This window comes from Cyanistes caeruleus, chromosome 9 (genome assembly GCF_971803275.1).
Source record: "Cyanistes caeruleus chromosome 9, bCyaCae1.hap1.1, whole genome shotgun sequence".
Classification (NCBI taxonomy): Eukaryota; Metazoa; Chordata; class Aves; order Passeriformes; family Paridae; genus Cyanistes; species Cyanistes caeruleus.
In genome coordinates, this window is record NC_141709.1 from 7,331,854 (window position 1) to 7,403,942 (window position 72,089).

Sequence of the window (72,089 nt, forward strand, 5' to 3'; positions counted from 1 at the left end):
CCACTGTCTAAAAGCCATTTTGTCTGTGAGACCTTGCTGACAGAAGAAAGACAAGTTGAGGGGAAGGAGGGATTTTTCCTCACTTTAATTCTTCCAGAGGATGGAAGTCCCAACTATTTAAGCACAGGTATGAGAATAATTTAAGGAGCAGTGTGTCCAATCCACCTCCTCATGCATTTGTCTTACTAGGAAAGCCCTTCACAGGGAAAAATATGATTGATGGGTGAGTTAGGTAGGATGAGACACCTGGAATTTAGTGCTTACATGGTTTTAAGAAGTCATGGATGATGTGTTAATTCTGCTTTTGCTTGTCCTACAAGCCTGGGCTTGCATACAGAAATACAAGACTAGACAAAAGCAATTGAGATACACTAAAGGAAACAGGGTTATGGCCTCTTTTCCATGCTCTTATGGATGTCCAAAACAATACTGAACTTCAGCAGTTTTGGAATTTTTGTTATTAATTTTTATTCAGTGTCTCATTGCTCTGTGATCAGTGGATTATTTTCTGCAGGTACCTATTATTGCCATATCAGGTCAACAGAATCATTCTTGGACTCAAAATAAATTGGACAATTTCTTCCATACTCTTTTTATTGTGCAAACCATTAAGAAACAGGTTTTCAGTTGATCGATCCCTAGATTCCCATGGGGTTTTTTCCTCACCAATAGTTCAGGTGAGGTATATTTATACAGCTACTCTGTGTGTCAGTAAAATAGTTAGGAGATAGGAGAAAGAGAAAATCTGCAAATGTGGGAAGGGCTTCACCTCTGCTCTGTCTTATCCATTCTTTAAAAAATAAAAAAAAATAAAAGGTGAAACAAAATAATTTTATCATCCTTTTGGTAGTGGCATTGTAGCAGACAACTGTAAGGCCGTGTGCTGTGCATGTATTTCCACACCCCAGGAAAGATTGTATGCTGGGAATCAGACTGTCAGCTTCTAAAAGTCTCAGGAAATACTTCAGGGAAGTGTAAAACCGCCTGAAAACTTCTTCAGCTTCCCACTGGGTGCAAGTTCTGCTTCTCTGGATGTGCCAATCATTCGTGTGACGGTGGATTCTTGGCCAGGAAGGCTCTGGCTGAGTGAACCCAGGATCAGAACCTGCACCCTGGGAATACCAGAGCTCTGTAAGGATGCACTGAACCATCCCAGCCCACTGTGGGCTTCATTAGAGATAAACCTGTTTAGAAAAGGGATTAAAAGGTTTGGAAAAGCCTCTGAGAAAAGCTGCCCATCCACCCCTGGGATGGGGAATGGACATATTGTGTCTAGAAGCAAACTGGTACAACACTTACAGTTACCAGTAAATCAGAGAGTCACAGAATTATGGAATGGTTTGGGTTGGAGGCACCTTAAAGCTCATCCCATTCCACCCTCTGCCAGGGGCAGGGACACCTTCCACTAGCCCAGGTTGCTCCAAGCCCTCTCCAAACTGGCCTTGGGCACTTCCAGGGATCCAGGGGCAGCCACAGCTTCTCTGGGCACCCTGTGCCAGGGCCTCCCCACCCTGCCAGGGAACAAGTCCTTCCCAATATCCCATCTAAACTATACTCTCTGTCATCCCAGTGCTTCTCTTCTCCAGGCTGAACAATCCCAACTCTCCCAGCCTTTTGCCCAGCAGAGCTGCTCCATCCCTCTGATCATCCTGGTGCCTCTCCTGGAATTGGTCCAGCAGCTCCATGTCCTTCCTGTGCTGGCATCCCCAGGCTGGATGCAGTATCAATAATTAAGGAAATTAACTGACATAAAAGAAATTGAGGCCTATTCCACCACAGAGTGTTGCACACACACTGATGCAACATGGTAAAACAGTTAAAAAATGCCTGTTAATTTGGAATTTGGATAATTTCTGTTGGGTTTAAAGGGACTAATTCACTACCAACTCCCCATTAAGTGAAGATTCAGAGTTTATGGAGTCTCCTGAAACAGTGTCATTAGAAATGCCAGATGATGAGCTCCAACATGCTGTAGACTTAGAATCTAATCCAAAGATGTCAACAGCTTTCAAGGTGTTTGTGCAGATCAAGGGAGAGGAGCTTTTCACTTCAGCTTTTCCCTTCTGTTCTGCTAATAGGGTTAACATGTGTTTTCCAAGGACAGGGAACAGGATCCTGGTGCAGACAGTTGCTTAGAAGAGTAAAAGACAGATTGAAGTTGGCAGGATATTAAATAAAGTTAGGCACTTTCAGGTTCCTAATCAAGCTTACAGAAAGTTTACAAAATATTTATGAACTTACCTTTCCTTTGAAAAGGCTTTTTTTGGTTGTTGTTGTTGTTTTTCCAAATATAGAACTGATTCTCCTATTGAATTTTTATTCCCTGTTCCAAAGGCTCTGACCTCTCTCATCAAGGCATAACTTTGCTTTAGGTGTTATGCAAGAGCTCTGAGTTATATAAAAAAGGAGAAAAGACAGCAGTCTTTCTCCTTTTTTTCTGCTCTTGCAAGAGTCTGCCAAGATACAGCTTATTTTTCTGTCTAATTGGGATGCACAGTGGACAAAGTCAGAGGTATTTTAAATCAGAAAGTAGGAGAAGTTAAAAACTTTACAGGCAGGAGAATACAGGACAAGGACAGTTTGAGGAGGCATTCTATCATCAAATTTTCTCATTGGCAAAACATTTTAGGCACTTTATTTTACTTTTTTTTTACCTCATACATGTCAAGGGTACTCAGACAAGCAGAAATAATGGCCTGTGGCTAATGATTGAAAGGGAATGTCAGAGATCTGCTAACCCAGACACATGTGCTTTATAACAAATTTCCCTCTTCTCCTTGCTTTCCTACTCCATCCAGGACATACAGTAACACTGGATATGCTGCCATAGCTTGGAGACAGAGACATTATTGGTTGGGAAGGGCCTCCAAAGGTCACTAAGTCCAACATCATTCAGGACAGGTATAGTTACAGGAGGTCACTCAGGACCTTTTCCAACTAGGATTTGCTGTCTCCAAGTATGAAAATTTCACAGTGTCCCTGGGAAATCTCTGCAAATTTTTGACCACACCACTGGCAACCATTTTTCCTCCTATCTAATAAGAATTTTCAATGTTTGGCTTGTTCTTGCTGCCCCTTTATCCACTGGATCACAGCTCTGAGAAGGGTCTGCTCTGTCTCCTTTCCACCCTCCCATTAGGCCACTGTGGAGAGCATTATTTTTCAGTTTATGAAACTGAAGGTTTCATAGAACAACTGGAGGTGTTTGCCCTGGGCTCTGGACACTTTTCCTGGAGTCACAGCCCCAGTGTACCAGGTCACATCCCAGTCTGACATTGTCTTTAGACTTGCTGAGGATGTTCCCTGTCCTGTCATCACAATATCAGTACCAATCCTGGGAGTACTCACTAGGACTGACCACCCACTGGTTGGACTTTGTACCACCAATCACCACACCCTGAGACCAGTTTTCCAGCCCATTTTCTGCCCACCTCATGCTCTTATCAGTCCCAGGTCTCTCCACTTAGGCCGGAAAACTTTTATGGAAGTCTCTGTCCATGACCTTACTTTAAAATAGGTAAACACCCACTGTCCTTCCCTTGTTCACATGGTCCCTTGTTTCATTGTGGAAAGTGATCAGGTCAGGTCTAGTTTTCCCTTGGAAGACCCTTGATGGATTTTTCTGGTCTCAAACATTTCTGCATGGGCCTGGATCCTTAATAAAATGAGGAAGCTTGAGGGTATGAGGTGAAGCTGATAGGTTTGTGTTTCCATAATCTCCCTTGCCCTTCCAGCAGGTGTGTGGCATGTGACTTTCTCCTGTCAGTTTCCTGCAGCTCCTGGCACCTCAGAAGTGATGGAGATGGTAGAAGGCAATTTTGCTGTTAGGAATGAGTGTTTGAAATGGCTTTAAAAGTCATTGGCAAGATTATCAGCAAAAGACAGTTTTAATATTAAAGAGAAATCATGACAAAGTTAGTTGGCAAGATTCATTCTACTGCTTACAGGACAGTTAAGGTGCAACAAGGAAAACAAAAGCAACAATAAAACTAAATAGAATGCAGTCAATCAAAAAGAGAAACGAACTGAGAACTCTGTGTGTGTGTGTGTGTGTGTGTGTGTGTGTGTGTGTGTGTCAAAAGACAGTGAGAGCAATGATAAAAAGAAACATGCAACAAAAGCTTAACAACATTCAAATTTTACAGTGCTTTAACTCAACTTATACCTTAAACCTAACAATATAACAAAGGAACAACACTAAACTTATACCTAACTTAACTTATACCTGAAACTTAACAACTTAACAGAGGAATAACACTTAACAGCATTGAACCTAACTTATAACTTCAAAGTTATATGTAGCAACTTAGCAAAGAACACTCAGCAACACTTAAGTAAGCTTACAACTTATGTTAAACTTAGCAACTTAGCAAAAAAAAACCACTTATCAACATTTAAGTAAATTTATAATTTAACCTTACTTACAAGCCTTACTTACTGAGATATCCATGGTACTTAACAACATAAGAGAGTAGAATGTCTCCCAGATTTGCTATAGCACATGAACCCCTGCATGCACACAGACACAAAGAGTCAGTGCCAGCAGGGCACCTGTGAAAAATTCCCCTCAGAGCTCAGTGAAATGCTCACTTTGATGCCTTTGTGTCTCCCAGCAGGCGAAGGGCCAGGCCTTAAGGAGTGAGGATGTCGGCCCAGGATTTATTTGTCAGTGTCCAGGGATGCTCCAAGTACAGAAAGGTGAGGGTTCTGTGGCTCTGACAGGCGTCCCCCTCAGAGGGAGGCTCTGGTCACAGCCACTGCGGCCCCAGAGAGCTCCAAGGGCACCATTTTGGACCCCAGTTTGTGGGGCCCCAAGAGAGGGACTTTGGTCACAACAATGTTTCATCCCGGCCACACCATGGGCTTTCTCTGCAAGTGTGACAACAGGAATGTTATACCCCTCAGGCAAGAAAAAGCTTCCAAATCTGTTCCTAAGGAAAATGGGAGCTGTTTGGACAGCAGCAGTTGCTGGGAGCAGGGAGTGTTTCTGACAAGCTGGGGAAGAGCTGAGCCCAGGGGCTGTGTTCAAGGCCGAGGCCTAATGAGCATTTCTGAGATCCAGAGCAGCCTGGACAGGGCAGGGGGAATGCACCACCACATTTGTACTGTTGGCCACTCAGCCTTTCCTATTTCTTTCATCTCTGAGTCCTGCCAAAAGCTTTCCTGACCTCCAGGGCTGTGGCTGTGCTCCATGAGTTCTCTCAGGTTTTTAAATTTGCCGCAGGTTTGGTTGCTAAGCCACAGCCACACTTGATTCTCAGCTTTGACCTGTTCTTCCTTCCTTGCTTGGAACTCCAGTGAAGCAGCTCCCACTTTTATCTTAGTGATAAGAAGAAACATTTTAGAAATGTCCTGGACTGACCTGAAAATATTAGAGGAACATGAGCTGCTGTGGGATAGATCTCAAATGAAAGCAGAAATCTGGTTTTGAAGCAGATTGACTGGTTCATCAACTACATAGATAAATAGATAGATAGCAAGAAGAGAAATTTAAATATGATGTACCACTGTTTTTTGGCTGCCTGATTTCTCTCCATAGGATCTCATTTGGTTTACAGAGAAAAATATCTGACTATTATCTGGAAAAATACACTTCTGAGAAACAATGCACAAAATTATGCTACAAACAAATATTATCTCAGTATTTCCTATATATTATATATTACTTATTATGCATATGAGGAGCTGGGCCACCTCTTTCTCTGAACCAGAAATGCTTCAAATTGTGATCATTCATTATGTGACCTGCAGAGATAAAATAAGCTTTAAAAATTTTCTGGTTTTATAGTCAGGATAGCCAATGCCTCTTCGATTTGTTGTGTTTTGTCCTTGGTGAGAAGGGCTCTTCTTTCCCCCTGCATCTTATAAATGATTTTGATATGCTTGCAATTTTTATTAAATATGATTAGTAGAGGAATGTAGGTCAACAAGATTGGCCAGGGATGATCTTGATTTAACTTAAGCTGAGAAGAAAGTCAGTAACATAAACACTGGGAGATGACAAAGGCAGATCAATTGGATTATGATTTTCAGTGCTCTTGGATGAGTGATTAAAATGACCTGGAGAAGAACTTCCCTCAGCACTGATTCCATTTAAAAGGTGAGGGGAAGGGCTCCCATCATGTGTCAGGAATTGGTTTGCGGCTCTGACGGGCACTTTTTGTATGTGTCAGGTTATAAGATTAGAGACCCTGCAGGCACCTGTGTTTTAACTGGATTTGAGAAGACAAGAAGAACCTGACTCTTACTTTTTTCCTAGATCAGAAGGGATGTTTAACCAGCAGCTGTATTTGTTTTGAAAGATGCAATTGGATTTAGCCTAATCCCAGAGACAGGGAGAGAGAGAGCCTGGGTTTATTAGCTGCTCTGAAGGGAGGCACCTGCCTGAATCCAGGAGCACTTTGCAGTGCTTCCAGCACTCAGAGGAGCCAGAAAGCTCCAACTGGGTTGTGCTGTTTATTCTATAACAATATGTTCTGATATATTTCCAAATTGATGATCCAAGAAACCAGGTACAAATTGTGATTTACAGCACTGTAATGTTGCTATCCATTTCCTCTCAATCAGCAAGGAAATCTAGCACAAAGTAGTTACTTGCATACCAGGGAGAAACATATTTACATCTACCTTGAAACCCACCCAATTGTAAACACATTGTGGCTGAACACAGGGAAATGAAAAGCACTCAAACATTTTCTCTCAGCAATTTGTGTCTAAGCACACAGTGGAGCCTGTGGTGCAGCTTAATAGGTTGTTGAGAATTAGCACATTGTGGGGAAAGGTCTCTGTGCTTGCATAAATGAACAGCCTTGAACTGGGTTTCAGCAGAGTAATGGGAGATAAGCTTTAAATAAACTGGGGTGGTGCTTTTTGCACTCTTGCAAGGTTAGGGTGAGGAGAAGAGCGTTTGTTCTTTCAAGGGACAGGAAGAAGGAGGTCTCAGCTCACACTGAATTTCTATCCTTAGTTGTACAAATGCTTCCCACCTCACCCATGGATCAGAGGTGACCAGGGATGTTCCAGAAACTCAACCCTTCTCAAATTGTTTTGAGCTTTTCCCATTGGAGGACACAACAACAATGTCAAAATTTAAATGTTTTAGGTGAAAAAAAAATTGAAATAAACCAAAACCCCACCTTTTTTAAATTTATCATGGTTTAGAGAAGGCATCTTGTATTTGCTGACGTAGAGACAGTATGGAAAAAAAGGAAATGCTGAAAACGAGGATTGAGGAGGACAAGTGAAGAATCAGAATGTGAGCAGGGTGGTGGTGTGTGAAAGATGGGTGGTGTATGAGCAGGAAAAGACCTTTAGTGGCCCATCCAGTGCCACCCCCTGCCATGGGCAGGGACACTTTCCACTAGCCCAGGATGCTCCAAGCCCTGTCCAACCTGGCCTTGGACACTTCCAGGGATCCAGGGGCAGCCACAGCTCCTCTAGGCATCCTATGCCAGGGCTTCCTCACCCTCCCAGGGAACAATTCTTTCCCAATATCCCATCTAAACCTGTCCTCTGGCAGTGGGAATCCATTCCCCCTGTCCTATCACTCCATTCCTTGTAAATTGTGTCTCTCCATCTTTCCTGTTGGCTCCTACAAGTCCTGGTAGGCCACAATGGGGTCACCCTGAAGCTTCTCTTCTCCAGGTGAACAATCCCAATTCTTCCAGCCTTTCTTCATTCAGAGCTGTGCCCAGAACTAGTAATGTCCTTAGTAATCCACAATATTTGCTTTGGTCAAGTTTAGTAAAGAATCTTAAAATTTTTCTTCACAAAGAAATGCACTTTATGATGCACGCTTAGATCAACTCTCCAGGTTTATCATAAATTTTGGAATATTTCTAACATGAACTGTTGGAGAATTTGCACCATGGCTCAAGGATATGTTTGGTTTCCATCTGATGTGCATCTTTTAAAATTCTGGAATTATTTAGCTCTCAGTTTTTAACTAAGGGAGTTACCAACAAGAGAATGGCAGAAAATTCAGTGCAGCCACCTGAAAATCAAAGATGATACGAACCTGGGAGATATAGACAATATTTCCACTTTCACTTTTCTTTCTCTAAACTGGTAATTCAGTTCCAATGGGTTCTCCCTCGCCCTGACTTTTCTGGGTGTCTATTCTTCCCTTCTTTATCTTCCTTGACTCCAGTTATCATAGTGGATGGCACATTTTCCCCCAGCAGTAGCAGCATTTTGGGGAGTGTGAGATGATTTTCCCGAATATATTCACTGCTAATTCCACCAAATCTGATACCTATAAAACATCAAATACGTTTTTTAAAAAAGCATACAGCAGCAAGGTTTTTATGATGACAACATCATAAAGAAGAGGAAGATAAACCAAAATATTTATTTTATGACATTCAGCAAATCTTACGTTTCCGCAGTTCAAAGAAAGATTAGTTAGCACTGTCTGGAAGACCAGAAAATGTGGTTATTTTAATGGATATCACATTCTGCACACACACTAAGGCTGGGGAATGGCAAAATAAATCAGGGAAATATTTTCATCAATATCATCTTGAAAGTCCAATTTTTTTATCTTTTATATCAGGTGGGAATACCTCAGGAAGTAAATATTTTCTTTATCTCTCATTTCACTTTTAACAGCATCCTGTGTTTATCTTCTGTCTGTATTGCCTGAGATTATTTCTTTTGAAGAAGGAAGATGGAAAACAAAACCACACATTTTATTTTGTGAGTTTCATCTTTTATGGTCTTATTATCTGGATGGCTACATCTCCGTGTGTACTGTGCATGCACAAGAGGTAAAGTAATTAAAGATTTTAAACAAACTGTGCTTTTAACAAGGAAAGTTATACACACAGAGAAGGATGGGCTTTAGTTCTTATTTTTAAGGGCTCTCTTATTTCCTGAAGAATTAAAATGATTCTGCTGTTGATCTCTGGGAGGGGACAGGGTATTTTTGAGATAACACATGAGCTGAACAACTGAAAAAATCATAATGTGGAGATAGAAGTTGAATTTCTGGAAGTGCCACTTAATGTGCAGCAGTAAAACTTTCAGTCCTATTAGAGCACAAAGAAGACAATGGACCAAACAGACCAAGCTCCATATGAGTAAGGCCTGGTTTTAAGCTTTTGAACACAATTCTCTGAAGTTCAAACCAATTCAGCTCAGTTCATACTGAAATTAAGGGCATATTTGTAGAATTTGAGCATCATCTCATTCAAGGAACAATAAACCTACATTATTTTTTAGGATTTCATATACCTTGAAGGTCTAAAATAGTAGTAACATTTTTCAATGACCTTTTGTAATAACCTGAAAACACATGTCCAGCTCTCCATCAAAAAATTCCCAGTTCATTGGTAAAAGGTTGCTATGGGATACATTTAGGAGTGCATTTATCATGAGTCTTGTTCTGGTGTATCCTTGTTTTAAATACATTCTTTACATAGTGAGGAAAATATTTACTATAGTATGCAATTTTTATTCTGTAATGGCTGCTCTAATTCTCCCTGATAAATTTTACTTTGCCTTTCCAACTCTGCATGGTGCCTTTTTTGGTGTTTTGAATCTTGTTAACATTTTTAATAGAGTATCACCTCATGAAATTATAGACCTTAGGGGATAAATTAAGGTAAAATAGCAAGTAAAAGGATCACTGAGGTGTCATTGAAATTGAAACAAAACTTTTAAAGGAAAAGCAATGTGTTACTGTATCCAAAAAGAATTGTTGCTGAATTTTTACAAGTCCTGTTTTCTCTCAATGCTGATTTACACAAAATTATTCAAATAGGATGAAAAACAATCTCTGCTTACAAACAAACTTAAGTAAGAGCTGTGGGGAAGAGGAGAGGATGAAGAAAGAAATAAAAGCAGAGGATGTATTTTTCCTATTGTGAGTCCCTATTATTCTCAATAAGCCATCTTACTAAATGTGGATTTTGTTCTGCAAAAACTATCTCATAAGGAGGAGAATGCACCTCATAAGAATAAATCACTATAATCTGTCCTAGCTGAGAGTTCAGAGCCAATGGGATTTAAATACATCAAATGTTCAAAAAACAAGTATATGTGGCACTGAATGATGTGGGGTTATTGGTCAAAGGTTGGGCTTGATGATCCTGATGGTCTTTCGAACTTTAATGATTTTATGGAAAGGTAAATACTTTCACAAATCTGTCCTGTATATTGAAAATTTTTATAAAGTCTCCCTTTCTAAATATTCCAGTTTAAATTTTCAATATTTAATACAAATAGCTAAGAAACCTTTAATCATCAGGAATTTGTGTTCTGCACTAGGACTAAACAATTTCAAAAGCAGTTTAATGACTAAGTCTTTAATATTATTAAACCCTACTTGATCTGCACTATAATACACCCAAGGAAAGTGCCAGAGGTTGGAAGAGAAAGGGGAAGTCTAGAATGTGAAGTAACAAATATTTTGCCAGTCTGGTATTTATTCCAACCTTGTTTGTAGTAAAACACCATTTTTTGGGTGGAGTCTCTGGTCCAGGTGCAACCTAAAGTACCTGACATCCTGTCACTGAGATAGATCACAAGCTAAAGAGCCATATGGTTAAATTATTCTTCATTTTCTCCCCTGTCCTTTCTGCAGCCCATTTTCCCCAGCCAAGGGTGGGCGAGTAACCTGCTGTCCATTTACACTTGTAACAGAGCTGAGCAGTGGTGCTCCCATTCATTTTGATTTTTTGGGATGCGATCCTCCTTTCCCAGGAAGTGTAACAAAGAAGTGCAGTGCCAAAGAAGTGTAGTGACTAAACGGCTGCTCTTTTCTCTCACACCCTCGAGTTGCACTGTCAAGAAAACCTCATTCCTTGTGCCGGCTTCTGCTGTTTTTGGCGATGGCATTTGTTCTTTTGTCTCTGGAAGTGTGGTGTGGAATCCAGGGCAGCTGCCAGGGAAACAAAAGGGAGGTGTTTTTCCAATGCAGAGCTGCCGACTGGAAACGTGGCTCTGGAATCTTCAAGGCAGGGACTGTTTTTTCCCACAACAACTCTGAACACAGCAATTCAGAGACTTCTCCCTCCTACTCTGAGCTGTTCAAACAGGTAACTAATGGCACCCCAGAAAGCATATTTGAAACATCTAAACTCTGAGTTGGCAAGGCAACCCTGAAGAAGAGCTTGCTCTATCTGCACGTCACAAAATGATTGTTAGAGTTCCCCCAGCCTTTTGTGTTCCCCAGCATACCTCTCATCTCATCTCATCTCATCACACTTAGGGACCTCAGGAGGGACCTTTCTACTCTGCCAGGAGAAAAACAGAGTTCTGATGTCTATCAGGAGCAATTTCTGACTCGTTAACATTTCCTCTTGCTGGATGTCAGTGTTTAATAGCCATTCCCTCCCAGATCCTCCTTCTCATTGACCCTCTCTGTCCCAATACCATTTGGAAAAGGTTCCACAGCCCCCCATCCTGCTTCAGTCTGTGGTAGTGTCTAATGGAAGATCTTTTCCAGAGGCTTGATCTGTGCCCTTTTATGCCTGGCTCCACATCTTAAGGAGCTGACAGGTTGTCCTTAGGAAAGATTCTCAAGCTGAAAATAAGGATTTACCTTGATTACAGCTCCCTTTACCAATTTTGGCATGTTTTGTTTTTTTTTTTTTCTGTTAAACAACTCTGCCAATGGCTTTGTTGTTGTTAAGGCACAGGGATGCTGGAAGCTGTCAAATGCAGTAACATGAATTGAAAAATATCTCTCTGTCTCTAAATCAGGATCATAATTATGACCATTTCTTTTTGCTCCAGAGATCATCTCCTGTTATCTGAAGCAGGTATATTGTAGCAAGAAAGTACCACTGATATTTGTGGATGAATTCTGACAAAAAAGGGGTTAATGAAATCACCTGATTAGCAGTCCCATATTTATATATTTTAGAAAAAGGCTAATTAAAATGGGGTGCATTTAATTACCCTATAAATTCTAAGTTGTCCCAGTTGAGAGTGGGAGGAACATGAGAGAACTATATCATTAAGCAATTGAGTAGGTGAAATGATGTACATAAAATGCTTGTTTAATCAGTGTAGGTACAAACTGGTGAGAGCCTGGTGGTGTTTTACAGTGTTTCCACCGTCAGCCTGACTGGTTTGGGTTTTTTTAATTCTCTGTAGGTTTTTGATTTTCCCCTTGCATTATAACATCCTGCATCAGCCACAATGTGGGATATCTCTGTGCAGCAGTCTAACCTTATCTCCTGCAACAGCATAATGGTATGAATAACTTGGGTAATTGTAGGGCCAGTGACAAAGAGAGGCTGGAGCAAGGCAGGGATTAGAAAATATAAAGCTGCAAGCACCACTGGAGAGGAAGAATCACATCATTGTGGTGTTAGTGATGCTTCCCAGCCTGGAGCCAGCTGCCACAGCAGTGTGGGAAGCACAGCTGGCTCAGGAGCTAGGTGAAATAAATGCTCCACACTGCTGCAACCATCCCCTGCTAAATCAGTCAGGGGTCCTAGAGAAAGATTATGGGGATAATTGAACACCTGCATGGGTCTAGGAGCAGAATCCATAGCTTTGCTCCCACTTGGAGGCAACTGCATTAGATGTAAGGATAAGTTATGTCCTGTCTGTCTGAAAAAGTCTGGGCCTCAAGTACCTGAGACATTTCTGGCATCCTTGGATACCTCACTGAAAGTCTTCATGCTCTCCCAGTCACCTCCGACAGCTGTTCCTCATTTATCAGGAAATATGGTGCAGATTTTGCTTTGCATATTGGTAACAGAAAGCCATCAGCAGAATTTACACTGCAAATAATGGTGCAAGGGAGAACAAACTGTTACAGCAATTCACAGCATCAGAGACACACAGAGAGACAGGAACTGCCTCAGGCAGAGTGTCTGGGTGTTTATGGATATTAATGTGCATCACGGATCATGGAAAGGCTTGCGGGAGAAGGAACATTAAAGCTCACCCAGTTCCACCTCCTGCCATGGGCAGGAACACCTTCCACAAGCTCAGGTTGCTCCAAGCTCCATCCAATCTGGTCTTGGACACTTCCAGGGATCCAGGGATAGCCACAGCTTCTTCAGGCACCCTGTGCTAGTGCCTCTCCACCCTCACAGAAAGGATTTCTTCCTAATATCCCATCCAAACCCACTCTCTGGTAGTGGGAAGCCATTACCCTGTGTCATGTCATTCCATCCCTTGGAAACAGTCTCCATATTTCCTGTTGTCTCCACACACTGCAAGGCCACAATGAGGTCACACTGGAGCTTCTCTTCTCCTGCCTGCACAATCCCAGCTCTCCCAGCCTTTCCTCCCATCAGAGCTGCTCCATCCCTCTGATCATCCTGGTGCCTCATCTGGACTCTCTCCAGCAGCTCCACATCCTTCCTGTGCTGGGCCCCAGGGCTGGGGCAGCTCTGCAGGTAGGGTCTCACCTGAACAGGGCAGAGGGGCAGAATCCCCCCTTCCTGCTGCCCAAGCTGGGGTCTCAGCCCAGGGCACGAGGGGTTCTGGGATGGGGCAGGTCCAGCTCTCATCCACCATCACCCCCAAGTCCTTCTCCCAGGGCTGCTCTGTCTGCTCGTCCCCCACTTGGATTGATCATGGGCATTGTCCTGACCCAGGGACAGCCTTCACTAAACCTCTTGAGATTCCCATGGGCAACTTCTGGGACTTGTCTAAGGTGCCCCTGGATGTCATCCTATCCTTCAGGGGTGTCATCTGCAGCACTGTGCTTGTACAGTACTGCTGATTTTGAGAAAGAGATTAGACCATTTAAAAAGAGGAAATATATAACAAATCCGCTTTTCAAAGACAATTACATATTGAGATGACCTTTTGTAAGAGGGACTGTGTAATTATTAATTGTGACTGACAGCTTCTTCCCACAGCTGGGAATCTGGTGCACACACCACTGCCTCCCCTTCTCATCACAGTACAGGCTGCTTTTTTAATGTTTATCAATGATGCTGAGATATTTCATGCATTTGATTATTTTAAAAAGGCTGGCCCCAAATCTGTTTATTTATTGCTTCTATTTCCCAAGCTGTTCTTGTCACACTGGTCTTTCTGCATCACGATTCAAAGATCCAACAAAGATGTTTATAAGATTTCTTTTCCTTCCTGCTAAGATTTTGTTATCTCAACTTCATCCTTTCAATGAAATTGAACTAAGTCCTTACTTCTTACCTGGGTTCATTACTCAAAATAGATGAGGATAATGAAATAATTATGAAACATCAGTGTTTGAAAAAGGTAAAAGACACAAAGAGAAAGAGAGTCTTCATCCTTAAGTGAAGGAATGTGGTGTCTAACCCTTCTCTGCTGGATAGAACTTAATGATGCTCCCCCTAAATTGGTGAGTGCATTAAAGAAGGATATAAGTTTCTGGGCTTTGAAAAGGAAATAGATTTCTATTTGTGCAGTTCTTCCTTGGTGTTGTTATCAGTTGTCTGTGTTAGGAAGTGCCCAGGGCTGGTTTGTTCTAATCCAGGGATTGGAACAGCCTGGGATAGTGGAAGGTGTCCCTGCCCATGGCAGGGGATGGCACTGGATGGGGTTTAAGGCCTTTTCCAGCCCCAACTAGTCTGAGATTTTTTTGTTTAATAAGCACAGAACCTCTGGAAGCTCATGGCAACTGGGGAAGGATGGCTGGAAAAAGTAAACATCACTTGATCTTTGTGAAAGACAAGTAGGAGGATTTGAGCAAGCATAGGCCGGATTGCCCCATATCAAGCCCTGGGAAGGTGACAGCAAATAATACTGGAACCATTTCCAAACACAAGAAAGATAAACCCAGCATTCAGTAGGAATTTATGAAGGGAATATTGTATTTAATGAACCTGTCAGCTTCCATGGGCTTTGTGGATCAGGCAGAGCAGTGGCTGCTCCAGGCTCCATCAAGACCAAGTGTGTGCTCCATGGAGACCCTGGGACACAAGCCAGGTCTGTCCAGGGGCTTCAGACACCCATCTGTGTCCCCAGGCCCTGGTCTGTCCCTGCTGCCACCCAGATCTGGGGAATCTTTGTTTGTGCAGTCACATCTGTGCATACCCTGACATGTCTTTGCTATCACTTTGTCCCACCTGGGGTTTCCTGTTGGTTGGACACAGAGGTCTGGAATGTGAAGCACAACAATGGGAAGGCAGTTGGAAATATGCTATTATGTGATCAAAGGACCCAGGGCAGTGACTGGGCATGTGGCTCAGCCAAGTGGCACCTGCTTACACGAAACTTATCCCTCTTATACCCTTTCCCCTTTATTTTCCCATACTACCCTCTCCAATCCATTTTGTTTCCTCCTTCCTTTGGTCCTTCCCTAAGCCTCCCTTATGTAGTTTCACATATCTCCACACTGCTCTTAAAACATGCTATAATAAATTTTATGGTGTCTCCAAATGCCCTTCTGTGGCACCCTGTAAGTTCTATTCTCCTGTAGGCTGTAATTCCTGTTATTTTTCATGCCTTTCTGGGGACAAAATTTATTTCCATGACTTCATCTCACATCAGGAGCACAGGGCAGCTCCTCGGTTGTCCCAGCAGGTACTTAAAGTTCTCCCTGCTGTCTGTTGCCTTTTCCTTGTGTTTAATGAGATTTACCATTACTCAGATAACCTGACTCTAAGTCCTGGGAACTAAGCAACATTTCAACTCAAAATTCACTTTCCACAAGACTCTAATTTTCACAGGAAACTGTTCTTCTATCTGTAATTAGGAAAATAAAAATGACCCCTTTTGCTTTGAAGCTGGCTCATCCTTCATGGAAACTTTGGCAGGTTAAATTTGAGTGGAACTATTTAGGGTGGTGTAAGTTCAGGCCTGCTTTAGCTACTACCATGTCATGGACAGTTTATTTTCTGACAGCGCAGAATTTATTCCTATTTTATAAGGCAGGTTTCTCTTATGTTATACTGAATATATGTATGGCCTCAAACATAGATATAGAGAAAAATCCCGGTGCGTTATCGGTAGTAGAGTATAACTCTACTTAGGATGACGTCTTAAGGATGCTCCTGAGGAATGGACCCAATGTGACCCAACCATTCATAGAATCACAGAACCACTGAGACTGGGAAAGATGTCCAGGACCATCAACTCCAAACTCTGCCTGCTGCCAACTTTGTCACCAACCCAGAGCACTGAGTGCCATGTCCAGGCCTTCCTGGGATACCTCCAGGGATGGGAACTCCAACACCTCCCTGGGAAGCCCTTTCCAAGGCCTTACCACACTTTCCAGGAAGAAATTCCTTCTGATGTCCAACCTGAGCCTTCCCTGGCACAGCCTGAGGCCATTTCCCCTTATCCTGTCCCTGTTCCCTGGGAGCAGAGCCTGATCCCCCATCCCCCCGGCTGTCCCCTCCTGTCAGGGAGTTGTACAGTACCAGAACTGCCCCCCTGAGCCTCCTTTTCTCCAGGCTGAGCCCCTTTCCCATCTCCCTCAGCTGCTCCTGGGGCTCAAGCCTCTTCCCCAGCTCTGTTCCCTTCCCTGGACATGTGTAAAATGTACAACAAAGGGAATGAAAGCAGAGAAAAATTAAGTATCTAGCAGAAGATACGCCTAACAAAATATTTAGACTAGTCAGTCATTATCTTGTAATTGAAAAAAAGTCCAAAGGAAAGCAAATGAAAAGTTGTCTTTCAAATAGGTATTAAAATGCTAATGTTTCATGCTTCTAATGAAGGTTCTAATAAGAGTGGAAGATGAGAGTGATTGTAATGGGTGAAATACCAGTTCCTATTTTAGCTGTCATTTTAACAACATCATTTTGTGGTTCTGTCAGCTTGTTGGAGCTCTGTTGATCCCAATGTATTTCATTTCCTCGCTGAGTGCCTGCCTGTGTGAGGCAATATTGTTCCAGTGTGAAGTGTCTTCATCTCTGTGCAAGTTCTTGAATTGATCTTTAATCTTTTCTCCAAATTAATTTTTCAAAATTATTTTTGAATGAGCTTTTAGTGCCCGTGAAAGGTGTGAGATGTATTTATTCACATTTCTCCTCTTTTTTTTCTCTTTGAGTCATGACATGAGATGCATATCTCATTCCAAATGACAACTTCCTAGAAAAAAAAGTTTCTCCCATTATATCTGAGGCTGCAGCAGTACAGATTTCCCCATATTAACTACTATAATCCAGGCTATTAAATATCTCAGCACCTCACATCTGTAATGTTTTCTATTAGCTAAATAACTATGCAATGACTTTGCACATTCATGAGAATTTCAGACCCACCTTCTTCCACTCTGTCACATTCATCTTTAAATTTGATTTGCTTTGCATTCCTTCTCCCTTCTAACTGGCACTGATTTCAGCCATTCTCCGGCAAAGGGTCTTGCCCACAAAAATATGAAGTAAAATTTCTATATTGTTCCAAAAGGGCAACAAGAGAAGTCCAGGGAGTTTAAGGCTGTCATAGTAGAGTTTGGTTTTGACTGGTAAACACTGTATGTGTTTATGTATGTATATGGATACTCTCCTGCTTGTCTGTTCAAGAGGGGACAAAAACCACAAAGAATCCCCAAAACACACAGGAAATCATTTATTTATTTATTCATAGCAGAATTTTCAATTATTTCAGAACTGAAGTTTAATACTAAATCTTTTCTAAAAAGGGCATCCAGCTGCCAGTGGCCAAGGAAATATAAAGGCACTAATGGATTTTACCAGGATGGCAGTTTGAGAAGACGGAAGTGTTATCCTTTCCTGAAAATGTCCTGTGACTGTCCAAACACCTCCCTGTTGCAGTTTCGCTTTATTTTTTCACTAAACAATACTTTCTTATGCAGGAACCATTTATCCATATTTGGAGAACAAAGAGGGAAAATTTGTATCAGTCTGGGAGAATGTTTAACAAAAGATCTAAGTAATGGAATTCCAGAACTCCAGAATGGTTTGGGGTGGAAAGAACCTTAAAACCCATTCAGTCCCATCCCCTGCCATGGGCAGGGACACCTTCCACTAGCCCAGGTTGCTCCAAGCCCTGTCCTGAGCAGCCTTGGACATTTGCAGGGATCTAGGGGCAGCCACAGCTTCTCTGGTAACTTGTGCTGAGGCCTCCCCACCTTTAGGAACTTCTTCTGTATGTACCATCTAACCCTATTTTCTGTCAGTCTGAGGCCATTTTCCCTTCTCCTGTCACTCCACCCTGTGTAAATTGTCTCTCTCCATTTTTCTTGTAGCTCCTTCCGGCAGTGGAAAGCCAAAATTGAGTCAAATCCTATTCTTCTCCAGGCTGAACAATCCCACTTCTCCCAGCCTTTCCTCATGTACTCTGTGCCTCAGGGAAGTGCTGTCAGTAAAAGCAAATGTAGTCTTCTTTATTTTTTAGGGTTTTAAAACTATCAGGATGAGACAGTACAAAAAATTTAGCTCTTGCCTGCACAAAACCAAAGGAAACAATCTGTTCTGTGATAAGACCTAAATACAACTAGCTCAGGGTGGATGCCTAGCAAGCTCCCAAAAGTGATTGCAGACTCTGGATTCCATGGATCCAAACACCAGCCCCTTGAGAGGCAGCAGGTAGGAGAGGACTGCACAGCCTGAGAACAGCTTTCCCCAGGGCTGAGCCTCTGAGAAGTGTCAGACACCAGTTTAATTTCTGAGTGTCATTTCTCCCTGACCAGCTCGCAGCCAAGGTGCGATAACCTCTCTCAGAAGTGACAAGACACAAACCTGCTGACCTTGGGATAAAGGAGATACTTTGGTACCTGCTTAACAAGAATCCCACAGGCAGCAGTGAATGCCAGGCTTTTATTGCACACCAGTCTGATCCTTGAGGAGCTTGGAGTGATGTCAGAGGAACAATGTCACAGGCGAGTGTCACAACACACAGGTGGATCTGACACAGAAAGAGGAAGCAGCAGGTGATGATGTTATTTAATATTAAATGCTTTGTCTCCCTGTTTTATACAAACTGTGGCTACAGGTCAATTTTGTCTGAGTTAAACGCCTGAGTTTATAGTTCTTATGCTGATAGAACCTGCAAACCCCCTTGTTCCATGGAAAGGCTTTGAATTTTTAAATGTCTTGTTGAGAAGAGCTAAGATTAGCATCCATTATTTTCGATGAAGTCTGATGTTCGTCATTTTATTCAGAGATTAACCATGGACTAGGTGGGTTCATGTAGCATTGAGTGCTTTACAAAATACCTCAAAAAGCCACAGCAGTGTTTCTTCTTATCTAAATCTGGCTTTTTTGTATGCATGTTTCCTCCTTTTTGATGCATAGTCCTTTCTTTTTGATGCATATTCCCTCATCCCTGGAATATTCCAAACGGTAAGTAGGAAACTGCTACAGGAAAAGAAAACTCCTAAAATCTCTGTTCAGTTCCCTGGTTCCTTCTCTTGCAGCAGTTCATGTTTCTGAGAAGGGCTTCTCAAAAGGACACTGCAGTTCTGACCCAGGTCAGCCTTGCAGAGAAATAAAAAGGAACTGAATGTTTACATGCCCAAAACACCAGAAATATTCTGTGAATTCATGTGATTTTTTACAAATCATGTGTTTTTGTTGGCCCTAAGAAGCTCTACCATCTTTGCAAACATATTAAAAGGGAATAAAGGGGTAATTTAATCCAATAAATGCAGCTCCCACATGATACAAAAGTGATACTTGATTTCTTGCTCATCAATTCATCTGCACTGTGATTTTCAGTGATTTGCCAAGCTGTACCTAAAATATTACTTCATATGCATATATTCCAGGTATTTACTTAGAAACTGCTAAAATAAACCTATGATGAGTTAGTATGAATTATCACATGAGACTATAGATAGCAAACCCAAAGGTACAAACAAAAGTACTTCATTAATCAGTTCCTTTCAATTTATTGATTTAAGATATAATTTAACTTTTAAATTACGAAATGCTCACCTGACAACTTGGTCTTTCTTAACAGATATTGAGATAAAATACTCACTTCTACATAAAACTTATAATTCAGATATGTATTCTTAAAATGATTTTAGAGATAAAACTATAAGAACAAACAAATCCTTTATTTATTGTAATACACCAGCTGTGCTTTTTCACCACACTTCTTACAGATCAAATAAAAGTCAAATGAACTGAAAATGTGAAATCTTTTTTAATCTTCTGAGTAATTTCAAGTCATTATAAACGATGTTCAGTAAACCCTGCAGACAAATGCCAAGCCACTAATCAGTGTGGTTTCAGAGAGATGGGTCCAAACCCCATTATTTGATAAGATTAGATCCACGACTCTTTTCAGGGCTTTTTTTTTTTTAGGTCTTCTCATGCCTTTCAGTCCCATGGATAAGCTCTAGCCACACTATTTAAACTCTATTTTCAAGTACAATTCCCTGTTCATTCCCTCTCTCTATCACCCATAGCTCTGCCTCTGCATCAGTGCCTTGATCTGTCACTTCAGTAATTTTAGGAAAAGGAAACCAGACTTGCCTAATTTAATTTCCCCCCTTGAAGGCCGTGCTTCTGGCTGTGCCTTGTGCTGCTCTTTCTTGCTCTCTGCCTTTCATCCTCACATTTCCCTCAGCAGTTGTGTTATTTTCACAGCCACTAAATACACTTCACTCTGCTCAGGGGCCAAGCTGAAAGAAAACTCTCTTTCAGATCACTTTCAATAGGTGCAAAAATTTACTTTTCCAAGTAATTCAGGTGACATTTTAAGCTCATTTTAGCAATCTCCAGCCAAACATGCAATTGAAAAGAAGCACACATTTTAACTCAGTTCTATATTGAAGCCTTGGGGGATTTATATACATTTTCTAAATACTCATGTGAAGAGGATGCTGACTAAACATAAGTAATTTAAAATTTCTTCTGCTTCATCAATTATGGTGCTTTAGTGGTTGTGGCTTTTGAGCTGTAACTAACATTGACATCTACAGTAGATCAGGAAATACTTTGATTTAGCCTTATGAAATGAATAGCCTGTTGAGGTAGTTTTAAACTTAAATTATTGCTCAAGCAAAGGAAAATTAAAAAATAAAACACAACAAAAACTGACCCAAACCAGTAACAAAATATTTATATTTTGTATGAGAAAGATGTTTTATTTACTGGAGGAAGTCCCCTATGAGGAAAGGCTGAAGGATCTGGGAATGCTCAGTTTGGAGAAGACTCCATGGGATCTAATTAATAATTATCAATATCTGATGGGGAGGAGCAGTGAAGATGTTGCCAGAGATATCCAGTGACAGAGTATGAGGTAAAGGGCAAAACTGAAAAAAAACCAAACAAACAAGTCTGGACATATGAACCCTCTTTTCCCTTGAGGGTGGTCAAACAATGATAATTTTCACCCCCAAATTTCAATCACTTTGAACATAGGGGCAATCAGTGAAGGGATCCTGATATCTGGTTCTTTTATCTCACTTCTGCAGACAATACCTTCTGTGTGGTCACAAGGGTCTGCAATTTGAAGCCTGATTTAAGTTGCACTAAATAATTTGAAACATGTGAAATTAAATGCCAGTTCCTTTATCTTTTCATGATATTGCAGAAGTGCTATAATACGTTTTAAATGTACTGGGGCAGATACTCCCTGAGGCTTTCAATTCCACTTGGAAATACATAAAAAGAGATGATAAAGGACACATTTTAAAAAAATTACACAAAGCTTGTTTGTTATTACATAGGAAAAGATAAAATATACCTTAGCTGCTTCTTATTTGAATGTGTTAGATTCCTTTTTCTTTCCCCTCTGTAAAACATTTTTATTTTTTTCTTTTATTTCAGACCAAGGATAGACAAATATTTTTTCACTAGGCTACAATAAACAATACAAAAAGATTGGGTGCATTGCTTTGATAGTCTGCAATATAAATGTATTTCTAGGATAGCATTGGGAAAATGAGTGAACAGGGGTCTCTCAGCTCTTTCTAAGCCAGAAGGTCAAAATAATGAGTATTGAGAGGATACTTGATAATAAATTCGGACAATGACCTTAAAGGTGCAATGAATTGCAAGGGGAAACAGAACACAGTTTAGGAATTTTAGACTCTTTTCTCTAGAACTCTATAGGGTTTCCAGACAGGCAGTAAAAGCTGAGTCTTTGAGAACCTTGCATATGCGTAGTATGTGTGCTTAGGCAGCTCCCCAGCTCTGTCACACACCTGAGGACCTCCAGTCCCCAAAATATTCATGAACACGTCAGAGAACCCATGAGAAGCCGAATGTTCACCAAGTAATAGCTCACTGCTGCTTAAAAGAGCAACACATGCAAAACAAAAGCCTCTTAATATGTAGCTTGCAAGATTTCAACACAGAATGCAAAACTGAAGCCAAAGTGTACTTGAAGAAATGTGTTATTTCAGCCAAGCACTCCTGCAGTACCCTTGGTCATGTTAACTACTTGCAGGTTATATTTTGGGACAACGAGAGGTCAAATGGCTAAAAGAAGTAACAGAATGAGCATATAAATTCAAATGGACTGATTTGGGGAGAGTTTGGAGTCTGGACTCATGGAGAACACTGAACAAGTTGGAGTTTTTGTACAAAATCTATAGGCAGTGCTCACTGTAATGCACAGTAGCTTTGCTGAATCTTTAGTGCAAAACACAAACCCCTCCAGCTTACTTGAAAAAATGGTACAAGGTGGTAAATTTAGTGCACACCTGTGTGGCAAAAGACTATGCAAGAGTGTGTATTTGTAAATAATTAAAACATAATTTTGGAAAAGCTTCCCATTAAAACACCTTTCCAATTCATTTACTCTCACCATCCTTTATTCCAAGATCAATTATTTCACAATAATGTTGTGCATGGTTTTACAAGTGCAGAGCTGAACGGAGATTTAAAGGTGGGTGTTGGAGAGTTTCAAGATTCAGTTATTCCTCAGGCTGCAGCACTGCAGGGAAGATAAATTAAAGAAGCAGAGGCAGAAAAGAAAGCAGTGTTTCAAAAGAATAACCATCTTTATGAGGAAACCACTCAAACATCTGGAGGCAGGACTTTGTGACTTCCTTATATTCCTGTTCCCACTATCTGCATCCTTCAAGTGCTTCAGGATCATCAGTTAACAGGATCAGGCAGAGAAATAAACCTCTGCAGACACTGAAGATGTGTCTGTACAGAGAGAGAGAAAGAAGTGGGTAAAAAGATTTTATTTTTGAAATCTCAGAGGAGATTGTGATCCTCATCTTACGCAGAATGCAAAGACATTGCAGATACACAAATGCTCTCTGCAACAAGAAACAAAAAAACTCCACCAAAAAACCCCAAACAATCCCCCAAACATGCCCTACTTAGACTAAAAAAAAATTGCAAATTGTTGTAGCAGTGTTGCCTCTACTTGCCAGCTCTAAGAATAATCATCTTATTCTAGAGGAAATTAATTTTGATTCTTAGTCTTTCATATCACTCTTTCTTTCCACACAGGACCAGCCCCTTTTCTACCCCAACCTCTTTAACTCAGCTGGAGAGGAGCTCTAAGTATTGTTCATAAAAGCAGGAACATACAAAAACTGCCATATATCCTCTGGGTTAGAGCAGAGATCTCCCTGGCTCAGTATCTCAGAATCCCAGAGTGCCAGGATGGGTCAGGCTGGAAGGGCCCAGAGTGGCTCATGTGGTGCCACCTCCCCGCTCCAGCAGGGCCATCCCAGAGCCCAGGGCCCAGGAGTGTGTCCAGAGGGCTCGGGAATATCCCCAGGGAGGAGACTCCCCAGGCTCTCTGGACAATCTGCTCAGGGCTGGGCAGTGCCCAGGGCAGAAGCTCTGCCTCCTGGGCAGGGGAATTGCTGGGCTCAGGCCCTGCCCGTGGCTCTGGTGCCATTGCTGGGCCCCGGAGCAGAGCCCGGGCCCTGCTCTGCCCCTCCCTGCAGCCAGGGCCAGCCAGGCCTGAGGGCCCCTCTCAGCTGGGGCTCCTCTCCAGGCTGAGCAGCCCCAGCTCCCGCAGCCTTTCCTGGGCACTGAGATGCTCCAGGCCCTTCCTCAGCTGCGCAGCCTCCGCTGGCCCCGCTCCAGGAGCTCCCTGGCCCTGCTGTGCTGAGGATCCAGAGCTGGACACAGCACCCCAGAGCTGCCTCCAGGGCTGGGCACAGGGGCAGGGTCACTCCATGACCTGCTGGGAATGCTCTTCCTGATGCATCTCAGGATCCCATTGTCTCCTTGGCCCCAAGGATACTCTGCTGATGCAGGGACAGTTCATTGTCTCCCAGGACCACCAAGTGCTTCTCCACGAAGTTGGTCCCCAGCCCCTGCTGGGATATTTCTCCCCCAGCTGCAAGGTCTGCACTTGCCCTTGTCATTGGATCTATTTTTTAATTGCTGGAAATAGCCACCAGTGAATGTCTAGGGGAGCATGGGAAAACAGAGCTATCACTCACCAAAGCACTTTGGAGATTTCTCAGACAAATCTTCTGTCTGGGAGGGGAACCATCCTGGATAGATATCACTTTTATGAAAGTAGGAAGTCATGAATTAGCTGGTGGCAGTGTAGTAAATGTGATACATCATTTAAACATGACAACTTTTATGGAGTGGGAACTAATTTTGTGTCATGCTCAGATGAATTAAGTCTGATTTAGGACAGGTTTCCCTGGGGTTTGTGTAGTCCCCACCCATGGGGATATTCCATACTGACCTATTCTTGGACAATCTGTCTGAGGTGTACAAGAGGATGTCAGGAGATCCCTTCCAATCTAAACAGTCTGTGATTCTCCAGCAGAGTAGAATCTGAACATCCTCCTCAACAGCTCCCTCCTGCTCAACATACTGACACACCTTTGATTTTGGTCTCACACCAGGACTCAAGCAAAATTTTCTTCTCCTGGGGACAGCTTTAAGCACATAGCTTGTGAACAAAACACACCCAAGAACCAATGGCTGCATCCTCCAAGGCCTGCAAAATGAGGAGGTAAGCAGAGCCCCCAGAAATGTGATTCCTTTTTGTTACTCTTTAGTAATGGGGAAAGGTGTCTAGCAGTTTAATTGGAAAAGTGAAACCTCAGGAGCCCAGGTTGCCACAGAAGCAGAGAGAGGGCTGGTTTCTGCAGAGGCTTTATATTCTCCACTTGTTCTCCAGTTACAGCACAGATTAGGTTACAGCTGGGTTTGGGAAATTAAAGCACCAAGAGCTCAGTTTTTTACTTGATTTCGTGCTTCCCACCCCCCGACTTAGATGGAGAGCTTATGCTGGGAACGTTGGACTGAAGCTTTTGGGAAATAAGCTTAAAGAAGGGAAATTGTTCAATTTTGTTCAATTCAATTTTGTATCATTGCCAGAGACAGGAAGAGGCTGATTAGAGCTGGTGGTTTGTAGTGGTGGAAAGCCTTATGGTGCCTTTCCGTGTTACAGCCAGTGTGATGATTTTAATTAAGGTTTAAGGCTTGGAAATCTGAAAGTGGCTGTGCTACAGGGCCACAGGAATAAAGAAGAGGGACAGTAACAGCACGTCCTCTTTGTGGTCTGTTTGTGGGATATAATGAATGTTGCTGTTAGCAGTGTGCTCAGGAACAGGGCTGGGAGCTTAAAGACCACACAATCACTCTCCTGCTGGTTTCTTCAAGTCCCTCAGGGTTCTGTCAAGAGAGAACAGTTTCACTTTCCTTACAGCAGGATCAGAACCCTGAAACAGAGCACCTGGAATGTGAAGAAGTCATGGGGGTTTAGCCTGGGATACTGTTATATTTTCCTGGAGTGATGCTGCAAAGTGAGTTCACTCATGTTTGACTTTCCTACAGATATTTTCCCTTGTTTGTGATGAAATTAGGATTTGTGATTAGTGCCAAGGCCTTTTTAACAGCATTTTAATTTGGATCACCAGTGTGAGAAAAGATTTGCTTTTATTGACTTATGCCTTACATTTAACTTTCTACAAATCCACTGCCCAAGAAATTACAGAATAAGTTTATTCACATTATAATCAAAGCCAAAAGTTCATTTCCAGCAGTTTCATCATGTGCCATTAGCGCTAAATGAAAACTCTATGTCTTTAAATAAATTCTCTTTGAATTTCTAATGTTTCTTTAAAACCCAGGAGATGTAAAAACGTATAGCGAGATTATCCTAACTCACCCCCAGTGCCTGGTGATTCAGTTCCTGAATATCAATTAGCACCAGGCATGGTGTGTAGTTAGGGATAAAAGGAAGGTCACAGCCCATTTCCTCACTTTCGGGATCCAACAGCATCTAGTAAAAAAAAAAAAGTGTTTCTGAATATGGATAATCATGTCTCAGGCTGGCATGTCATAGTAGGGCTGTAAAGCTCTGATGATACTTAGCAACAGTCTTTTTTCTGCCGCTCAGGGGTTTTCCACAAATGATTGCACAATTTTGACTCCAAAACATCAATTCTAACCTTAAATTATCAATGGAATAAAATGTTGGATAAAGTTTTCTCCTAAACCAATATCAGCCAGTCTCATAACCCCCCACTTGGCTGTAGTAGAAAAAACCCATATTTTGATCTCTAATATCCACCAAGTCATTCCTTATCACCAAAGCCCTTGCAGAAGGCTGCAATAAACCTTTAATCTTTAATTTCCTTTAATCTACTCTTAATGCTGATCAAATTTTAAAGCATCATTACCTCTCCACTAATCTTCCTCCTACCCTCAGGAATTTGTAAGCACAGAGAAACAAACTGGGCTACAGAATCTTTGTATTTCCTGTTTGGTATCATAGCCCAGATCTGCCTACCTGGAAAAGAACTTTTCCCTAAATCCATGCTTGGACTTACCCCAACACAGGAAGCTTTCAGAATCCAGTATATAGTGTGGGATCCTTAAAGTTCTAAAACCCTTGCTATCAAAAATGTAGAGCCAAAAGCCTTATCAATATACTAAAAATAGGCTTTGATAGATCCAATCCCTTCAGAATTCTCATGGCTGTGCTGAATCCAAGGGTGTAAATTGATCCTTCTGCATTTGTCTGCTCTGATCTGTCCAGAGCCATATCAATGGGGTAAATGGTAAATCTGGAAGACAAATGGAAGAGACAACAGAGATATCAGCAGACCTAAGACAATTTCCAGTGTGCTGAGCCCACAAGCACCCAGCTATGGATACCCAGAACCACCACCCAAGCCCTACCCTTTATTTCAGCCTGAGATTATGCACTGGAACATGTGACAAGCCTTAGGCCCCAGGAATACTTTCCTGGTTCCAGCATCCAGACATGATCAGAGCATGAAATCAAAGCTGTAATTACAGCTACGGAGGTAGCACCTACAGCAAAATGCAACTTAAGACAGTAGCTCCCCATGATAACCTCTTATCTCTCGGTGTTAGATAAGGGGAATCTAATAGAAAATGTCTTCTTCACATCCTCTTCCCTCAGATCTTAACCCTAAGCAGAGTCATGACCCAGCCTTGAATTACACCAGGGAGCTGATAGCTCCAACAAAACTGGATATTTGATGGAAATCTTAAGGAGCAGCAGCTTTCTTCCTGTCTGTGCACACTGAGTCCTGCATTAACCTGAGGAATTCCAGCCTCTTTTCACAAGAACTGCCCCCAAAACACCACCTCCACACCTAGCTTGCTCACCACTTAGACTTCCCAAAATGTTTTAACATTTAACAGTTCACCCTTTTATCTTCTGTGGCATAACTTGAAAATAAAAAAATAAATAAAAAAAAAAGAGCAAATTGTGTTTCCCTGTCCTCCCAAATAATGCAAGAAGAACATCTTTGTTAAAAAAATAATTAAAAGGTGCTAATCTCTCCAAAACTTCTGTGGCTGAGGATAAAATTCTCTGAATTTCTTTCAGTGAGCTACATAAAGATATACATTACCTTAGCCACAAGGAATTGATGAAATGCACTCCTGACTAATTTGTCAGTACATTCCCTGGAAATAAAGCCTGGAATTTCCAGCCAGACCTTGCTTGAACCTCAGCACTGAAAGGACCAGCATATGAGCCTACTAAACACTTGCTTTTTATAAAGATTTTCTCTGTTCCCAGAGGAAAAAATCCCTCAACCAGCAACTGTAATCTGTTCTGCAGAGAGGAATCAATAATTGGCAGGAAACAAAATAATAAATAACACTGTCCTGCTGGATGGCGAGAAATGGAAATAAGAGTTCTGGTGCAAATGAGGAATGGCAGGAACAAGAGAGGGGAAAACAAAACTTGCCATGTAACTCCATTTGCAAGAAAATGGGGTTTGCCTGCAGTTTCATTGCGAGAGAACAAAAACATGACCAAAACACCTCTGTGAGATGCCCAGAATAGAGTGGGTTTTCTTTAGCATAGAAACACAAATATTCAGTAAATAGTTATTCCAGTGTCAGAACCCAGCCGGGCTGCTGTGTTATTCATTGGACTGCTACAAATTGTCTCACTGTCAGCTGCACAGCAAAATTCAGTGCTGCGGTACCAGAGCCCTGATGAAAAGAGTTATTTGGCCTCAGAAAGTGCAATATTTTGTGAGATTGACCCAGGACAGACATTTCTTGTCCCACAAAGGCTCAGTGGTTTTGGCAGTGCAAGGTGAAAGTCATCTTAAAATTCAATCCTGTTCCAAGCTTTTCACTTCCCATCCCTTCTCCTTTCTCTATTTGTGGCATTGGATGGTGCATATAACAACATGATAACATTTATTCTAATAAATTAATGCTGATAGAGTGATTATAATGCCAATTACACTTAATTCCCTTGCAAACTGTAGCTATTTCTGTGTCTTGAGCATGGTGCAGGCTGGAAGGTGCTGCTCAGTGGAATAAAATATTCTGATTTTAAATTCAGTAGCCTTGCAGTCATTGTAATTAGGATTCATTACTTCTTACATCTCAGCTTGTTAGGTACATTTTTATACCACAGACTCTGAGGGTCTCCAACCTACCAAGGCAACACAGTTGAACAGATTTCTCTCTTATCTCTTTTATTTTAATTGTTTTTTTAAAGCAGGCCACCATCAGAAGCTGGGATTGCCAAGGGCAGGTCTAGTTGTACATGTCTGATTAGACTCATGTCTGCCCAAGACTCTTTTTGGACCAGGGCAGAACAGTCAGACCTTGGCAGGGTCAGGCTCTCAAAACAAGATCAGACTTTAGGCATCAGAAATTGTGAGTGGCATCTGAACACAGGTTTTAAGGCATTATAGCTCATTTTCAGTATTCATATGATATAATATTATTTTATAATATAATATTATATTATATATTATAATATAATATAATATTATTCCACAAATAAACCTCTGATACTCCATACCAGGACTCATATCCACCTGATAAAATTTTTAGTAAAGGTGTGTCACTCAAAAAACTTTATGAGTATTCAGAAGATCAAAATAATAATTCACAATATGACAATGCTCCTTTTGGATAATCATGAGTCAACATTAATCCGTTCTTCTGAGAAAGTTTACAGAGACAGAAAATTTTCACAGGATGAATACCTTGATATTCCAAGATTCACACCTCCAACTTACTGACACCTTTTTTGGGATGTAGCTCCATCTTCCTTGGCTCTCAGCATATAAAATGATCTCTTTGATTATCAGAAATAGAGCTGATGACTTTCCCAAAGTCCAGAGTTCTGGGAGTTCATGCTTAATTAAAAATAATAATACTCCTGATTGATTTGTCTAAGACACAATCATCTTTCTTGCTGGGAGTAGTGTATGGCAGGGGAAGTCTCTGCCAGTAAACCTTGAAAAATGTTTCAAGTTCAAAAACATGAATTCTTCTCATATGTAACAAAGTTAAACACCAAACTTGAGAAACTTGATTCACAGCATCTTCTCTGGAATGAACAGATTTCTGTGTGTGTGAAACACACTCCAGGAACTGGACAATTATAGAAGAGGGGAGGTTTTGTCTATAAATAAGACAAATGTATTTCCTATAAATTTATCCTGCAAATGACCTTTTTTTTTTTTTTTCTACAATAACTTAAAAAACACAAAAAAACTCCAAACAAAAACCATGAAGCTTCTTCCAGGCTGTGGCCGGAAGAAGTGGCTTTTGGAGAAAAATAACTCCTGGGAACATTGTCCTGAGACACCCATCCAAGTGTGGGAGGTTCTGGATTCACTCTGGGAACTTGTGAGTAAGAGAACTCATAAGTTCTCTTATGGTTTCTTTTCCAACCCTCCATGGAGAAAAATCCAAGTGTCTCTTTCTGATGGAAGCTGCACACATGGGTGGATTTTAAGAGGAAACAACCAACCTGCAGTGGATGTTGGCACCTCTGAGTGACCTTCTGGTGTAACACCTCACCCCAGACCTTCTGGACTGGTCACCAGCTCAGTCCATTTACCTGTTCTAGAGGACAACAGCTTCTTTGGGGTGAATTCTGCCAGTTTGATCTCAGGAACACCCCTAGGTGCAGCGAGGAATATTCTCTGCAGGAATATCCTGCTGAGAGCAGGACTGGGGACAATGTCATGGTGATGACAGGATTGGGAAATGGGGTGTGGATCATGGGATGAGTACAACAGGCTTGGCATCAACACCAACACAAAATATCGAACTGTTTTCTTTGCAAAATGTCCGCATTTTGATTCCTAGCCAGGAACTGGAGCTCACAGAGATGAGTACAGATCTCAAATCTAATTTCATCGAATGAAGTGAATTCATTTTGAATCGAGGAGCTGAGCTGAAAGCTATGACAATTTATTACTTGCTCCAAATTAATTAAACTTCAGGGAAGGAGAAAAGACCAGAAAATTGCATGTTATTGACATAATTAAAATGCATCGTTTGTTCTCCTATTTCAGTTTTTTGTTTTGCTAGGGGAAAAGGAAAAAAAAAAAGCTTGGAAAGGAAGAAGCTTTTTGAGTGAGCAGTTAAAGTAATTAAAAGTAATAAATTCCAGTATGTTGAGATGAAGGTATAGATCACTTGTTAAGGAGGGTACACAGTGTCATTCACTGACATTAGAGGAGATTTGGAAGCATCACCTGCTAAGTGAAAGCTGGCAAAAAGCATCAGCCAGCACAGAGATTGATTTCTCAGCAACCTCCTTCAATTTAAACACTGTTCAATACTGCAGGAAAAACACTGGCTCATTCAAAACTTTGAGAATGGACAGAGAGCAGGTAAAACATGCCTGCTGGTGTTTGAGCAACAGATAAGCTTGGAAAATATTAATTTATGTCATAAATATGTTGAATTCAAACCACCATTTAAATTTAAATTATTAAACTGATAAAAATAAAATTATACAGCAGTTTATAGAAAAAGACATATTTGGGAGGTCAGCTCTTTTTTCTTAGTGGTCAATTTAACCACAACAAGAAAGGTGAGGTCATTTAAATAAACAGAAACACTAAAATGGAGGAAGAAATGGGAAAATTCAGCACCAAAACCAGCTCAAGAGTTATACCACAAGTTCTGTGAGATTGCATCAGACAAAACAGGGTTTGCATCTTGCTCTATCCTCCACTTCTCACCCCTTGATGTATAACTTCTTATATTTAAAATGTGCATTATCAAAAATAGAGGTGACCTTTATATTTTGGCATGATTTTCTCTATTTTTAAACAGATGAGTAAATGCATTTTGAAAATAGCAGGAATTTGAAGATTTGAAGATCACACAGGCCAAATCTTCTATATTCTGCTGGTGCTGAGGCCTTTCCAGATGGATTTCTCAGGAAATCATCAGTGAGTGATACAAATCAGAAGACAAGAAATAATAAAAAATTTCCAGCTACGAGCAAACCTCTTTTCCCAGGTGATTCAGCCTTAATGATGTTCACATTGTGTCGGCAAGAGGAGACTCCAGTGCAGGAAAGGCAGCAGGAATGAAGACTCAGAAGGAAAACACTGCCACAGTCACATGGATAAAGCCAACCAGATGTTCAGGTTTTAGTGATATTAAATTCTGTCACTGCTAAAAAATAGCAAATGAAAGACTGTGATAGAAAGAAGATGGAAAGTTGCTGCCAGACACCCACCCAGCTGCTTTCTCTCTGCCCCTCCTGAACAGCATGAAAAAGAGGATCTCCTGGGAAAACTGAAGACGGTGACAGAGAGATCATTCACCCATTACTGTCATGGGAAAACCAGACTGGACTTGGGTAAACAATTTAATTTATTGCCAAGCATTAACACAGTAGGATAGTGAGGAAATAAGTCTAAAAACAACTTCTCCTCCCTCTCCTTTCTTCCCAGGATTGAGTAAGAACTTCCCTGGGCAATGACTGAGCACTGGAACAGAGACCACAGAGGGTGTGGAATATCCTCACTAGAGATATTCCAGAGCCATCTGGACACAATCCTGTGCCCTGTGCTCTTGGATGGCCCTGCTGGAGCTGGGAGGTGGCACCAGATAAACCTGACCCATCCAGGGATTCTGGGATTTACTCCCAACTGTTCTATCTCTTCCCATATGGAAAACAAGGGTGGTGGTCAGTCTACAACACTTTATCTCTGCTGGTTCTTCATCCAGACACTTGTCCCCTGCACAAGCATGAAGTCTTTTCCATGGGCTACACTCCTTCTGGAACAGACTTCTCCCAGACAAAGGTTCTGCCAGAAAACCTGCTCCTACAGGCAGGGCACTACACAGGCTGCAGCTTCACTCAGGACACATTCCTCTGCTCCAGGGTGGGCTCCTCCAGGAGCTGCAGGTGGATCTCTGCATCCCTGGGGACCTCCAGGGGCTGCAGGGGCACAGCTGCCTCCCCATGGGCTGTCCTATGTAATCTCAGGGGAATCTCAGCTCTGGCACCTAGAACAGTTCTTCCCCCTCCTCCTGCCTTACCCTGGGTGTCTGCAGAGTTGCCTTTTACATTTACTTATTTACACCTCAGGTATGTCATCCCAGAGGTGTCCCCAGTGTCACCAGCTTGGCTTTGGCCGGAGGCAGGTCCTTGGACATGGCTGAAATGAGCTGTGTCCATCACGGGGTATCCCTGGTCTCCTCTCACATCATCACCCCTGCAGCCCCCAGCTGCCCAAAACTTGCCACACCATCCAAAGAAAGTGCCACAGCCTGTGCCACCAGTGCCACGGCCCTCCCAGGTCTGTGCCACCAGCACCTGTGAATTTATTCTTAATCTCAAGCTACTTCATATTTTTTAATTGAAACCCAGCCCTGTTCTCTCCATAAAAGAATGCAGACATCATTTTGCTTTAAAATGCATTTCTGTCCCTAAGGACAGCAGATGAAAGCTGGAAAATGTGAATCTTAACAGATGAAACAGCAGAAGTAAATTAAAATGGAATAAGTTGCTGCTTTCCATGCACATGGCCATAAAGCAAATCTCCCAATTAATGGCTGTTTTCCATTAGCCCTAAAGCATCCAATAGTCAAGATAAAGCCCCACAGTGCTATGTCCATGACATCCTTCAGCAGTTTCACACTCATTAAGTATTTCTGGACAGCACTGTGATTTTATTTCAGGAGCAGGGAAAGACTGATGGAAAAACAACTCTGAGAAACACACAAACTCAAAAACCATCTTCCTCAAGGCCTATTGTATCTGTATTTGATCCTGAATTCATCAGCAACAAACAATCAGGAATATTGGAGGTTATTATGTTGTGTTAACTCTGACAGAATGCATTTGGATCTTTAGATTAGACTTTGCAGGGGCTAAACAAAGACAGAAGCAAAGCACTGAGACATTTTCAGTACATTCTGTCTGCCTTAGTTGTCATCCAGCTCCATTTTCTGTGCACTGCCACGTGTAAAATGGCCACACTACATCTCATTGAGGAGCATAATAGAGTTAACAGCAAACAGGGCATGGAAATAAGAATTAAACCATCTCAGTATGGAATACCAGTCAGTCCCTGGAAGTGTTCAAGGACAGGTTGGAGCAACTTGGTCATGTGGAAGGTGTCCCTGCCCATGGCAGAGAGTGAAATGAGATTATCCTTGGTTCATCCTGCCTTGAGCAATTCCAGGGGTGGGGCAGCCACGGCTGCTCTGGGCAACAATTTCTGACCATGCAGACTGAAGTCAAACGGTCTTTTCCTTTTTTTCTTTTTCCTTTTCCTTTTTCCTTTTCCTTTTCCTTTTCCTTTTCCTTTTCCTTTTCCTTTTCCTTTTCCTTTTCCTTTTCCTTTTCCTTTTCCTTTTCCTTTTCCTTTTCCTTTTCCTTTTCCTTTTCCTTTTCCTTTTCCTTTTCCTTTTCCTTTTTCCCTTCCCCTCTTGTTTCCCCTTCCCTTTCCCTTTCTTCTTTTTCTCTTCTTTTTCTTGCTTTTCTTTTTCCCATGACTGTACAATTTCTCTTTGAGGCAAAAAGGTGGTAAGTATTATGAACACACATGATCCCTGAAGCTGGAATTTCAGAGATATGTGAATAAGTGAGGCATTATCATTACAACATCACAAGAGAAAGTAGTTGAAATCTCTGATTAATGGCTGAAGGGATGTGAAGCCATGGCCCTTCCCCAAAACACTCTGCTGCAGAGAGAGAAGCTGCTTCTAATGGATTTTATAGCACTGTGCATTTTAAATCTGTCAGGGATAACTGTGTGCTTTAGCTTTGGAGGATGGCAAACCCCCAAAAGCTGGGTGGTTTCATGTGCATTCATGTACAAACCAGCCAGGATTGATGGACATCTGGGCAATGGGAGAAGGTGGGATATGCTCACAGACTGTGAATTCCAGGTGCAGAAATATGGAGTTAGGTAGCCAGAATTTATAGATAAACTGTTGGGAAACTGTCAAAAGAGTCTTTCCAGCCATTTAATTATAAAGGGAATTCTTCATATCTGCTCTTGGTGTAAGTTCTCCCTGTCCACTCTAATTTATAAATGGCAAAGCAGTGGTATAGAATTCCAGAATTACAGAATCACTAAGGTTGGTAAAGTCCACTAGGATCAAATCCAGTTGTCAAAACAGCATCAACACCATAGTCACCACTAATCCATGTCCCTAAATGCCAAGTGCACAGTTTTTTTTAACAGTTCCAGGGAAGGTAACTCCACCACTGCCCTGGGCAGCCTGTGCCAGTGCCTGACCACCCTTTCCATGAAGATATTTTTTCTTAATTTCCAATTTAAATCTCCCCTGATGTAATTTGAGGCCATCATTTTCCCATCATCCTGGCAAACAACAGAATGGTAAATATGAAAGCAAAGAATAGCTTAAAAAACTGTGACTGCTTTCACTTGTTGCTTCATTTCCTTTTGATTTCATGGGAGTGGTTTGTTACCTCAGGCAGGTCAAGATCTCATAATCCACAAGTGCTTTATTATTAAATGTGAGGCTTTAGTTTGAAGGCTGTGATAATGTGTGCAAGTTTGTGTCACACAAGATACACACATTCAAAATTTGGAAGTCATGGAAACCAACTCTATTATAAAAAATTATTCAGTTATATAATTAATTGACTAAAATTTAAAAACAAATCAAGAACAACCAAAGAACAAGTGAAAAATTTTCTCTCCCTCAGCTAAATTAGCCTCAGCTCAAAGGCAGTAAGGAAATGGGACCTTACCCACTTACCCCATATTTGGTGCCATTTACCCAAAATAAATTTGAAATATGAAATAAAGAGGAGAAAAGAGGAGAAAAGAGGATTATTAATGGCAGTATGGAATTATAGAGGACCATGATCTTAAAGAAATCTCTAAGAAACAGTTAGAAAAGGGGTCTGTTGGGAAAAGCATTGTAGAAAACGAGTGATAGGAAATTCCTTCTAAGGTGCCTGTAGTCTCATTGACATAATGACTGTACTAGGTGCAGTTCAGGCTAACATCCTGAACTTAAAGTTCTTCTGCAATCAAGACAGATCTCCAAGTTTTTCCATTTAAAAAAAAAAAAAAAAAAAAAGAAGAGGATATAAATTCTCTAAACAAAACCCAAAAAAGTTTGGCCTGGAGCTGTGCCAGGGAAGGTTTAAGTTGGATCTCAGGGAAAGGTTCTTCTCCCAAGGGTGGTGGGCACTGCCCAGGCTCCCCAGGGAATGGACACAGCCCCAAGGCTGCCAGAGCTCCAGGAGTGTTTGGACAATGCTCCCAGGGACGCACAGGGTGGGATTGTTGAATTTTGTGGTGTCTGTGCAAGACCAGGGGTTGAACTAGATGATCCTGTGGGTCCCTTCCAACTCAGGATATTCTGTGATCCTGTGCAGGAAAAAAAATATCAATCAATTTAAAATGAAACAAAAATGTTGCATTTTAATTCTGCAACTTCAGCATCTGCCTTGCTCACTATCACATCAGCAAAATTTATTACAACAGAAACCCTCTAATTGTCTGAAGATCTGATAACAAAAAATTCCTGTTCAGTAGAAATTCTGAATGCAAACTTTTCCCCAAACTTTTTCCCATTAAAAGTCAAAATGTCAAAACAACCTGCCTTTCACATGAACTTTCTTTTAATGTATTATTTTATTTTTCCCCTATTCAAATACAATAGTAGCTTGGAAGTGAGAGGAAAGGCTTGGAAGGACAACCCCTAAGGTGTGAAAGGAGGTGAAGGTGGAATAACAGAATTTATATCTCCCTGCATAAGATTTTTGCCCTAGTTCTGTTTCCCTCTGGTGCATCTCCCATATACCTCCATGAGTGACACTGATTTTTATTATCAACACCATCTGGCTGTGTATGGCTTTTATTAAGGTTATGGGAAACCTTGCACGTGGCTGAATTTAATTTTATTATTAAGAAATTATAAAGCTCTTTTGGTTTGAGAACGTGAGAGAGGTTCAAGGTAATTTTTAGTAGGCACTGGGTGAGAAGAATCAAAGATTGCCATGGGACCCTGTTAATTTTCTTCAAACTCAGCTTGGAATAGCCAAGAACTCAGCTGGAAAAAGGAAAAGTGGATAATAATAGAAATTATTTTTTTAAAAAAATTAAAACATTGAAAAATACATCTAAAGAAACACTTGCTTAAATGTTTAGTGATTCAGTTGTGAGTCTAATTTTGTACCTCTGCCCCCTCGCACTCTGTAAAAACCCTTGTTTCTTGAGGAAAATCCTCACTTTTCAGAATTTTGGAATCTGTTAAAAACCCAGATATTGTGAAACTGGATAAGCTAGTTTTTGCATAATTGCAAATATGAATGTTATGTTACAACAGCAAGTTCAGTTGATGACTCCAATTTTGTTTTTAGTATGTTTAAGCCAATTATCTTTAGATTTGCACTCAGAAAAGGAAGAAATTGAGGCAATAATTCTTATTTCCTTAAGATTCCCCAAGTTGTATTTTATCCTACACTGCTTGCAAGGCATTTTTATTCCTAGGAAAGGGAGTTTGGTCAGAGGCTGATTTGGCTGTGAACTCCAGAAGGTATTTTGTGGGAGGTGAATTCATTTTGAATAATTACCTCTTACCCCAGAGTTGTCAAATCTGGATGTGATTGAGGCCTATCTTTGTTCCTCTTCTGTTCCATGATTTTTTTTGTGTGCTGAGGGACTGAGATGGTCAGAGTCTGGCACATTTTCCTTAAAGAACAATGTGGGGTTTATTCATATTTTCTCACTTTTCAATAAGTCTATTTAAAGTGGTTTATTTTTGTAAAAGACAGAAAAAGCACCTTAAATGGAAAAAAAATAATCCATGGAAAGGAGGATTTAGGAAATGATTGCAATTCATCACAGAACAATATGCTACCACAAAAGTAATAAATAGAGACCAACTGAACAGTAAATTAATGGAATTGCTGCTGCTCCTGCATTCCAGGATAAGTCGTCCTCTCCAGGTTCCCAGAGAGGGAACTGGGCTATGGAAAGAGCAAGGCTCAAATCAAACAGGTGGGGCCTTCCTATTTTTTCCATAAAATAACTGAAATTAAGAAATAATAGTTGGTTTTGAAGGTTTTTCCTGTGTCCTAGGTTTCAGTCAAGATGATTGGCACTGAAAAGCAAAGACATTCTGCCCCACCAACAGAGAGGCAGAGTCATTTCAGAACAGCAAGACAACAAAAAAGAGGCAACGGGACAAGCTGGAAATTGGGAAAATACAAATATATGGGGAAAATCATCACCAAACTCCAGAGGCTGTGTAGATACACCCAAAGTCAACTGGACAATGCCAGATAGCCCCTGGACATCCCTCCAAGGTTACTTTCTTGGTCTTAATGATATTTATCAGCTCATGAAAACCAGTCCTGTAGAGGCACCACAGACATTTCCTTACACCAAAGCTAAAACACAAGGAGAGAAAATCTAATAAATTTTCTATCTAAAGATTCCATTTCTGTTTCTCATGTGCTAGGGTATCAGCAGTAAGGATGGAGGAATCAGATCTTCCCTCTGCCTCTGGAATGGCTGCCTGGGAAGGAATAGAGAATAGGACAGGGAGAATAGAAAACAGTGACTAATCCCCCCGAAAAAAAAAATTAATCTGGCAATACAGGTTCAAACCTTATTAGCATGCCCTAACTTGGCATTTGACACTCCATAACTGAAGTTATCCCTTTGTGCTAATTTTATGTATGGTTTGACTCAGATGCTCCCCTCATTCTGTGCAGCACCTGCTTTATAACTCAGCTCCTCACTCACAGGGAAAAGAGAGAGGATGAGTTTTAAAAGCCAAATTTTAAATGCCAAAAAAAAATTAACATACAAATGGGAGCAGATGTTGCTTTCATAAAGGTTCACAGCGCACACAAAATATTCCATGCTGAACACTGCAGAGGATTTAATCTCTCTGCTGTCGCTTCCACCTCTCTTTTTTTAAATTTAAAAATAATTTAAAATACATTTCAGGATTTCAGCATGGATGGCCATCAGTTTGGTAGTCTGAGTCTGTCTTTTATTTTTTTTTCTTTCAATATATTTACTCCCAAAGAACCAACCCAATTCTTACCTAGGGCATGTTCTAGTCCACTATCATGGAACAGGTTATTTCCTAGGGACTGCAACGAGTTTCCAGCTTAATTCTGTGTACTATGGCAACATTTTTCTCTCACAATATTTAAGTCCAAATAACAAAGTGGGAATCTTTTAAGAGAAGTACCAGCTGATCCAGTCTGTATTTGGTCCCCAAATTTTAACCTAAACTGAAGTATTTTTTCTTTACCTATAAACAAATTGGAGAAGGCATCGCTTCTCTTCCCTTAATGATGTATGATTGGATTTTCCAGCTCCTGCTGACATGGCATCCCTATGAACCAGACTCACATCTCTGTAGGATTTCCTGTGGAAATCAGCAGATAAATAATTAAACATGTTTGCATAGTGGAAGTTAATGAAAGCAAATCAGGAAGCATTCCTGAGCATGGAACTGGGGCAGGATTTTGTCTTTTAATTGTTGTGAACAGAAAGGAAACAGAGGGAAAAACACCAGAGAAAGAGCTGAAATTTAATTAAAATGCACAACCTTCTGGTGTTTCCAAATTACAGATTGACCTGGGGCAAATTTCCTGTTCCATTCACCAGGATGTTCTGTAAACACAGACTTACAGAGAGTTTGTTCCTTTTAAATCATATGGGAAGGTTTTTTTCTTTTTTTTTGGGGTGGGGGGGGGTTGGGTTTTTTGGTTTTGTTTTGTTTTTTTCATTTTTGGCCAGTTGGGTCATTTAAACAGGTAGGATTCTGCATTTTGTTACTTACCAAGCTCATTTGCAATCATGTCTCACCAGTTCATTTAGAAATTGTCCAGGGGTTTTTTTCCCCTCCAGAAAATGAAACAGTTTCTAAACTTGTCATATAAAGGAAGGTGGCTTTGGAACACATAAAAACACAGTTTCACATGACAGGCTTCTCTGTAGCTCTAAGGTAGGTCATATTTCCCACTTAAAAGTATTAACTTCTTTATCACTTTTCAGATTTCTGAACTTGCCCTGTGACATTTCCTAAAGATCATGTTATTCAAACTTTTTTACCATCAATCACTTCCAAAATCAGCTATTAGAAATTTCCAAAGAGGAATTTATATCTACTCTGGGAGATGTACCCCAGGGAAGTTGTGTTCATCAGGGCTCTGGTGTTTTTAGGACTCCTCTCCTGGTTTCTGCCTGAGCTGTGTTTCTCCACTTCCAGACTGAAATCTCCTTGTTTGCTCTTCAATGGGGGTATTCTGTAATTCCAAAACTATCCAGGATCAATAAATATAAATTACAGAAGTTATTTTCTTTGGCTGGAAACAGTTCTATCAAAAGGAAGAAGTATTGTTTCATACAACTAGAGCAGTGACTTGGTTTGCTCCTGGCATGAATAGAGACAGTAGCAATCAGCAAATTAATCTCAGAATCATGGAATATTCTGCGTTGGAAGGGACCCACAATGATCACTGAGTCCAACTCTTCAGGCAGGGAATGGTCCATATGGCCATCAAACCTTCCTTCCATACAGTTGGACCAAGATGAATTTTAAGGTCACTTCCAGCCCAAATCATTCTGTGATTCTGTGAAACAAGCCCACAGCTCTTTCTGATCACTGAAACCAGCTATTAAAACAGTCCTAAAGTCTTTTTGTTAGACAATTCCAAACACACTATTACAGAGTGCCAGGATGGGTCAGGCTGGAAGGGCCCACAGTGGCTCATGTGGTGCCACCTCCCCGCTCCAGCAGGGCCATCCCAGAGCCCAGGGCCCAGGAGTGTGTCCAGAGGGCTCGGGAATATCCCCAGGGAGGAGACTCCCCAGGCTCTCTGGACAATCTGCTCAGGGCTGGGCAGTGCCCAGGGCAGAAGCTCTGCCTCCTGGGCAGGGGAATTGCTGGGCTCAGGCCCTGCCCGTGGCTCTGGTGCCATTGCTGGGCCCCGGAGCAGAGCCGGGGCCCTGCTCTGCCCCTCCCTGCAGCCAGGGCCAGCCAGGCCTGAGGGCCCCTCTCAGCTGGGGCTCCTCTCCAGGCTGAGCAGCCCCAGCTCCCGCAGCCTTTCCTGGCCACTGAGATGCTCCAGGCCCTTCCTCAGCTGCGCAGCCTCCGCTGGCCCCGCTCCAGGAGCTCCCTGGCCCTGCTGTCCTTCCATAACAACAAAACTTGTTTGGGAATCATCATGAGCCAGGTTTGTTTAACCCTTCAACTGAATTTTTCACCATGACACCCAATCAGAACCAGTTTGCCCGTGCTAAAAACTGAGACAGAACAGCTTAGAACAGACCTCTGTATACCTTCAGTAACTGGAAATCCAGCTGTTGAAACACTGGAAGGTGTGAAAATAAATGTAAATAATATAGTCCATGCTCTGTGTAAAACCCATGCTTTGTGTAAAATTTAAAACCCTAAAATCTTGCATGAACATGAAGGAAGGTAGAAATGAGAATGCTTTCACCTCACCCATTTTCCCATTTTTTTTCCTTTACCATGAGCTGCATGTGGATCCTAAGTCTTGAACTACACAGGTATTAAATAGAGAAAGCCTTCAGGGATCATTTCCTTTTCTCTGCCAATGACCTGGCTTCAACAGGGATAAATGCTGAAAATTTTTAAGGCTCTCCACTGAATAAACTGGGGAAATCAATCTGTATTTTGAGGGATATTTAGTAGTCTTTTTTTAAAAGAGGTTAAGATTATTTCTGTTCTAATTTGGCTGAAATAAAAGTAGAATAATAATGATAATATCTGCAGATAGACTATGCCTGTAGTGCTTCAAACAATAGTCTCTTATTTAGAGATTAAGGAAATGATTGGATTCCACCCAGACTAATTAATGGCAATCTACAAAATCATTCAAAGGCTTTAGTCTGGCTTAAAAAAGTGCCGGCTCTAATTCCTTTAAAACTCTTTCAAACTCAAACCATGAAGCAAATAGACGCTGAAAACCTGAGGAATGATGGCATTGCTAAAACCAAAACAAACAAATTCCCAAACACAGTTTACTTGCTTTAATATGTACTTTTTTATGTGGAACACGATGAGTTGGTGATTAACAGGAAAGCCAAGTTAGCAAGACTAGCTTCAACCACGTAGAGTACAAAATGCAATAAAATAAAATATAAATAAAGCACCTTGCATTTGAAATGCTAAAATACAAGAAGATGAAAGAAGATATTAGGAATGTATTATTTATTCAAGTTTATGGAATACAGGGTTTCAAATCAGTGAAAGCCCCCACAAAACTCTAAAGTATCTGTGCCTGTTATATAATTATATGGTTGTAGGATTACAAACATGTGCAGAGAAATATATTCAGAGAGACATAAAGGCTTAACTGTATTAGTTTTATCTCTCTGGAAACATACTTAGGATGAAATTCCTAGTTTTCCTCATCTAAATAAACCAGCAAATTTAGAGCACTCAGTTCCTGTAGTTTATATTTTATTGGGCAAGATTTGGTATCACAGGCAGGAGTAGAACTCTGAGAATGTTGCACCTGTGATCATGAGAAACCTAGTAGCAGATGGAAGATAATCCATGTAAAGTGTCTTTTTCAGGGAATAGGCTGATCCCAGGAGTGGCATTGGGCAAAAACCAGCAGGAATTGCCTGACACGTGGCTCTTCCTGGGACTCCACATTCTGGAATTCCTGTAATTTAATATTCTGAACTGGCTTCTGACTTAGAGAAGAGGAAAAAAAAAATCCACTCTGGCAGATTTGGAAGGAAGGCAGGCAATATTTTGGGGAAATTAAAATTTTGCTGTAGTTGGTTCCCCTGTAATTGTGTTGTAATTGCTCTGGGCCAGCCTTAAAAAAGAGGCTGTCCCAGAGGGAGGAGGCACTGGAGAGAGAGAGAGAGGGATAATGGAGAAAATGTATCAGAGTTGTGTAAATGAATGTTCCTGAAAATTAATAAAGGAAGTAGAGGAGGATGGATGTCAGTGTCTCAGAAATGCTGCAATGGAAAAATACAATAAAAAGGGAATTATTATCTTGGGAGTGACTAAAAACAATATAAGATTCTTTAAATATATAAAAGGAAAGAGATAAAGGGCTGAAAAGTGAAATAATTAGCCCACTAAGGGATTAGGGAGAAACTTAATATGAAGTGAACAGGATAAAGTGGGAAAATTAAATGAGTTTTGCACTTCTTGGTATTCATGAGGGAAATCTGAGCTGAAAGAGGATAAATAAAGGAATACTGTTTTCCAATTGCTGAATGGTGCAAGGTAAAGAATGTCACTTGGCCAAGTTAAAAATCACTAAAACCAGATACAGCTTGAAGGAAAGGGGTTATCTTTCAATAACTGAGAGGAACAGAGAGGAAATGAGTAAGAGACTGAGGAAGTTCTTTGGAGAGAAAGAGTGTATAGAAGAAATAGAGAAATAGTAAGGGAGGGACTTATCCAGATCCACAATTCCAGTTGTGGTGATGCATAATGGAGAACCGCAAAGTGAAAAAGTAAAATACACTTATTTTATCAGAATGTGGTTGCCTTTAAGGAATGAATTACTTAAAGTCCTGTTTACCAAATAAACTCCCCACAATAGCATTATTATTGAAAAATTACAAATATTTACCTACTAGGAAAAAACAGTAGAAGAAAATTAGAGAGAAGAAAATTAAAGGCAAGAAATACCATTTTTCTTAACATAAATCTGAACATCAGAGGTTACAACACATTCAGACTTTGCAGCAGTTTTGGTCCTAATTACATGCAATTATTATGCTGCATGCAAAAGAAATAATCTCCAAATTATCCTCTTTTGTATTGTCAGTGTTGAAGTCTAAAGCAATTGTTGTGTATTATTGATAAACAACATAATTAAAAGAATAACAGTACATCATTCCTGGACAAAATTCCTTTTAAACAGAATAAAAAAGAAAATTAAAAATAGTAGGGTAACATTTCTCCAGTCTCCCCACAGGTTGTACTGGTACCAGTCTAAAACCTCAACCACAGAGATGATTAATCTTTAGAAATTTTTCTATAATAGAATTATATTTACTCTTATTATTTACTCTTTCAGTGCCACTGAGATAAAAAAACTTGCCTTCCCCTTTAATTACTAAATTCACAATATTTATTGAGATACACATACTTTTTCAAGTGGCCACAATGAAATAATTTATCACACAGGTGCTGCAATTTCAGTGCTAAAATTGACTGTATAAATTGTTGCCTATAAACATCAGGAGCTGTCTGTGTAAATCCAGACCATTCCAGTGCTGTAAGAGAATATTCACTATACAAAAGCATCAGTGCTTTTAAAAATCAAAGGTTCTTATTTCATTTATTCAGTACAGAGTGCTATGCTTAAGTACTTTGGATTTGAAATTGGGAATAATTAAACTCTTCAAAACTGGTTTTGGGCTCTGGAAGATGTACAGAGAGACTGCTGGGAAACAGGAGGGAAATTAATTCATAATCACAGAACCCCTGACTGGTTTGGGTTGAAAGGGACCTGCAGTTTCATCCAGTCCCCCATGTGCCATGGGCAGGGACACCTTTCACTAGCCCAGGTTGCTCCACGCTCCATCCAACCTGGCCTGGAACACTTCCATGGATCCAGGGGCAGCCACAGCTTCTCTGAGCAGCCTGATAATGTGGCAGAAATTATATAATTATCATTACTTATAGGCAATCTGAGCAGACATATAACAAAAGATATATAGATCTATAGATATGTACATTCTGCAGATTACAACAGAAATGAACCCCAGCAGCAGCACCCAGAAATGGCTCACCTTTCAACACCTGAAATTAGATCCCACTCTCCTTAGCTCATAAAAATTGAATTTCTACTATAAAGTGGAATTTTTTATTTGTTTTTTAATAATCCTTTTCCATTAGTTTGGTTGATACCTGCCTCCATTACACTCAAGGAATCACATCAGGGTAGGATGTGCTTCCCAAGAAGTGACATCTACAATTGTTCCTTTGCTGTGTCTTATTTAGTGACAAGAAATACATCTTCAGAAAATCCCACCTGCAAACAAAGCTTATTTTCCTTTTCTTCCTTTCTTTACTTTAGTATGGATTTGTCTGAATGCAAGAGAAGGAAAGTCTGAGTACTTTCTTTTGGGAATGGCTTTCAAGGAGAGGGTCAAGGTACACAACCTCCTGCACTGCTACCCACTGAACTCCTAGAACTGGGATCCAAACCCCCAAAAGTGCAGAGCTTTACTGTAGTCAGTTATTTTTAGAGCACCTGCTATTTGTCTTATTGCTAAAGTATTTGGGTAATTCAAGCATGTAAGTCTCTTGTTTCATTGAGCACAAATTAATGACCTTTGCTCCAAATATTTTATGAATACTTTCAGTCAATTAATTTTTATTATTTCCATACCTGTGGACATTATGAACTGGTTCTCAGGTAATTAATTTTAATGGCACTGTGCATAGATGGCAAAGTCCACCTTCCAAAAGGGGAAATTTGGCCCTTTTTTTCAGATTTCACTGCAGGAACAGAAAGGATGTTGTCATGCCTCAGGAGCATAGGCTGCCAGGAGATAATTAGGAATAATATATCCTATGGATTTCCTGGCTACACCTGAGGGGTCACTCATATCTTTGGGGGGTGTAGTCACAAATGGGAAGCAAAAAAGTTGTGTCTATCCTTTATTTTTATTTCTCCTGCACTCACACACGTGCAAGTACACACACACACACGGAATTCCAAGAGGAGTTCACGGAAGAATAAATTCTACTGTTTCTTATGATGAAAACAGAAATTATTCTCTTTATGAAAAAAATTAACTGAACCAGTTTCTTATGAGTTGAAGGGGCTAGGTTTCTGATTAAAAAAAAAAAAAAAAAAAGGCTAAATAGGACATTTTTAGCTGTCAGAAGGTGCTGCCAGTCTGACAGACCTCCCTCAGAGGAGGGTATGTGAAACCTGGGTCCTGCAACACCAAAATTCTCAGAGGGAGTCTGAGATTAGTGTTAACTTGGAGTTTGATGGAATTTATAAATAATCTTGTGAAATCTTGCTAATTAAGGCCTTCTCACTTTTATTTTTTCTTTCTTACATCACTTTTCACTAATCTTAACTCTGTTACCATGTGCCAGTTACCTCTCAGGATTTGAGCTTTTGTCCATGTGCTATGTGTGACAAGTGCCATCCCTACCAGACAGCTCTGCCTTTCAGAATTACTGCAGTCAAGGAGAACCCCACTTTTACAATGAATTGAAATGCTTTATTTAATACCCTGACTTCTGTCCCTCCCCAAAGTGCTGGATTAGATTAATCCAGCTCCTTCAAGCAGGGAGGGAACAAACTTCTTTTCAAATGGGCCCTAGGTAGGTAGGAAATGTGGTGAATTTTTCCCTTTACCAGGAAAAGAAAGAACCATGGAATAGCTGAGATTGGAAAAGACTTCGGAGGTCATAGAATCCAACCTGCAGCTGAATCCCACAGTTTCAAATTAAACCAGATCACCAAGTGCCAAATCCACTCATTCCTTGAGCACCTCCAGGGATGGTGAGTCCAGCACTGCCCTGGGCAGCTGTGCCAGTTCCTGACCACTCTTTCACTGAAGACCTTTTCCCAATATCCAACCTGACCCTCCCCTGGCACAGCTTGAGGCCGTTCCCTTCTCCTCCTGTCCCTGTTTCCTGGAGCAGAGCCCGACCCCCCTGGCTGTCCCCTCCTGTCAGGGAGTTGTGCAGAGCCAGAAGGTCCCCCCTGAGCCTCTTTTTCTCCAGGCTGGCCCCTTTCCTGGCTCATTTTAGCTGCTCCTCATGAGAATTTTTCCATGCAAGGCACTCAGTAAGCAGGGAGCCTTTGGAGAGTGCTGACCACACCACAAGGTACTGCTTCAAACTCCTATTTTCCAGTACCTGAGGATTGTGGAATGGCTACATTAAACCCCAAACCAATAAGCCTGGCTTAGGTACAGTATTTCTGCCTGAGTATTCCTTCCCAACCCCTATTAGTTAGAGGCTGCTTATACCCTGAAGGCTGAACCTTTATTTTCCCTTCCAAGACACCTGTTTTGTTTATTTATTGAGGAAGAGGAAATGTCTTTGTTTAGCCTTCGCTATGGCGACTCATGGATCACTGTAATTATCCAATTGATTTTTAAATCCTGCAGAGCTCTTGGCCTCGCTGATCCTTGGCAGTTTTGAAAGGAGCACTGAGTTATAATGAGCAGAGTCCTTACTTTTTTATGTAACATTTCCCAAGAATTCCACAGCAAGTACTTATTTCCCTCTCTGCTCTGTCCTTGAGAACAAGGTTAAGTAGATAACCCACTGGTTTTAAGCACTTTTAGGAGTTTCCTGGGGGAAATGAACACCTGCTGCTGCCAAATTTATCTCCTTGGCCATGTCCTGTGAAGCTGTTCCATGTTGTCATGTTCGAGCCATCACACAGGATTTAAGAAGCTGTGCTGGTGCACGTGCATTAATCCAGGCTTCTGATGGTGTTTCTTTCTCTTTTTTCCACTCTTCTCTATAGAAGTGCTGTGGAGAATGAATTCTCTGCCTCTGCACAGTCCTTTCTGTTTATCAGGTTTGAAATATTCACTTTAGAGTATTTCCTAATCTATTAGAAAATATACTGACACTGTTCCCCCACATGAATTTTAAATTCTGCCAAGAGAATGTCCACCAGTTCTATTAAATGCTAAAAACTTTATTATAACTAAACTGTAAAACACTCCATGTGCCTCCATGAAACTTTCTTGCTACCAATGAGGGTGCATTTTGTTCTTTTATACAGAAATAACATCAAGAAGATCCATACTGCCAGCAAGGATTAAGCTGTAAAAAGGAACAATTTTTTTCTTACTTTGAAAGAACTCTGACATTTTATTTTCTCCTAGGATCAATTTTAGTGCTGGAATTTCAAGGACATCTAAACTATTTAATGTATTTGTTTATGGATATGTTTCAGTTCTGCAGAAATGCAGAGAGTTAAAGTATAAGAATAATCAATAATTACTAATTAGGGTCAGATTCAGTCACTTCAGTGATCTGTACAGGACCATGGCAGTGTTCATCTACTGTCTTTCTTCTATATTAATTCTAATTTTACAATTATCTGTAGAAACCTCTATTATAGTAATTTGTAATGATTACTGGAAGTTCTACGGCCAAACACATGGCAAGATCAGGGATGAGCCCCATAACTTGCATTTAACCTAAAATAATTAATATTTTGTACAGCAATCCCTTGCAATTTCCTGTATCTTTTTTTTCATAGTCATCCTTCTAATAATTGAAACTTTGGGGTTCATGCAGCTGCTTAATTTAATTTATGCATGCAAATATGCAAAGGAAGAGTTCCTGAAGGCCAACATTTGTCTGATGAGGCTTATCTTCCTTTCTTCCCTCTGCAGTAATGGAGAGGATTAATCAGGCTCATCACTCTCTTGATTGCTGGAACTTAGTTTCTTTTCTGGGTTAATCTCTGCACTGACCAGAGTCGAAGCCTTGGAAGAGAAGGTTATTTAAAGTTACTTAATATCCCATGTAATGTATGAATTAAAGCCTTTTTTTTCCCCATGTTTCTATGTTAAGTCCAAGGCCACTAACAGGGATATTTAATTTTTGGGAATATGTGTGCTCATCTACAGACAGTTTGAAATTTCTATTCCAAATTATGTGGCAGCGGTGAATTAAAGGAAGGGAGGGATGGAGAAGGTTAAAACAGCTGCATTCTGGAACACCAGATTCCAATGAAAATGAAACAGCAGTCAGCAACAAATACTCCTTTTACATATTAAAACATATTAGTTTGGCTTCTCCTCCTTCTGATAAAAATCCTTTAGACTTCCCTTCATAGGAATTATAGGATTCCAGAATGGTTTGGTTTGGAAGGGACATTAAAGCCCACCAGGATGGGGTGTCAGGAAGGAATTCCTTGCCATGAGGGTGGTGGGGCCCCGGCACAGGGTGCCCAGACAAGCTGTGCAGAGCTACCTTTAATGTCATTGTCCAAATACAAGTCTGGTTTCACTCCACCCAACCTGGCACTGTTGGTCATTCTGTTATAACAAAATGTTTCTGACAGTCTCCACTAAATCTTTTGTGTCCTGACTCCATGGGACTTGAGGGAAGCAAGAGGTCAGAACTGTTGGTCTTGGAGGTCTTTTCCAATCTAAATGAGTCCATGATTGTAAAAGGAAGATTATTTAATATTATTGATATTTGTTTGGACTTTCCTACCCCTTCATTCATTTGTAGGGCAGCAAAACCTGTACATTTAAAACTCTGCTGCTTTCTAACAATGCAGGAAATATAAAAAGCTTTGCTTCAGGTCATCGGTCCTCTGTTAGTCATGATTACAGGTTTTAATCTAAAATATTGCACTATTAGGCCACTTTTTAAAAGCCATGTCAGGCATCCAGAATAGCCCTTCTGTGCCCCTGATTTAGCACTGTGCCTCAGGAACACAGAGCCCATAATTTTCTCCCTGGCTTCTGGGGTGGAGGTCACCCACCCCTGGATTTTGTGAATGAGGCTGTGCCACCTAGCCACCAGAGCAGGGATGGACATTAGACCACTCATCCCCAGAGATGGGAGGGGACAGGGCCCAGTTTCTGTTTGAGAAATCCCTCAATTTCCTTGACTGAGTATTTTTGTCATGAGTATTTTAAATTGTCCTTAATTTAGTTTTTCCCTTTATTGATTATCTGACTTCCCAATTAATGTATCCACAGAGAAGCTCCTATGTTTAGTTTTCAATCTCTTTTCATATGAGACCACAGAACACATATTTCAGTTATAATAGACTAGCTAAGTAATTAAGGAATAATAAATGAATAAGAATCCCATCATAGCAGTCTATTTAAAATGTCTAATTAAAACTACAGTACACATATAGAATCAGGGAACCATTAAGGTTCCAAGATCATTGAATCCCACCATTAACCCAGCACTAAACCATGTTCACAAGTGCCACATCCACATTTTTTGAACACTTCCACAGGTGGTGACTATACCACTTCCCTGGGCAGCCCTTCACCCTGTCTGATCTGTCTTTCCCAGACAAGCAATCAGAAATACACACATCAAGCATTTGCCTGCACTAAATTTTCAGTTCCTTCAGGAAATTCAGGGTGAAAAGGGAATGCTGAGTTATTGTTTACCAGTGCAAACCCCTCAGTTGGCTGAGAAAACTCAGAGTTAGTGGGGTCCATTTCTCCAGAGTTTTAAGTCTAGGAAAAGGTAACCCCTGAATTGTGGCACAGTTTTTATTTGCCCCGGGAGCCAGACGGACATCTCCGTGTCAGCAAAACACAAGGCTTTGGAGACTACCAAATAGCCAAGATTTCCAATTATTTCAATGTTCAGAAGACACATTTTTCCAAAAGGACCCACAAAGGGAAAATTATTTCTCCAATAAATGTTTATTAGGTGAAGAGTGTCAAATAAATACTATCTTAGCAGCATAGGCTGAAAGTCTCAAATAAGAAGATAAAAAAACCCATCCCCTTCCCCTTTCTTAAGCCCTTCCTGAGTTGAATCCCTGCAATTAGAGTGGTAGTGATGATGAGAATGCTTAAACTGAAAGACCTTTATCAGAATTATTTAATACATAGTACAAGAAGCAATAACTAATGTGATGCACTATTTATTGGAACGATGATATCAAAGCTAGAAAAAGTCTTTAAGTAGAGACCGATGTCACTCACCCATCCCAGTGGCCAAATCTTTCCAAATCTTGAGGAAAAAGTCCTCAAGGAGTGACCTTGAGGGTGTCCCCACTCCAGGGAGGAATATCCACACACTCCCAGAAGTGAGGTGTTGGAAGATTTTCCCATTAAAAAGTGGGGCCAGGCTTTTATTGGCACGAAGTGACTGATGTCAGGTGTCCCCAGGCTGGGTTAGATCACTGGGTCAGCACTGTCACCTGTTGGTTCCTCTGTCAGGATCTTAGGAACATTTCTCCTCAAAGTGTTTAACTTTGGGATGGATGAGTCACTCTGGTCTCATCATCCTTCAACCCCAAAGTGATCCCCATCTCCATCCCACTGACCCCTTAGCAAACTTATTTGTCTGAGCTGTGTTTCCTCCATTTAGACAGAGTTCACAAGAGGAAGTCTCTGTAAGATAAGCTCAATATTTCAAGGAGAGAATCCTCCTGGAAGTGCAGTCCCAGGCAGTCATTTGCCAACACTCACCTGCCATGGTAAAGATCTATAAAAGCTGAAGCAAACATTGATTTACAGATTAAAAAATCTCCAACCTAAAGGCTTTTGTCTTTCCATTTCAAAAAAATAAGGGAATTGTGGATGTTCTTACACTGATTTTTTAATTTCAGAGTCACTCCTGATTTTTTTGTTTGTTTCCTTTCTTGGGAATTTTTGCACACAGCAATTTTTCAAAAGGAAGGTGGAGGGGGAACCTTGATCAGATGCTTCTTTGAAAAACTTTTCACAGCAATTCATCTGTTGTGTGGAAGACAGGTGAGACAGAGGAAATTGCTTATATTTTATGAAAGATTTCTTATTTTAAAGGAGAAAAATGCAGTTACGAGTCACCTCCACTGCAGACAATTATCTTTCATGGAGACTGGGCAGCAGTTTTTAAACCTTTCCCATCATGTGTATCCCTAAAATGTTCCCAGAGACTCCAGCTGGGTCAAATTAAGCACACTGAGCTTCACAAAAATGTGAAGCTCACATGTCAATAACCTTTTGTATCCTTTGACTCGAAACTTTTTCTATTGGTAGGCTATAATCAGAAGCTTGCTTGGCTGCATAGCAATTGTATTATCTGGTTGAATTTCCTGGCCACACTGGAATGAGGAAATTTGCACCTGAGTGGCAACATCCCCACCAGCTGCCCAGGTAATTCCATCCACAGTATCAGCAGGATGGCTGAAGAGACAAAAAGGCTTTGCAAAGAGCAGTTTTCCATGTCTGGAGAGGACCACAATGGTGCTGCAGGCAGGAGTTATCCATATCACAAATATCTGGTCCATACCTTTTCTGTTCCATAGCTGGAAATTAATTTTTCATTTTCTTCCATACACCTCCCACCCAGTATCAGAAAAATGCACTTGGATGGTGCCTCCCCATTTAATGCTTTGATGTTTGTTTAGCATTTTGAAAGAGTGAGGAAAAACAGAAAAACAAAAGACCCTATAAATCTTTAGAAATTCCTAAATTTTGGGTGTCTTTCTTTTGCTACAAAGAACATTTATAATGTAAAAGTTAAAAAAAAGCCTTTAAAGCTTTATGCTTTTGCCTAAGTTGAATAAAACAAAGCCACTAAATATCTTTAAAAGGCTGTAAAGAAGGAAGCAGTTTTGTGTCACTCCATGATAAACTATTTATTTAAATGCTTAAAAGGAAATAGCCTGAAACCCATGGAGGCACTTTAGTGTGAAAAAAAGGAGCTGAATGTTCAGAATTAGTCTCACATCATGAGCAAATTCCCCAGGAGTTCACTTTGGTCCACACTTCATGTGAAACGAAGGGTCTTCTGCAGGGATAGGTGTGGATTCTTCTTACTGTAGTTGAATGGTTTATTATGGGTTGGTAAAAAAAGATTTGCCCTTAAGCCATCAATGCACGAGTAGGACTGCAGGAAATACAACCCAAATTGGGTAATTTGAAGAAAATGCAGATGTTTTATTCAGTTGCAAATGCTGGCCCTGCTGCCTGGAGGAGCCACTGACAGGATTTCATTCTTTTGCAACTACAAAGCAGTGGTGGAGTGAGCAGGTGCACAAAATGCATTCCAGTGTCAATTCCAATATTTCACCTCCTCAAGCTGGAATTTGCATGACAATAGAGAGCAAGAAACCTTTCAGCAGCAGAGAAATAGGTGCTCCCACCAAAACCCCTGCCTGCCCACACAGACTTTGCTGTGTTTGATGAGACACATTTCCCCACTCTGATTCCACTTCATGGCTCATTATGGTTCTATGTAACCTGCTCATATCTTCTTTTGAGGCTGGAAAACAAAGCAGGGCTGCTTTAATATCACAGGACGGGTTGAGCTGGAAGAGATCTTAGAGGTCACCTTGTTCCATCCCCTGCCATGGGCAGGGACACCTTCCACTACCCCATGTTGCTCCAAGCCCCATCCAACCTGGCCTTGGACACTTCCAGGGATGATCTTAGAGGTCTTTTCCAGTCTCAATGATTCTATGATTCTGATTTGTTCAAAACTGCTTATGGATTAACTTTTAGCCAGCAGATTCCTTGACAGATCTAATCCCACCAGTCCTGTGCAGCTGGCACAAAGCCACCTGAGAGCATAAACCCTACACAAAGTCTCTGTTGGATGACATGGCTCATTTAACACAAAGACACTTTCATCCCAAGCCATATTTGTGTGCAGGGTGACTTGGAAGAGCAACAGATTCCATATTAATCATGGAACTCCAGCTTGTCTTCTTGCATTAAAAAAACCCACCAAAACACCTAACAAAGTGACTAAATAAAATCCTTTCATGTCCTACAGGACAAATGACACACTGCCTCTACCTGGTGCCTGGTCCTGGCAACTCCTCGGGCAGCTCAGAAGCACATTCCCAAACTACAGCAGCTGGGCCAGGCTTGTTGGGATCCCATTCCCAAACAACAGCAGCCGTGTGGGGCTGCCCAGTACTGAGTTGCCCCAGTTGCAGGATGTGATTGATGCCCACTCAACTTGGTGGAAGCAACTTATTCACTAATTAGTTCCTCCTTTCAGCACATTTAGCCCAGACAGGTGGGATGAGCTTCTTGGGAATAAGTTTCAATGGATTGTCTAGAATTATTCATCATTCAGCATGGAAGGAGCTCTTCTGGCAGTACCCTCCCACATAAGGCTGAATGCTGACTCTTCTTTAATTTCTCTTTGCTGAGACACTCACAATTAATATATTGTTATTTGTGGTTTCCATGCATTATTTATTAAATTAGAGATAAACCCAAGGCTCCACAAGCCTGGCAGGGGAACTTAATTTGCCAAGGATTGGATGGAATCCTAGAATGGTTTGGGTTGGAAGGGACCTTAAAATTAATTCCATTCCATCCCATGCCACGGGCAGGGACACCTTCCACTATCCCAGTTTGCTCCTAGCCCTTTCCAACCTGGCCTTGGACGCTTGCAGGGATGGGGCAGCCACAATCTTCTCGGGCAAACCAGAAGTAAACACAGACAGTTCCCACTGGAAAGTGGAAATGGAAGAGTCATTTATCTCTGCCACATCCTGGTCTCCAGACTGGAAGGATCAGATCAGACTGACACAGTCATCTGTCATGTGAATGCACCCGTGCTGAGAAAAATAACCTCAACTGATGATAATGAGACAGAAAATCAGAAGGATTAGCACATGTGGGCTGCTCCAGGAGTGCAAGGTGAGCAGAGTTGGTTCAAAGCCAAAAAATTAAAGGAGTGTTTTTTGATAAAAGACCAGTTGTGGCACAAAGTTGGAATGAGACAACAGAACAGATGAGGAGACAGAAGTTTCCTGCACAAAATAGGAGATTGTGAGCACACCTTGATAGGACAGGTACAGGGGACTCCCTTGTGCAAGGTACATAGAAAGAGGAGCACAGATAGACAAAATTGTCCATTATAAACAATAAGCCAAAACTAGAACTTTTCAATTCTGTAATTTCAAAAGATATCCCTAGTTCTTCATTATTAACTTCCATCTAATTGTTTAATTACCTCTTAATTGTCAGAAGGCATGCCATGGTGGGCAATCAGAATTAAACATGGGTTTGGCACTTTTAGAGTACAAGGTTATATATGAAGCATCAATAAACCCCTGAAAAAATAATAATTATGTCTTTCTTAAAAGAGAAGAACTGAATAATTTTTTCTTGTTTTGTTGGTTTTATTCTAATAATAAAATTATTTATTATTATTATTTACTATAATAATAAATAATAAGAGTATTTTGACTCTTATTTTCAAAGCATCATGAATACAGAATTAACATCTGCTTTCAGAGCTGCCTTAGGTTTATTGAAAATGCTCATTTATTCAAATCTGGTGACAAGTGGTGATGACTAAATTAATAGGCAACTTGGCAAGTGGAATATTTGATAAAATGCTTGGAGAAGTGTGAAATACCTTTCTCCATCTGTGGAGAAAACTTTAACTGAATACATATCTGAATAAAAAAACCGTGATTAAATAGAAGAATATCTAAAGCTTCTGGGAGTAATGATTGAACACAGGAATTTTCTGAGGTAATGATGGTCTCATATATGATCTCATTAGTAAAAAATGGTAAAAAATAAAAATATTGGTCCAATAATAACAACCTTCTAGGAAAAGGTTGTGAAGCATGAATGATACTAACAACAAATTAACTGTTTAGCCTAAAAAAATTAGAAAGAAATACTTGTAAAGCATAACAGTTTCCTACTTTTCCTGTCAAACATAATAACCCTATGGGATTCTAATTTTTCTAAAATAGTTGTAAATTAAAACATTAGAATCTTATTTAATAGAACGAGATTGTTTTTGCATGTCAGTTTACTTCCCCAGGTAAAGTGTCCTGACGTTTTTAAGTGGGAGATCATTCTTCACCTTTGAGATAATGAAACGTTAAAAGTCATAACTAAAAGCAGGTATGATTTAACAGGTATGATAAAAATTTGTGTTAAATGTTTGTGTGGTGAAATTAATTTGTTTGGTATTAGTATGTGATATTCCTAAGGCACAGGATTTGATGCTATTAGGAAAAAATTCTTCAGGGGAAGGCTGATCAGGCACTGACACAGGCAGTGGTGGAGTCCCCATCCCTGGAATTGTTCAAAAAATGACTGGATGTGGAACTTCTTGATTTGGTTAAGTGACATGGTGGGATTCAGTGGAAGGTTGGACTTGATGGTCTTGGAGGTCTTTTCCAACCTTAATGATTCTATGATTCTATGGAAAGGTTGTATTACACTTTATACTGAACTTTCTAAAGAAACCCAACCAAATAAACAAAACAACCAACCACCACCAACCCACTTCCATCCCTCCACCAAAAGAACCCAAAACTAAAAATGAAACTCAAAAAAAACCCAAATTCATGAAATTTTGCATTTGAATTCTGAGGCAGAACCTGTTGGATTTCAGAGGGAACTTTGTTCAGGACAGGGAAGAGGTTGATTTCTGCCCTTCATCTCAGCTTGAAGGTAGAGACCTGAGGAATCTGCCCAGGGAAGGTTCCCCCACATGTTGGATGTCACAAACCATGACTTCCAAAGGATCCATTTCAGCAAATGCTGAAAAGTTTCCAAGGAAACAAAAAAAAACCCAAACCAATCTCGCTTTCATTTTGACAAGACCACCAAAATGAAATTTTCATTGATTAAATATTAAGTTTCATTTTGTCTACTCTGCTCAAGACATCACAGCTCTCCTTTCCTTCCCACACTTCTGGTGAGGATACATCCCAGCTGGCACTATGGTGGATGGAAAAGTGAACAGAAGCAAGCCCAACATGGCAAAAGCGAAGAGGGGAATTAATTTGCCATAGTTCTCCAGCAGATTAGGTTTGCAATTGTGAGCACTTAAATAGTTTTGAAGGTGGTGAGGCCCTGGCACAGGGTGCCCAGAGAAGCTGTGGCTGCCCTGCATCACTGGAAGTGTCCAAGGCCAGGTTGGATGGGGCTTGGAGCAACCTGGGATAGTGGAAGGTTGGCAGGGGTGGTACTGGATGGGTTTAAGGTCCCTTCCAACCCAAACCATTCCAGGATTCCGTTATTCCATGATTTTTACTGCATGTTCAGATGATCAGTTCCCTCCCAGTACTTTTACAGCTGTAAACCCAGTATTTTCCAAGGCTCACAACAGCTCCAGGGGTTCCTATACTAATGCCTTAAATCTGCAGCAGAAAATGAGCCTTTTAGGTGATGAAGGAAAAGATTAGAGCCTGTCCCAGTTTTGGGCAGACGTGCATATTATTCATCCTATTTTGCTGTGTTACTCTATAAAAATTTATGACCCTCCAAGTTTGTTTGGTTTTTTTTCAGAGCCCCAATTAAAGGGCTGGGATATTCTGATGGTTTGATCCAGAAAATAAACAGTCTCTGCTGCTGACAACTAGCAAATGATCCACCAGATGCTTGGATCTGCAGCTCCGGAGCCCAGCCATGGGCTTAACGTGAAGAATTAAAATGTCTTCTCTTCAGCAGTGCTGAAATGCCTCATTAGTGCTCTAAAGGAAGAACTGAGGGTACAGCACTGCTATAAATAGGATTCTACATCTCTCACTAGCTCAAGTCATTAATACCCTTGGGAAGGAAGGAATTTCCAGGCTGATGGATAGGGAGTTTGTGTCCACAGGACTTAGGCATGTGGGTTATTTGGCAGTGTTCTCCCCACTCTTCATCTGGCCTCGTGTACTTCTAAACTCCTTACAAAAACAAAAACAAAAAAAGCCACCTTTAAAAAGTTCATCAATTCCTGGCTTAAAAAAATTACAAGACTCTTGAAGAGAAGAAAATCAGCAGTTCCCATGGTTATATTTTGCTTCACTTACCTACACAACACTTCTATTCTGGTGGTATTTGTCCCCAAATGGCACAACTTTCCCCATTTTCTCTCCCAAACCTTAAGATAAAATTTCCTTGACAAACACTGAGCTCAAATTTCAGGAAGACTATTATCTTTTGAAAATAAAATCTTAATTCTCAGTGAAATTGTCATCTTTGGGTCCCTAGAAGAGCCATTTCTCCCTTTCAGAGAGAACTGTGGTAGATCACAGAATATCCTGAGCTGGAAGAGACCCCCAAGGATCATCAGCTCCACAGAATGTTTAATTTTAAGTGCTTCCACACTTTTTAATATCCTACACACTTTTAATATCAGGACACTCCTTTTAGAGGACAATTACAGCAATAAATTCTACTTGCTTATTTAATTGAGAGTAATAACTTTTAATATATCCTAGCTGAAAAGCAGCATTCTGAGTTTATTTGCCAGAGTGTTGTTTAAGTTCCCCCCAAGTCTGTATTTTTATGCATGACATGTACTTCTCATCTACAAAAAAGTGTAGCTACTACAACTTGGATCATTATATAAGATGATGTTGCCTACACTACAGAAATAACTGTTTTTTCCAAGTTTTCTTCTTCAAAGCTGTCTGAAAGGAATTAAAAGTCTTCTCATATCCAATTCTTCACTTTACTGTGAATTCAAATGCAATGTGGTTTTAGAAAGTAAACAATATATTTTTTATCTCCAAGCATTCAGCTCCAATTAAACATCATAAATTGAGCCTGTTGCACTCAAAGCTGATTCAGTCAGGAAGGAAATGGATACAGTTGTGGAAGTCTTAAATAAGTTCATATTATGCCACCAAGATCCTTTTCTGTGAGAGGAATTGTCTCAGCCTTGTGAGTCTAAAGTGTAATGTGGACTTTTGTTATTAATTATTGTAATCCACAGATTTTTGGGATGTTGCTTTGTTTATGAAGCCTCTGTTTAGGCAAAAGGTTAATGAAGATACGACCCACAGCAAGGTCCTTGGGAAAAACTCAGTTTAAGCACTATAAAGGTGAGAATCTAATTTCCTGTATCAACAGAAATATTTCAGGAATGTGCCCATCAGCTGTTCTATGGGCTGGGTGCCAATAAAAAATCAAATCCCAGGAGAAAAGGCTTCAATAAGCAGATGCACATGTCCTGTGCCAAATTATGATACTCCATTGGCTTTTTGGTTTCATTCATTCCCATTCAAATTTGAAGTATTAATATTAATTCTGGTGTTACCTAAAGTCAGGGGGAGTTTGGCCAGGCTAACTGTGGAGCTGAGATGATGAAGGACCTTGGGATTTGACCTGTGATTCCATGGATCAAACCCATCATTTGTCAAAATGAAAAAATCCCCTACTCAGCTCTTCCTGAGCCGGGATTATGAGGTTTGGCCCATGTTAATGTCAAAGCCCTGGTTTGAGTCTGAAGAAACCCAGAAAGATGGAAGCAGAGAATGAAGTGTTTTCCACTGGACTTCAGTGAACCTGGGACAGCAAGATGTTGTCATATCTTATTTTATGAGTGTTCACATATTATTTCCTTCCCACAGTTATTTCCTTCCCACAGTTAATAGAACACCTGACAATAGGAAAAATTAAGGCTCTTAATTCCCAAAGGCATTTTTCCCCTATCCTATCAACCTCATTACCATACAAAGCCAAGAAGTGTAAAGAAAATTTTCATGTGGGAGAAAGACAAAAGCTGCTTAATTTTTATGTTTTTCAGAAAATCTTGAAACCTGCATATCAGGGATTGTTATTACCAATTTATGCCACTCTAAATTTGTTGACTGAGAAGCACATCTACCAGCTTTCAAGAAGGTAATTAGAGTGGGACTTGGACATTTTCTGATTTATTTTTCTTTCTTTTTCAACTATTCCATGCATGACCTGCATCACAATTTCCAAGGCTATCAGAAGATAAAACAATTGCGAAAAGTCAGCTGCAAAATGGATAATCTATATGCAGTACAATCAAAACCCCTTTGCATCAAGGCTTTTCCAGAAAGCCTGAATTCCAAGAAGATTGCTTGAAAGGCAGGGAAGTAAAACTCCAACTGCTCTTCAAGTCAGCTGAAGAGGAGCCTGCTGGAACAGTAACTGAGAGAGGCAAAACAACGCCACACACCAGATTAAGGCAGTGTTAAATAAACCCCTCACACAGCCTCACAGTGGGCCTGCAAGACTGCCTGGAAAGTGCATCTGAACTAAACCCACAGACAGATCTGGCTTAGTCTGTGCCAATAACCAGTGGTAGATAGGTTGGAATGTCAGAACAAATTAAGTGGATAGTGATTCCTCCCTCTGATAGCTTCATTACTCCACATGCAATGTTTCACCCATTGTAGGTTTAGGACTTCCTGCATCAGTTCTTTGTCTACTTTTTCTGCTTTTCTGTGTTTTAATTCTGTCACTCTGTCCTGCTTCTCTTTCAGAGTCTATCTTCACTAAATCCTGTATGAAGAGACACTTCTTTTTGCCTAATTTCAAAGCTGCTATTTTCTAGTTTCCTTTGAAGTCCCCTAGATCTGGTGAGAGGTGACCTGGAGGGCTGCTCCAAATGGATCCTGGAGCCCAGGAGTGATGCATCTGCTGGGCCAGCCCTGGGAGGGACCCAGACAAGGTGATTGTCCCTTGGGAGCCTCAGCTTTGGAGCCCCAACTCCACTGTGCATCCTGAGCTGTGTTGGATGGATGGGCCTTGATGCCCTTATGGCCCCTGGGCCAGGCCTTAGGCTGGGGTCTGGGTTCCTCTTCCTGCCATTCCCTCCTGGAGCTCCTTGCAGACCCCATTCCAGTTTCCTTCCAACACAAACATCCTATGGCTCTGTGAACAGCTCTCTGTGTTCAGAGAACTGCTGAGATGTCTTGGAGAAGAGATCAGAAATCCAGGCACAGCATTCCCGAGGAGTTGGGTTCCTCTTGTATTTTTTTAAGTAGCCTAATGATGTTTACTTCCTTACTCCTCTACAAATTATTCTCAACATTTCCACTACTTTTTCTGACAGTGTCTGAGCACTGAGCACTGAGCTGATACTTTTCTTGGAATTATCCAGTATAACCTAAGAAGTAATTCCAGAGTACTGACAGTAAGATTTCAGTCCTTCATTTGGACTAATCAAGTTAAACTCTCTCTCTCTCTCTCAATGCATTTCATTTTACTTTTTCTTACAATGAATCTCACCTGCAGCTGAATGATTCTGTCATTCCCTCTCAGCAACTCCTGCTGAAATCATTGTCTCTGCTTTTTACTCCTCACTTTTTTCATGTAATCTGTAAATTCTGTTGTGCTCAAACAAATTGCCAAATGTCCCAATTGCATAAACATGTATCAGAGATTTAACAGGTGAAATATAAAGGTCCAAGCTTGACTCAAGCTTCAGAGAGCAATTCTACATAGATATAAAATGCTTCCTGCTTTCTTATTTTTCTCCAAGAAAAGAGAAATTTTATTTAAAATTTGGACATAATGAAATTATTGGATGCTTAATAATAATTTGTTCCTTCTACAAGGAGAACAGCAATCTTTCATAGCAGTTTTATGAATTAACAAGCATTTAGGAGAGTGTTTAAAAATTGAATTCGAAAACAAGTTGTATTGACAGCTCCTAAAATAACAATTACTCATGGAGAACCATTTCAAATCAGTTTCTAATGGCACAATTCAGCTTGAGGTTTGGTGTACACTAAAAGCTGCATTTCTCTGAGACAAATATACTTTATCCACTGATGGGGAACAGTTTTGATAGAAAAGTAATTTCAGTTTGCAAGTTGCAATATCTACAGAATTAGAGAAATGTGCTTGCTTAGAAAAAGACAAAGAAAACAAGTGCATGGCCGTATCAGCATAAATGTAGGTTTAAGGCTGCAATGAAGATTATCTCCATTTTCATTGGAATTGTATTTATTTGTTTTATTAAATGGCAGTCTCTTGCATCTGACAGTATTTGGAGATGCAATCTAGTAATGGAAAATTAAAATGTGCAGTTTCAGCTACAGGGGTTTATCTTCAATAATAGAACTATCCAAGCAAAACTTGCCTTTATTGAGAGTTTCACAAGCAGATGGTCTCTGTCCAAAATGGAAACCCACTGAAGGAAGAACAATTTTTGCTGTTAATCAGCACAAAAGTTTTCTATTTTTTTATGTCCCACCTTCAAGTCTCATTAAATTTCTGGAAGTCCTTTTTCCTATCCATTCACCACAAAAGACAAGGAATATCCAGGAGACATCTGCATTAGTGCTTGACAGTATTTTATACCAATTTTTGCATGCTCTTTGCCTGACTATTAAGCAACAGCACAGATTATACATAGATTAAAACAATCAGGTTTAATTAGACTGCTGATTAAAGCAAATATTTTCCTATGCTTAAATAAACAGGACCATTAACACACAAATTTCTGCTTGATGATGACTTGGTTTCAGTCACAGTCTGTTTGGAATAAAATGTGATTGAGATTTTGGAAAGGACAATGATTTCCTGAAAAGGTGAGAGGAAAATTTCTCCTGTTACATGTGTAAAATGCCAAGATGTGAAGTCAATGCACCAAGGTTTGAAAGGCTGTAAAAACAAACAGAATAATTCTGAGAAATACTCAAGTGACATTGGTATTTTTCCCCCTGATTTTTTAAAGTATATAATAAACTCATGCTGTAAACTGACAAATTAGTGCAGGCTTGTCTTCTTAAACTGTTCAGAGTGAGCATTGGAATAAACCCTGTTCCTGCTTCCATCCCATCCACATTAAACTGGAGTACAGGAGCACAGACAGACAACAATCACACCCAGACACCCATGTTACATTTCAGGTTATGCTCATTTCCAAAGGAGTAGCACCAGGTCAAATAAAAATCTTTCATGTGCCATTTACTGGTGTTTTTCTCTGAGAAACAGCATTTACATGAACATAATTTACTGTAGATGGAAATTCAGTAGCAGCACTTGAGGCTAAACAGAGATGTGAAGCTGGTAATAAAACTTGGAGTAAATTTCTGTAATTAAAGCTCCACTGAGAACATGAAACAAACCCATGCATCTATCTTCACGTATATGATAACATATGTCCAGTGTTACCTCATAGACATACGAGGCAGCAAAATGAAATATCAGTGCTGCCTCACTGAGTGAGGGAGAGAATTAAACTTTCATAGCTGGATTTGCCAGAGAAGCATTGGAATAAATCTCTTTAAAAGACATTTTAAGGACATAAACAAGTGTTGTATATACCCACAGCAAAATTAAATGTAAAAATGTATTGCCTCTGAGGCAGAACTGAATAGTTGCTTGCAGTGAACAATATTGCACAGTCGCAGCATGGGCTTGGAATTCTATTTCAGGGAGGAAGCTCTGAAAAAGAAAAACACATTAATAATAAGCTTCTGCCTGTGATAATGGAAGTTTTGAAATCCTTGATTTTAGTGTGCCATGTAAGTGAGGGAAATTTTTATGGGCTTTTTTCCCCCTTTTCCTTTTCTTCTTTTATTTCACTTAGTGCACAGTACCTAAAAAAAAAAAAGAACAAGATAGCAGCTTGTTTCTTGGAAAATGTTTCTCTCTCCCTCTCTTCTTTTCCTCCATCAGCTGATTCCTTACATGCACAAGCAATATATAACTCCACTGAACCAAATGGAGGAGCAGCAATTCTTTCTAATGATTCCCATATGGACAATAGGGATCTGTGTCAGATGAAAGCATCATAAACAATATGACAGCACAGAACCACAGCAGATTTCCATAAAACCTGGTAATCATTTGCCTTTTATTTTATATTTGCTAAGCATGCCCAGTGTAACTCTTCTCTCATGCACTGCCAGTGAATGATTCACTGGAAAAGGTGAGAAGGAATTTCCTCCCTCAGACTTGGATGAACTCACACTTAGCTGAATTATTTGGGTACACAAATCTTAAACCCTTCAAATATTCAGTCATCTTGCAACAGGCCATGGGAAACAGTCAAATGAGAATTCTTCCCATTTCTCTCAACAGGACAAAAGGAAATGGCCTCAAGTTACACCAGGGGAGGTTCAGGTTGGACACCAGGAAGAATTTCTTGATGGAAAGGTTTGTCCAGGGGCTGCCCAGGGAGGTGTTGAAGTGCCCATCCCTGGAGGTATCCAACGAGCACCTGGACATGGCATCCAGTGCTCTGGGCTGGTGACAAGGTGGGGATTTTGCACAGGTTGGACTCATTGGTCTGAGAGGGCTTTCACAACCTCAGTGATCCCAGGATATTACTCTACATTTCTGGGATTCTTTACTGTACCACGAGGATTGGTGGATTGAGTAAAGCACTGATTTTTCTCATTTCCTAATGGCAGATTTTCTGGTGTGCAAGATAATGAAGGGGAGGAACTGGAATATGCAGAAGAAGAGCTAAATGTACATAATCATCCTGGAACTTCCCACTGTGACAGATTATCCTGATGCTCTGGAGCAGATGTACTATATTTACTTTAATATCTCCAAAACAGCATGGATACAGTGTTATGCATTCTGCAGTCCCCATAGGAAATCATTATAATTTTCTGTAATTTTTTTGTTTTTGAAATCTTGGAAGACTCTCACTTTTATATCCACTTCTCCACCATATCAGTTTCTTCCTTTTTTATAGCCACTGTAACTCCTTTGAGAAGTGTCATATTCAGTGTTCTTCCACTGATGAGAATTTGAATTTTGATTTTAATAGAGACTTCTGTGGTGGATGCAATAAGAATGAAAATTATTGTGTGTAGTGGATTTAGCGCTGGCTAAAATCACCAGTGCACTTAGTCATTTCTTGCTGTGAGATATGGATTAGGAGAAGGGAAAAATAGGCTGAAAACTTAAAAGGTATAAAGAAAACTTTATTAACAGGACTAGAAGTATAAGAAGTATCAGAATAAAACCTTCAGAACCCTCTTCCTCCCCTTGCCTGGTTTCTTTTCTTTCCCAACTGACAACGCAGAGACAAAACTTGGGATGTTAAATCAGTTACCAACTATACAATAGACTTTCATCAGTTCTTGTAGGGAGAGGAGCTTTCTCTTGCCATGCCATGGAGACTTCTCCACAGAAACAGTTCTCTAGTGGCTTTTCATTTTCATGAATAGCAGCTGCCCAGGAAAAAGATCTGCAATCGTGAAAACTCCTCCAATTTTCATCAGCATTTATGGGCCATGTCAAATTATGGGGTATTATTTTAGGGATGAGCTGTTCAGAAGCAAGGGTTCTCTTCATCTATCTCTGCAATCATCTTCATCTCTGGGAACAGAGGTTTTCTTCTTCTCTCCCTGGGGGCAAAGGATCTTCATATCTCTCTCTGTTCAAGCTTTGCACAGTCTCTTCAGCATCTATTTTACTTCATCATGGATACCTCTGCTCACATCTAAAGTTTGGACACTTCAACCCCCATACTCTCTCATGAATTAAAGGGGATATTTCAGTACATCATTGTCCATCTCCATAGCCCTACCAAAACAATATTTCAGCCCCATTAGGACATCTCCTCATTCTCCTTCCATCTGAGGATGTAAACTTCTTTACTGACCTTGGTGTTTTCACGTTGTCTTTTTACGTGTTGTCACTCTTTTTCTCTCCCTGGAGAGAGGATCAAGGTCTGCAGGCTCATCTGTGTAGTCAAAGGGTTGATATCTCACCAGTGGCCACGGCAGTCCCGGTGTTGCATTTCAGGCCACGCTGGGTCGCTCCCTCTGCCCGGCAGCCACTGGGGGCCAGACAGGACGGCCTGGAGCTGCTCTCGAGGCCTGGCAGGCCCTGGCTCGGTGTGGGCCAGGGGGAGGACAAGTTTAGTGTGGGGAAGATGTCAGCAGCCGTGGCCCAGCCCAGCCTGGGGCCAGGGTCCCACAGCCTCCATCCCCCGCCCGGGAGCCGCTGGGGTCCGGCCCAGCCGCTCCCAGGCTGCCCAGGCCGTGGGGAGCAGGGCCGGCCTCACCACAGCTCAGTGACATTGTGAGGGCAGAAGCCAAGAGAGAGATTTCCCTCGGTTGTGTTTTTAAAATGTGGATCTCACAGAGGCGGATCCAACTTCAAAATGGTTCAATCAGTTGTCTATCTCAGAACTAGCCAGCTATTGGCCATTTTCAGGCACAGAGAAAACTCTCAGCAGCTTCTCTCAGAAAAATAATTTCCGTGGGTGGTTTCCTCCTTCTTATTAAATATCAATTAATGCAAAACCAGCACATTGTGTGACTAAGCTTGCTTTCCTCCTGGACAAAAATAAATTTCCAAGGTCTTAATTTACACTGTTTTTTTTGTTAATTTATTTTTTATTTTTTATTTTATTTTATTTACAACTTGTCTTTTCCATAAGTTTGAGTCTTATTTTTTTCAATTTGGGTGGATTAAATGCATTTAATCCACACACACTTCTTCACACTGTACATATTTCCCTCAGGAATACTAATATCTGCCAGTGGGAAATAACTGCTGAACAGCAGCTTCCTTTGTGCTGAGCTAATTTAGGAAGGTATTCACCTTGCCCTCCATGGTGTTAAACCAACTGGTGGTTGGAGGGTTTGACCTTGTGTTTCTAAATATAAAAATAAAAATGTGAAGGCAGCTGTAGGGAACAGATTAGAAAATTGCCCTTCCTGGGAGACAAGAGAGAACAACTGAGACCTAAGTAGAGAAAATGCAAATTAATTGTCCCTTTCCTTCCTCCGCCTGCTAATATCTGGCTATGAGAAAATTCCAGACTCATTCCATTGTCTGGTGTTTAGCTCTCACATGGAATAACATTGCCAAATTCTTATATAAGATGATCTCAAAGCATCGTCAATTGTACACATTAATTACATACAATTAGATCCCTGAAGAATCAGCCTCTGGGACTCCTGAGGCACTTTGGCTTCATTCCCTACCTCAGTTTTATTTGGGAAATGGTGCAAAGCCATGCCAACTTAGAGTGGTGAGGCATCAACGCAAGGCTAGAAAAAGCTCTTGTAACAAAGATTAAACAGACAAAGAATGGGCAGGAATTTTCCCTGTAGAAGCAGTGTGGGAAAGCAAATGACTGGGAAGGGATTTGAACTGTGGACTTGAAGAGAGATTTTAGAGTGCACTGAAATTACATAAATCCCAAATCATTACACCTTTCTTTCTTTCTTTCTCTTGGGAGAGGTGAAATCTGTACTACAAACAACAAATAATGGCTAATGATCATCATGGAATGAATGATTTTCTGAGGTGAGCCTCAGAAATCACAGAATTATTCCACACATTGTCAATCTGAACATTAATAATTTGTATTTGCATTTTTTCTGTGCATCCTTTTCATTTTTAGGTTATCCAGGTAGGTCCCTTCAAGCTGGTGAGACTTCTGCCTAATCTGAAATTAGAATGAATTTTACAGGCTATATTTAAAGCTGGTGTTTCTGTCATTATTTTATATTCTAAATATAGGAGAATCACACTTTTAAAGTTGTATTTTTAGTCAGTAAGTGCATTTTCTTAGGAGGTCTGCTTGGTGAAATAATGGATAAAGGCTCCTTGCAACCAAGATGAATTAATTAAGGAATTAGAAGACCTGGCCTCACTTATGATAGCTTGTGAAAGGCCTCTTTTCCCTGTGAAAATCCTGCCATTTTAGAGACTAGAAGTCACCAGTTTTTTCTACAAGACAAAGAACCCTTGATCAGTTGACTTCCTCATTTATCTATGTGCTTTTCCTCAGCCATCTGCAAAACAAGCAGGAGGCAGGAGTCCCCTGACATTCCATAATAAACTACTTATATCCTAGAACATGTTGTGTCAGAAACTCCTGTACAAACTTTCTGCTATCTCTTCATAAGTATTTTGCTCCATAAGTACATCTGGAAGTTCAGCTGTTTCATTTGGTTTTTTTTCTGAGCTTGCATTCATTGCCACTATAACAAAAACTTCCATGGTTCATTACCCCTGAGTGATAAATTTGGGCAGAGAGTTCATTTGTCTAGACAGGAATATCTGAAATAGATGAACCGAGACACAATTTTACTGTAGTTCATGAGATGAGGGTTGTACACACCAACAGGCACTCAATATTCAAAAAGAAATATTTTATATTTACAAATGATGTAAATAGTCTGAAGATTTGAGACAATATCAATAGATCATACCCAAGCATGACTGGGTTGGACGCTTATAGATTTTCTAGTTCAATACTTTGTTGCCCAACACGAAAAGCATTTTAAACACATTACAAGGGCCCTTAAACAAAATGCTGCATTATTATATAGGAAAGCTGACACCATTCTCTGCATCACCTTCAAAACTGATGTTTTTTTTTCCCTGAAACTTATTAATTCTTCATTCTTTCAAAGCCATTTGCTTCACTTAGACCCTCAATGTTCCTTCTGTGTAAAAGTCACATGCTCTGGATTCTCACCATTTGCAGTAACCTCTGACACTGCAAATATGAGCAAAACCCCACCAAAAAAAACCCAACCAAACAAAAAAAAAATCATCCTTTTGGATGTTTTGTGGATTATGTTTCTTTACTGCTTCCTCAGCCAAATCTTGGCTTTGTTCAGTCGTTACTCCCAAATTAGGAGTGAGGAATCAGCTGCTCATGGGAATTTTAGGACCCCAAAAGCCACACTAGAAGATTATTCTTGTGCAGGCAATATGCCCTTCAAGGTTGTGTTTATTTAATCTCACGGTTTTGCAGAGATTGGGGCCATCCTGGAGACAGACCAGGGAGTTAATACACTCAACAAATTTGTCCCTTCAGTTTTTCAAGCAGTCTCCAAACCCTAAGAGGCTGAAACAGCCAGGTAAATCCCTCAGATTCCTTACAAGAGTAAAGAATATACTGCTGAGGAGAGGCTGTCTGGGAAGAAAAGGAAGGGAAGATTTATTTCTGCATGAGTAGGAGCAGTACTGTGCAGGGATAGAAATACATAAGAGATAAATCCTCAGGTGCAGTCTGAGATATGGGAAACTTCTCCAGAGGGAATACTCAGCTGCCCTATGCCCAGCCAGGTAGATATAAAGCTTTCCCTTGCCTTAATGCTCCCTTCTCTTGTTCAGGTGGACAGTCAACAAGGTGTTCTTTTATAAGTTTACTTTAATTGTCAATTTATTTTTTTTGAGGGGGACTATTGTGCAAAAGTGAAAAGAAGAAAAAAAAATTAGCCAGGCCAAAGGAATACTTTAAAATCTCAAAGCTGTTTTGGACACAGGTATTATGTCCCACTCGTATTTGCCATTGCTCCATTTCCTCCTAGTTGCCAGCTAATATCCAGAACAATCACTTACCAAGTGCAGCCACCTCTATTATAATGTGCTATGGACAGAGGCTCTTCTATGTGATAATAAGGGTAGAGGCTTAATTGGAATGTTGATGAATGAGCTCTCCTCACTTCTTAAAATCATTTCTCTTACAAACTTCAGGGGGCTTCAAAAAATCTCTCCCAATGTCTGAGAAAAAAAACCCTCACAATTTGCTATCTCTGGTTTCTATGGCTGAGGGTAGGGAAGAGAAGTTCCTTCTGGGATGAGCTTTTCCGTAGAGAGATAGAATCATGGAATGGTTTAGGTTTAGATTGGAAGGGACCCTAAAGCCCATCCAGTTCCATCCCCTGCCATGGGCAGGGACACCATCCACATTGCTCCAAGTCCCATCCAATCTGGTGTTGAACATTTCCAGGGTTCAGAGGCAGCCACAGTTTATCTGGGCACCCTGTGCCAGGGCCTCACCACCCTCATAGGGAACGATTTCTTCCCAATGCCCCATCAAAACCCTGTCCTCTGTCAGTGGGAAACCATTCCCTGTGTCCTGTCCCACCCTCCCTTGTCCCAAGTCCCTCTCCACTCTGCTGGAGCCCCTTCAGTCACTGGAAGGGGCTCTGAGATCTCTCTGGAGCCTTCTCCAGGTGAACACACCTAGCTCTCCCAGCCTGGCTCCAGAGCAGAAGGGTTCCAGCCCTTGGATCAACTCAATGGCTTCATCTTCATTTGCTCCAACAGGCTGATGTTTCCAAAAATTTTGGCTACTAAGCTTGACATCAAATATATGTATTCAGCTGTGTATTCAGCAGCCAGACATCACAGTAGGAATTCCAGCAGGTATTTGAGGTCTCCTGCATGTTTTTTTTCACAGGCCAGGTGAATGCATGTTGCTGGGATTTGGTGTGGCTGGCTGCTGTAGGGGAAGCATCAGCATTTTGCCAGTTTGCTTGGCAACAGCTGTGACAGCTTTCCAAACCAACACAGTCCTTCTCCTGCCTGGGCAAGTGACTCAGCCAGACCATTCCTATTATGTGTATCGATTATGCTGTTTACATAATACCCAGCCAAAGGCTCTAATAATATGGAGAAAGTGGATTTCATTGATATGGCATTTCCTCTACACCAGTTACTTCAGGTGGAAGCATTAACAGGAACTCCAGCAAATACAGTTACCAACCTTCCTTAATCTAAAGCCTCAATAAGCACAAATTAAGGAATTTTAAGCCTTTAGAAAATAGTACATTCATAGGCCTTATGAATTAAACCCTCAAAAAACCCCTGCTAATTTAAATAGCAAGTCTGCAGAGGATGCCAATCCCAGTGGTGCAACGTAATTTCATTAAAATACTGCTTTAGAGGCAGCACACCAATATTCTTTAACCTCCAGGTTCATTAAGTTATGATCTTCTAATATAACTTCCTATTAAAATTCCAAACAGGTAGTAAAAAACTGGGGGAAGGTGTAAAGAGCTGTGCATGGCACAAATCAGCAATGTGGAGTTACTTTGAAACAGAGTATTCAGGGATGATTCTTATAAGAAGCAGAAGTTTACAGTGAGAAATAGAATGGAAATTTTACTTCAGTCACAAGTTTTTTACCAAATTTTATTCAGGTATTTTCTTTTCAAGCATTGTGTCGCAAGCCAGGTGGATGAAGTGAAGTAACTCCAGCAGACACAAGATGAGCTTCTGCTTGTTGAAATAAAACTTCCCAGCAGGATTGTGTGTCCTGCCATCCAATGTTTGGGGATCAGTCAGTGCCAAGCTATGCCTTATTCAGAGCTGTGGATCCAGAGGCCTTCTCTAACTCCTGCCTCCATCTATTCAGTGCAGTCAGTTCAAAATTAGTTTTTTCATTCTTTCCTTTTGCCATGAGGATTGTCATTGAGTGTCATCCAAGCTGGCAGTTAGAAAAGGAAGGATTTCATATGGAAGGGTAGGGAAATATCTGGATAGGACCAGAACTGATGCTTGAATTCAACCTCATGTTCCAAGGGAGGTTTCTCTGTGGTGTGCAATTCCAGGCAGATTTTTTTCCCTAATTGATTTGAGACAATGATCCAAGCTATTTGGAGGATGTGTGGATGAGAATACTGGGTGGAAAACACCAACATTCACCACAAGGATCAGTAAGGAAAGACAAAAGATGGGATTTGGGATGGCTTTCTGCACCTCCGCCCCACTCAGGTGAGACCCCACCTGCAGAGCTGCTCCAGCCCTGGGGCCCAGCACAGGAAGGGCCTGGAGCTGCTGGAGAGAGTCCAGAGGAGGCATCAGGATGATCAGAGGGATGGAGCAGCTCTGCTAGATGGGAAGGCTGGGAGAGTTGGGATTGTTCAGATGGGAGAGGTGAAGCTTTGGGGTGACCTCATTGTGGCCTTCTAGAGCCTGAAGGAGACAATAGGAAACATGCAGAGAGACAATTTTCAAGGGCTGGAGGGACAGGACACAGGGAATGGTTTCCCATTGCCAGAGGACAGGGCTAGATGGGATCTTTTAAAGGAATTGCTTCCTGGGAGGGTGGGGAGGCCCTGGCACAGGGTGCCCAGAGAAGCTGTGGCTGCCCCTGGATCCCTGGAAGTGTCCAAGGCCAGGTTGGATGGGGCTTGGAGCAACGTGGGGTAGTGGAAGGTGTCCCTGCCCATAGCAGGGCTTGGCACTGGATGGGCTGCGAGGTTTCTTCCAACCTAAACCATTCATTTTATAATTCTGTGAAATCTTGCTTAATTTTGAAGTAACTGATGTTATTGCAGCTTTTTAAGGGGGAAAAATGCTCTGAAAGAAAATACCCTTGCACAATGTTCACTGATGGATCAGGTGAGTGTATGCCATGAAATATATGTGCATTTTTACTGGAATGTGTTGGGTTTATAGCAGGATTTTGGGTGCCTAATGAGAAAAGCTGTGGCTGTGAGATGATCAATAAAAGATGAGAAAGATTTTAGGATTAGCATCAGAAAACTCTTAAAAGGCAGCAGGAGAGAGAAAAAAATACAACTTTCTTGTGAATGTAAAATGGACAATTACACAGAGGAGCTATTGCTCAGGTGTTGCTCTGCCTTCACTTCATGTTTTCTCTGCATCATTTTCCCTCTGCTCTGAACATTCAGCAGGAAATGAATTTCCATTTCCTCAGCTGCAGAGTCTGGTGGAGACACCAAGGCAATTCCTTTTCCTGCCTTGGTGCGGTTGTTGGATAACTCCATGTCAATGAGCATTACTGCTCATAAATGAATTGTTAAAAAAAACATGGAGGAGAAGAGGAAAAGAACATTTTGACAGGTAAAAAACCCCCATCAGATACCTATTAGTGCCCTCTGAAAAATATTCTGATTCTTAAAGGGCATTGAAAGCTATGAAGTATTGTCAGTGTCACTCCGTAATACCTGAGGATGTCACTTAACTTTCCATTAACAGAGAAAACTGTGTTGATCTGTTGTAAAAAAGGGTCAGAAATCAGAACCAGTTTGCTAAATAAAGCCAACTGTGTGCATTTATTCTGAGTGTGAATCAATTCTGGTTGTCCACGCTGCAATGCAGCAGTGGGAGGCACATCTTTCAACCCATGAGGAATCATAAATGATTAATGCCTTTTGATACCAAGCCAGAACCCCCCAAGTTAAATAAATCTTCATTGACTGATATGATCTTAGAATCCAATTTGATTTTCATTGATGTAAATACTAATTAGCACCACAGAAGTCCGTGTTTGCAGCAAATACAATAAATGAAAGGAAGGGTTTAATCTGAATCCCTGTTTCTGCCAGGAATTGTAGCTGCACATAACATGTATCTCAGAAAAAAAGACATCATATGAACACAAAAAATAGGATTTCATTTATCTCCAAGAGTTGTTGAAAATGCTATTGGAATCTGTATTTTCTTTCTTTTTTGTGCTTTTTAAGGGTAG

General features: G+C 40.8%; 3 long non-coding RNA genes across 3 annotated transcripts; 1 reads left to right on the plus strand and 2 right to left on the minus strand.

Annotated features, from left to right (window-relative positions):
* The first annotated feature begins 24,658 nt into the window (after positions 1-24,658).
* On the plus strand, positions 24,659-34,489 carry LOC111932504 (uncharacterized). Its single transcript, XR_015274088.1, has 4 exons — positions 24,659-24,768; positions 25,468-25,564; positions 31,350-31,884; positions 31,979-34,489. It is a non-coding gene; the product is annotated as an uncharacterized LOC111932504 (long non-coding RNA).
* On the minus strand, positions 25,739-26,830 carry LOC147651482 (uncharacterized). The gene is made up of 2 exons (XR_015274089.1): positions 26,594-26,830; positions 25,739-26,043 (listed from the first exon to the last, which is right to left on the minus strand). It is a non-coding gene; the product is annotated as an uncharacterized LOC147651482 (long non-coding RNA).
* Positions 34,490-37,095: 2,606 nt separating the features above from the next.
* LOC111932505 (uncharacterized) lies at positions 37,096-40,524 on the minus strand. The gene is made up of 3 exons (XR_002866187.2): positions 39,327-40,524; positions 38,793-38,909; positions 37,096-37,213 (listed from the first exon to the last, which is right to left on the minus strand). It is a non-coding gene; the product is annotated as an uncharacterized LOC111932505 (long non-coding RNA).
* Positions 40,525-72,089: the final 31,565 nt, after the last annotated feature.